This window comes from Carcharodon carcharias, chromosome 14, assembly GCF_017639515.1.
Source record: "Carcharodon carcharias isolate sCarCar2 chromosome 14, sCarCar2.pri, whole genome shotgun sequence".
In the NCBI taxonomy this organism is placed as follows: domain Eukaryota; kingdom Metazoa; phylum Chordata; class Chondrichthyes; order Lamniformes; family Lamnidae; genus Carcharodon; species Carcharodon carcharias.
In genome coordinates, this window is record NC_054480.1 from 144,794,293 (window position 1) to 144,866,381 (window position 72,089).

The following is a 72,089-nucleotide window of genomic DNA, read 5'->3' on the forward strand; positions in this document are numbered from 1 at the left end:
TTTAAGAAGCTGTCAGTGGCCAATCTAGCTTTAGCTGGGATAACTGGACACAAGTGCAATCTTGGCTGACAAACTGCAAAACAATTCAGTATAGTCCTATTCGTATGGGAAACCCAGGGTTGACCATCGTATCTCAAGGAAGCACTTTTATATAAAAAACATAATTTGGCATGAGACCTAATTAAAAATCACTCAGCTTATGGGTATTTCCAAGAATCAAGGTCAGGCCATCAAGTCATTCTATGTTTTACCCATATTTAGAAGAAGCAAGCTTTATGGAATATAAAACACATTTTTACAGTACGTACAAATTACTCTAGTTCAGTGGCACCTTTGCTGAATTCAGCTGTTATTATAGACTATGTGGTTGTCACTGATGCTTGTGTGAACCTTCGTCTATAGGATGCATTTATACTGGGATATAATGATGAGATTGAAGGTCTCGATCGAAAGCTTGGGCTGATTCTCCTCAAAACCGATCTTCTGAATAATATATAAACCCATGGATCCAGTATCTGGTTCCATGTGGCAATTCGGATGCAAATCACTAGAATTTCTTTCAAGTCACTTGGCATATCTGTAAAAGCCTTCTTTAGGATAAGTACCTGTGGAAATCAACAAAGAAACATCATTTTCTATTGTATTTAAATTTGTATTGGCTTTCTGTTTGTTCCATAAGTAGCTCACCAATGTAAAATATAAAACAGTAATGGCACTTCAAAAGCTCGTTACTTAAAGCAATTTGAGACAAGAAAGAGGCTATATAAAAGATATTGTTATTAATATATGCATCCTTTCATATAACGCTCTCTTTAAATTGGTTTTATTTGAAACTATTAAAAGAACTACAAAATTTGTATAATTTTCAATACCTTGAATATTTTTTATAATCTCAGATCCACAAGTTTCAATTAGCCACAGAGGCATTGTTAAGTCAAATGAATGCAACAGACCAGCTTGTGCACCTGGGTAAGAAATCACTCCTGCAACCCCATTTGCCATTACTGCCAAAGTATAGTAAAGGCTGAAGTAGACCTTAGTCTACAGAATGGAAAATTCTGCCCTGAGTCCAGGGGTGGGTGGGCAAATTGGTGTGATTTCCGCTGGATGGCTGAGCAGGTGAACACAGGCAATCTTCCACTTTTGAGCTCATTGATTATGCATCAGGGAGGAGTTCCGCGAATCTCGTGGTGGGGTGGGCAGGAAGTCGCCCATCCTGCTGTTACCTCGTGGGGTAAGGTCCTGCCTCCATTTTTAAAGGGCACCCAGACAGACATTCACTCATTGCAGCCCACGAGCTTTGCATTACTCCTACAGAGCCGTTGTGGCTGCAGATCATACTGGAGAAGCTCGCAGATGTGAGCGAACACATCCTGGGGCGTTCCACCTCCCTCCCTGCCTCTGACTGCAGTCGCTGGCAAATGGCACAGAATAAACAGCAGCTCCACACCTTGCTGGGATCTCAATGTTATGAGACCCATGAATTGGGAACAAACCTGCTGCAATGCGGCCTTAGAGAAGAGAACACAACTGAGCATCTTTGACAGCCAGTTACCTCATAATTATTAGGGTGTCCCTTTAGTCAGCAACTTGTACTAACCATGAACTCCAGTCACCTGAACAGACCCTCCGCCCACCTCGAGGGATCTCACTGACTGACTAACTGCGTGGTCAAGATCACTCCACCACCTTCAACCCTGCCCCTGTCACCCACCAACGACCCCCATCACCATAAACCCACCCAATATCACCATTCCTCTTCCCTCTCTCAGCCTTGAACCTCCCCCTGTTACCCTGAACCCTAGCACAATGCCTCCCTTCAGAGCCAACACTCATTAACGTATCCCTGCCCGCCCTGATCCTGCTCCACCCATCTAGTCCCCCTCTCTGACCAACAGTACCTTGAGTTCACCCCCAGGCCCTGACCATCGACACCACTGACCCCGCCCTCTAAGACACTCGGCCCCTTCTCCGGACTCTCTCACCCCCACTTCCTTGGACATCCTCCTCCCACCTTCCCCAGACGTTCCTCCCCCTTTGTCCAGATCCTCGTCCCCAACTTCCTCAGACACTCTCCCCACCCTTCCCCCATAAGTCTGCCTCCCCTGTCCAGCCTTCACCCCACCCTTCCGACCTGCACCCCCACCCCTCCCCTGTCCAGCCTTGGCGCAGCATTTGCTAACGGCAATGAGGTTATACGAGATCCCCAGGAAGGAGGAAGCAGCATCTATGGACCTCAAAGTTGTGGATGAAGTGAAGCTCGTCTGGTGCCCGTCCCTTTCAGACAGCTGCAAAACCAAACCTTCTAAACAGTCTAAGACGGGCAACTTCATTTGGAGGGTGTACTTAATTCCGGCGAGGTGACCTCTTAGTGAGCACGCACAAGATGCTAATTTATGCAAACGGGGTCCCCGACACTGCTCGTCGGGAAGCTCAACTCACCTCGAGAGTCAGGAGAACAAAAATCCAACAGTTTATCCCCCCACCCTTGGGAACCTGTTTTTTTTTGCCTCCCACCAAATTAAATGCACCCCTCCACCCACACCCCCACCCGCCACGATTCCTGCTGCTGGTGGGAGTGGAATATTCTGTCTTTAGATTCATACGCTACCTACCATGTCTTGTAGAAACATCTAAACCTATTTCACAGGTGGTGGATTATTTTGAGGTGCAGTGGCTCAAGTTTCATGTAACCTTGGAGCTGGTCTCAGTGAAAGCAAGGTTCCGCAAATAGCAATGAGTTAAACGGTTGGTTAACCTCAGTTTAGTGGTGTTGACTGGAGAAACCATTTTGGACAGGTCAATAGGAGAATTCCCTGCTTCTCTGCCATGTAAACATTAATCCCCTCTCAATAATCAGAAGCGGTAAATGTGGGCTCTTATCTCATGTCAGAGATTTCAACAGAAAACCCCGGCTGACACTTCAGTGGAGTACTGAGGGAGTGCTGCACTTTTGGAGATGCCATCTTTCAAATGAGACATTAAATTAAGGCCATTTCTGTCCTCTGATTAAATATAATCCCAGAGCACTGTTCAAACAATAGCAGGGAATGGAGGGAGAGGAGGGGTGGGAGAAGAGATGGGGGGAAGAGAGAGGGGGGAGGGGAGAGAAGATGGGGAGAGGAGAGACAGGGGAGAAGAGGGGGGGTAGGTGGGAGAAGAGGAGAGATGGGGGGAGGAGAGGAGGGGTGGGAGAAGAGATGGGGGAGGGGGGAAGGAGGAGAAGAGGGAGGTGAAGCAGAAGTGGGGGGAAGATGGGAAAGGAAGGTGGGATGAAGGGGTCAGAGGAGGGGGGAGAGAGGGGGAGGAGGGGAAAAGGTGGAGAAAGAGGTGGATAAGGTGGGTGGAGAGAAGAGGAGGGAGCGGGGGGAGAGGAGAGAGGGAGGGAAGAGAGGAATTGAGGGGAAGAGGGAGGGGTGGGGAAGAAAAGGGGTAAAAGGAGGGGTGAAGGGGGAAGGAGATGGGTAGGGGAGAAGAGAGGGACCGGGGAGGGGGAGAGGAAAGAGGCAGGAGAAGGGGGGGAGAAGGAGGGGGAGGTGGGTGGGCAGGACAGAGAGAGAGAGAGAGAGAGAGAGGAGAGGGAGGGGAGGGGGAGGAGAGAGAGAGAAAAGGGGAGGAAAGAAGAGAGGGGAGAAGAGGGAGGGAGGGGGAGGAGAGCGAGGGGGAAAAGAGAGAGAGAGAGGGATGTGGGGGATGGGGGGCAGAAGAGACAGGGAGGGAGAGAAGAGAGAGGGAGGGAGGGAGAGAGAGGGGGAGAGGGAGAAGAGAAAACGAGAGGGAGGTAGGTGGGGGATGGGGGCAGAAGAGAGAAGGGGAGAAAGAGGGGGTGAAGGTAGGAGAGAGAGAGAAAGAAACAGAGGGAGGGAGAAGAGAGAGAGAAAGGAAAGAGAGGGAGAGAGAAAGAAACAGACAGAGAGGGAGAAGACAGAGAAATGAAAGAGAAGAGAGAGAAACAGAGAGAAAAGAAAGAGAGAGAGAAAGAGGGTGAAGAAAGAGAGAGAAAGGAGAGAGAGAGGGAAAAGAGAGAGCAAGAGAGAGAGAGGGAGGGAGAAGAGAGAGAGGAAGAAAGAAACAGAGAGAGGGAGAAGAGAGAGAGAAAGGAAAGAGAGAGAGAGAGGGGGGAGAAGAGAGAGGGAGGGGGGAGAAGGAGGTGGGTGAGGGGCAGAAGACAGAGAGAGAAGAGAAGAGAAGGGAGGGAGAAGAGAGAGAGGAAGGGAGGGAGGGAGAAGAGAGTGGGAGGGAGGGGGAAGGAGGTGGGTGGGAGGCAGAAGAGAGACAGAAAGAGAAAGAGAGAGAGGGAGGGACAGAACAGGAGGGAGTAGAAGGAGAGGGAGAAGAGAGGGGAGAAGAGGGAGGTGTGGGGGGGAGAACAGGGTGAAGGTAGGAGGAAGAGTTTGGAGGAGGGTAGTGGAAGGGAGTGAGGGAGAGCGAGTTGGAGGAGGAGGAAGGAGGGGGGATGAAGGCAGACGAAGTGGGAGAGGTGGGTGGGGGAAGAGGAAAGAGTGGGGGAGAAGAGGGGCATGAAGAGGGAGGGAGGAAAGGAGTTGGGGGCAGAAGAGAGAGAGGGAGGGGGAGAAGAGGGAGGGTGTGGGGGAAGAAGAGGGGCAGAAAGGAGAGAGGAGGTGAAGGGGAGGGGGGAAGGGATGGGAGGGAAGGGGAGAGGGAGAAAAGGGGGAGAAGTGCAGAGGCAGGGGAAGAGGAAGGGGTGTGGGGGATGAGGGGGTAAAAGAGAAAGGGAGGGAGGGTGGGTGGAGAAGAGAGAGGGAGGCTGCTATGTCATGCTGGGCTGGATTGGGATGGAGAGATTCACTGTTGGGCAGGATGGGGCTGGATGTGAAGGTGCTGGTGGGAGGGGGGAGAAGGAGGTGGGTGAGGGGCAGAAGACAGAGAGAGAAGAGAAGAGAGGGGAGGGAGAAGAGAGAGAGGAAGGGAGGGAGGGAGAAGAGAGTGGGAGGGAGGGGGAAGGAGGTGGGTGGGAGGCAGAAGAGAGACAGAAAGAGAAAGAGAGAGAGGGAGGGACAGAACAGGAGGGAGTAGAAGGAGAGGGAGAAGAGAGGGGAGAAGAGGGAGGTGTGGGGGGGAGAACAGGGTGAAGGTAGGAGGAAGAGTTTGGAGGAGGGTAGTGTGGTGAGGATGAAAAGACTGGCTGCCCAATGGTGTGGGAGAGCGAGTGAGTGCGGGAGAGAGAGTGAGGGAGTGAGGAAGTGTGTGTGGGAGAGAGAGTGAGGGAGTGAGTAAGTGTGTGTGGGAGAGAGAGTGAGGGAGTGAGGAAGTGTGTGTGAGGGAGTGAGGAAGTGTGTGTGAGGGAGTGAGGAAGTGTGTGTGTGTGTAGCTCACTCAGTCTCAGGATTCCCACTCACCCCCACACACCAACCTGCTCACACAATGGGGGAGGGCGAGTGAGTGAGCATCAGGAGATTGGGGGTGAGCCAGACAAACAGACTCTGTCCCTCTCACACTCCCTGCTGATCTTTATTCATGACTATGTTCTTAATTATTAGTTTATTGCTTTGACATGACTTTATTTTTGCTCAGCAGGCTGTTTCTTTTCTTCGTAGCTCAACTTTATTTTGAAATTCATGTTTAATGTTGTGGCCAAACCTGATCTTTCCGAAATTAGCTGATCAGCCCCTTGAGTGAGAATGCAAATGAAAAGCTTGAACAAGCCTGGGTTACCCTGTTTCCCTCAATTGTAACAATCACTAAACTTCTGAAGCACTTCATTAGCTGGGAAGCGCTTTGGGGTGTCCTGAGGTTGTGGAATGCGATATATAATTGCAAGTTCTTTCTTTCCTTGGATGAGGCTTTAGTATAATATCTTGGAGCTATCTCATCCTGGATTGAGTCATTGTGGTAAACAGTACAAATATTTGCCAGAAACCAATGATAACATGGAGCAAACGTATACAACAATTAATAACAAAAATTATACCCCTTCAATTTTTACAGTTATATTTTTTGAACAGTTTTGATGTTCCTGTATTATCACGGAATATTCTTGAAAAAAATTCTGGAACTTATGAGTGAAAAGTCAATGACATTATGAAACCATTTGGCATCAGCCTTGTATTCCATTATTTTAATGCCTTTCAGGATAGGTTTCTTTTGCTTGGTTAAATGTGTCCAATTTGAGAGCTAGACCAAGTTTACAACTCTCAGAACTCACATTTTAAAGGCATCGCAAATCTGATGGACAACAACAGCAGGGGAAGGTCAATATCTTGTGACCACTAGGATTTCATTCATTAAAGAACTATAAAGTAATGTTAGCAGTTAATCTGAGTTGCTGAAACTATTCTCTATGCCTCACTATATAGGCCCCTACTATTACTAACCTGTAAATGGTCAATTAGCAACTTATCCAGAATTAAAAGTGTTAAAAATGAATTTGTACTTACTAACAATGGAGCCCAGCAGACTGTTGCAATAACCATTATACCCAACAGTTGCACCATCATCTCTACTTCATGGTCTCTCCTCCTTTCAACACTTAATTGGTTGCAGCAAATTTTGAACAGTGTAACAACGCTGATTGTATTCAGGAAAACAGACACTGACAGAGATAACAATCCAATACTGGAAAACAATATTGAAAATGCAATATCACTTGTGCTGTTTGTCATGTTAAAGAAACACCAGGAATTAGGCCATTGGTGTGTATAATGTCCAAGTCCACAAATAGGCAACAGGCCAGTAGAAAAAGAAAACAGCCAAACAATAAACACAGTACACCAAGCACGTCGTTTTGAAGAATTGGTAGAACGCAGAAATGGCTTGTTTATTCCCAAAAACCGCTCGACTGCCATGGTTGCCCCCAGCAATAGCGGGCTGAGTCCAAAGAACACCATTGAAAATCCCAAAAATCTGCAAAGATGGCACTGAGGGTCGACTTTATCCCACTGGAAATTTATATGATGGTAAGTTAGAACTATGGATGCCGTTGTAGCAAGACCTGAAAAATCTGTCACAACCAAGCCACATAGGAAAATCAAGAAGGAAGATCTTGACCTGCTCTGTGCTTTTCTGTAAGCATTTATTAGCACCACAAAGGCAAACAGATTAGAGATAAGTCCAACAGCTGCAAACGCTGTTGAGAACCAAGGAGAAGCATGTGTACTGTTAGATTTGATTTGATTCAGTGTCGTAGAATTGCACACCATTGGCTCCACAGTGGTTTCATTCATGGTGTTGAAGAGTAGGTTTAATTTCTCTGAGCTGTACATTGAATTATTTATTTTCAGGAATCCTAGAAAAAATAAGAGAGTTAAGTTAGCATATGTAAAAGCTGCTGCTAAATTGGATTAGCGATTCTAACAAATCTCCAAGTTACTAAAACGATCTCACTCTGAGCTATTATAATATTATATTTATAGCGATATAATTTAAATATTATGAAGTACGTTTAGTTTGGACCAGGATATGAAGCTGCCAACATCAAGAGATATGCTTCGAGTAATATTCATTGTCAGCAAGGTCGAAAAATGTTTTAAATATATGGAATGGCACAAAGAGTGAAACTGTGTTAGACTACTCAAGAATTTGTACTAGCTCTCAGTCAAGGTCTGTTTTTATTATTCTCTTGCAGTCCAATTGTTGCACTGAACGGAACTGAGTTCAACCTGCTAACTCAGGACATGGCAACATCCTCTTTACCTTTGGTATTATCTTTGTTACAGTTCAGATGATCCATGTTTCCTTCATTACAGTAAAGCTCATATTATACATATCTTGGCCTCTTGAAACAGAAATTAAGCAATGCAAATTGCTCCATAAAAGGATGTATGTTTAGTTCTTGGAGAAAATCAATACACTTAGGGGAGAATTTTCCCTGTGGCGGGCAGGCTGGGGGGGGAGCGGGTGCGGAGCCAATCTCCACCCACGATTGGCTGCACGCCACCACTTTACGCAGGTGGGTGGGCCAATTACACGGGAGCTGCCTCAGGGAGATTAAGTAGATAATAAAACTTTTAAGTCCCCTTGTGCGACAGTGTCACATGAGCTGGGGCATGTTTGTGAAGTTTGCAAAATTTACTTAATTATTTTATAAAACCTTCAGGAAACCTCATCCCGCCCGTGGGGGTGAGGTTTCCTGAAAAACACGAAGGCTGCTTGGGCTCTTCGCCTGCCCCACCGGCCTTAAGGTAGAGCAGGCAGTGTTGTTAATAAGTTAAATTACCTTTTTAGGTCATTGACCTTAATAGGTCATTGACAGTTCAGCAGGTGCGCGCCTGCCGAATGAAGTATCAAAATGACATCACGATGACATCAGAACACAAGCCCGACATCATCCCGTGTCATTTTACACGTCAGCATGTTGGGCCGGCCCCCACACGCCAACAGCAATATTCTGCCCTTAGAAACCGGTTTCGGTTGACAAGTTGTGTCTGATTGGCCATTGGGCCTTCTCACATACAGAAATGGTTCACTTGTTTCTTTCACACCCACAGGGCCCTCACTCACTGCCAGTTCAAGGCACATCACCATTCACTCTCTCACACTCACCGTCATTGTCCTCATCCTGTCCATGGGACCACTCACCACCCACACAGGCCAGGCATACTTATCATCTGGTCTCGCAGGTGTCCTGCTTACACTTTCTCCATTTCTATTCATGCAGGACAAGCTGGCACACAATAGGAGGGAGAGGTCACAGACCGGTGGAGGAATGCCTGAAATCAAGGTCCTCACTGACTTTGAAAACAGAGCCATCCAGCTGGCTGGTGATGACCGGGACCGGTCCTGTGCTGACAGTGAGGTTGGTGCTGCTCTACCAAGTGAGGATCCAGCAGTGCAACATCCATCAGACAACCATGCTGTGAGTGATGTGTCCTGTTTCACAGGCCACTGCCATGCACCAATGATCTCTCCTTGCTTTCGCAGGCACATCTGCCAAACAGCCAATGGAGTTCATGACCCAGGAACTCCAATCAAGCTTCAAAGAAACCCCAAAGAGAAATCTGAAGCCATCCTCCTTGAGGTCACGTCACAGTGCTCACCCACACCCTACACCAGCACAGAGACACATACCTTGGTGGGACCTAGTTTTGGAATAGCCTCAGGATCACAATCTGGTGAGCACATCACACTATCTGGTCCACAGCAGAGCGAGGCAGGGACCTCCCTGCTGTCCGGCACTCGGAGGACTGCTGGAGGCCAGAAATCTGCTGGGTTTGAGTCAGATGAGGAGCCTCTGGACTCGGTCATGTCACAGTTGCTGGACCTGCAAAGGCAAGCTTGGGAACATCAGGAAGGGATGTCCGCTGCACTCCTCAGGTTGCAAGGCACGATGGAGGAGCTCATCCACCTTCAGTCTGAAGTGATAGCGCTGGCAGTGCCAATGCACTGAGGTCATCACTGGCAGGATGGTGGCCAACATGGAGACCTTGGTCTAGGACTTCGCTCCTGCTCTGCAGTACAGACTCAACTCCATCGCTGATGCCATAGTTGGCCTCCAGCAGTGTGCACATGAAAGGGATGCCGGGCAGCTCGATCTCACTCCAGCTCCCCCTTCCACTCACGGAGTCAGCCTGGGGCCCTTGGGCACCCATAGGGAGGGGGATCAGCAGATGCACACCCCGGGACCATACACCTAGGTGACTCCGAGTGTGTCCGGCTCATCTGAATTCCCTCTTCCCATGACCTCAGCACCTCCTGCTCTACAGGCCGAGGAGGGTGTCACTGCCACACAGCAGGACCCTGAGAGCAGGCCGGGGCCCTCAAAATCTCGGCCCTCCAGAGAACGCCCACCAAGGTCATCACAGACAGGGTGTACCAGTCAGCAGCCTCTAGCTCCACTGTGGATGTCCGAGGAGCACCAAGACTTGGCGGCAGGGTTAGGAAGGTTAAGGAGAATTAGTTGCACAGCCTAGGCATGGGTGTTAATCACTTGTACACACTGTTCACTATTGACAATAAACTCCTAAGAATGTCTCCCTGCCTGTGGCTCCTTGTTCTGATGAGCAGTGTTCGTGTCACTCAGATGTGAAACCTTTCTGCACAAGATAAAGGCAGGTGTCTCAGTCCAGGGCCTCTTCCCTGTGTCTGTGCAGCCTTCAGACCACAGTGATGGTCCAGCCTCACACTCCCTGGAAACATTACTGATGCCTGCACCTTGGCGGTGCTGGTTATTGCTGCCAGGATGTAGTGGGCAGGTACATAAGTTCCCTCATTCTCTCTGTGTGCTCTCAGCACCTTTGAGGTGGGACTGGCCCCCCATCTCTTCAGCATCTGTGACCAGTGATGTTGTGCTCCTGAAGGGCTCAGGTGCTGAAGGCTGACAAAGGATCAGGCGCTTTTAAAGTTTCATGGCTGCGTCTCTATGATCTGACCCTGATCACAGAGCACAAGCGAGCTGCCCTCAACCAGACAGGGGCCAGACATTCTCAGAGGCTATGTGAAGATCTATGGAGTGTCCTCACTGCAAGTTGTCATCATCCTCCACAAATCTAACAGCTATGAGGGCCTCCCGAGTGTGCCTGCCTTGTCTGGCCAGTGCGAGAGCTTCATCCCTGTCATCGTCACCTCTGAGGACGACCTCACCCTCATCCCCACTGGCGTCCTCCATATCGGAGACCTCCAGCTCCTCCATCTCCTCCTCAGCCAGCTCCCCTCCCCATTGCAGCGCCAGGTTGTAAAGGGTGCAGCAGCAGACGATGATGTGTGACACCCTCTGTGGACTGTATTGCAGGGCTCTACCAGATTGGTCCAGGTACCAGAACCTCATCTTCAGTATCCCGATGATCTGCTCCACCAAGTTGTGAGCTGCTGCATTAGCCTCATTATAGCGTCGCTCTGCTGCAGTCTGAGGCCCCCACACAGGTGTCATCAGCCACGGCCTCTGTGGGTGGCCCTTGTCCCCGAGGAGACATCCCTGCAGCCTCTGTGGACCCTTGAAGACTTCAGGGATCTATGACCAACTGAGAATGTAGGTGTCGTGCACACTCCCTGGAAACCATGCGCACACCAGCAGGATGCATTTCTGGTGGTTGCACGCCAGCTGCAAGTTCAGTGAGTGGAAGCCTTTGCAGTTAATGCAGTCCACCGCGTGTTGTGACAGGGATCTGAGCGCCTCATGAGTGCAGTCAATCACACCCTGAACCTGTGGGAAACCCGAGATCTGGGCAAATCCAATCACTCCTGCATCCTGGCTGCCCTAGTCCTGGGCAAAATGCACAAAGTTGTGTGCCCTTGTAAAGATGGCATCCGTGAACTTATGGATGCAGTTGTGGCAGGCTTGTGAGATTCCACAGAAGTCACCTGTGGAATCCTGAAAGGAGGCACTAGTGTAGAAATTGAACACCGCCATCACTTTCACGACCACTGGCAGTGGATGCCCTCCAAGTCCCCGTGGTGCCAAATCCTGCAGCTGTTGGCAGATATGACCAACCAGTTCCCTAGACATGTGCAGTCTTTGGCAACACTGGTTCTTGGTCATCTGCAGGATGTTGCTAGGTGCCAACCAGCGATGGCTCACTGTGGCAATTTGGCAGCATGTGCAGGAGCCCCAGCTGCCCCTTCTTCCTAAAGTTGCTTCTCCTGCCTCTGCACAGTGAGAAGCCTCAGTTGCTCTCTCCTCCATCATCTTTGCTTTCTGTAAGCCATCAGACATACAGCTCGTTCACCAGGCTCTGTGATCCTGATGTACTCCTGCAGGATGAAAGACAGAGATGTGTGGGTTAGCATGGGTGTACTAAGAACCTGTCCTGGTTAAGTCTGAAGGCCCCTTAAGGCTTCCTGGAGAGTGTGGCCACCGCTTGGATGGCCAGAGTTTAATGCGCTGTATGGCTGCCCGAAACCCCACCCACCTCTGCCCCACTCCACCTGACCCATTGGCAGCAGCTTTGCCCACTGGACTGCATGCTGTGCCCTCAGCTGAGATGCAAACATTCTCCTAACCTGCACTGCAAGGCTGCACTGGTCCAAACAGGAATGCTGACATGGCAAGGGGCTGTGAGAGCCTCCACCAGTGACTGCTCCATGGCCACCTTTAGCAAGGAGATTGTACAACATGTGCAGTCGTCTAACTGTTCTACAGTCCATTAAAATGCTCATGACTCTGCAGTCTGTGCCAGGGGTTGGAGGGGGGTTGGAGAGGGAAGGGGGTGAGGAGCGTGAAAAGCTATGAAGCATTTGGTGGCACTTTCATGCCTCTGCGTTGCTTGAGTGGGCAGATAAGCTAGAGGCCCCACTCCAATCAAATCAATGTGGCTGCGCTTGAACTGTCTCAGCTGTAGAGGAACGGTCACTTTGTACAGGTTTCCCTAATGTGTGACCACTTACCTCGCTCACCCTAGTACCCAACCCCCACCCCCCATCCCAAATGTTTGTGTGCTATATTCAACGACTGGGCTGCCCTTGCCCCGACCCTCCCCACAGGTCACCTCAACGGCAAGGCTGCCCTTAACCCCAACCCCGCAATGCCCCTCAAACTGGAAGTCCAATCGGTGAGCCTGGTGAGTGTTGTACAATGTTACTGTGTACTCACCTCGGAGTTCCCCCCAAAGAACAGGCCACCAAGTGCACACCTTTTATGTGCTATTGGACGGACGGACGATCCAGTGAGGAGCGGGGGGTTGCGGTGTGGAGGGTGGGTTGGGGGTGGGGGGGGGGGGTCAATTCCGGCGGGCTGGTCTGGTAATGAAATGCTGATGTCATACAATGAAGTTTCTGATGTCCAGTGGTGGGAAGTACAGCCGGCTATTGGCGGGCTGAGCGGACAATCGCAAACTGGTTTCACGCCATTGTGTCCACTCACTCTGCCGATCACACCCAATGCCAGCGAGCACAGAAAATTCCGCCCAATAACTTTTTTCAAATGGATCCTGCTGAGTTTTTCCAGGTAATTCTGTTTTTGTTTTTGTTATCCACACATGCCCTGGACAACTGCAGGCTCTGTTAGCTGAAGATAACAAGGTAATTTCAGTTTTACACTGCTACACCATACATTATATTTTTTCTCTTTACTTTTACTGGTAGACTATTAATTTCAATTATGATTCTTAAAAATTTTTTTTATAACTTTGTTCTTTATCTACTCCTTTCTTAATTGCCTCATAGAGTGGCCAAGACAGCAGTCAGATCTCTACCATCTCTGCTCTATAACTAACTTTAGAGAGCTGTGAGATAGAGTAAATATGTCCACTCTTGAAGCTGATCCCACCTCCCTTGCACTCTACTCAATTGTGACTTGTCCAGTCAGTTTAATTTACAGATATCAATCATTTCAAATGTTAACTATGAAGAAACAGTCAGTGAATGATAGTTCAAGATATGAGAAGCAAGCCACCCACAGAAAATATTATTCAGCACATTATTATGCTTGTTGTACAATGCAGAATTAATCCATGCTAATTTTTAACCCATGTAGATGATCATTTTTTGCTCCATTGAAAATAGCTTACAGATTATGTACAGAAATTGCCTGGAAAAGCTTAGGAAGCCTAACAGCACCTGTGAAAGAGTTAACGTTTGGACCCCGAAGTGACTCTCCTTTGGAACCCAACAAGTTATATTCAGCTCAAAACATTAACTCTGTTCCTCTCTCCACAGATGCTGCCAGACCTGCTGAGTTTTTCCAGCACTTTCTGTTTTAATTTCATATTTCCAGCACTCACGGTATTTTGCTTTTATTACAAATTATGTAACTCAACCTTAATAAGTTGGTTTGTGTCTCTAATGTTCATCTTTCTAATAGGTTATAAGTATCTGTTTATTTCCATTTGGGTTAGCTATCCCACATTGCACAATTGATCCTTTTCTGACTTGTCATTAGTGCAAGAATCTCAACATATTTGAAACATGTTACGCATTAATACTTTCTCATAAAGCACTCTGATAAGTTCCATTGTTTGATTAGTGCCTGCGGCCCCTTAAATAAAGAATAGATCAGACATCAACACTTGTATATTGCAAAGATATGTTCTGTATGCAAGATTTCTGATGTCATGAAGATATTATGAATTATGTTTTTCCAGCAGATAATATAAATATCTGGCAAATGAAACAGCTGAGATCATGAGGTTGTAACCAGCAGTGAAATGGGACAAATGTTGCTTCTGCTGAAGTTGACTCTCTCTTGGTATGACTGACTTAGCCAGCCCATTTAACTTGCAAATATTTATCTTGCAATCAGCAATGACACATCCTTGGTATACTTCATGACAACTTAAATGGGTGCCCAAAAAGAGGCAAGAAAATCAGCAGTTTAAAATATGAAGTTATCTTTTTTTTTCTTTAATAACATCCTTAAAGCTGTCAAGGCCCCAGTTTAATTGTACAAGTCTCCTGCAATTTTAATTTAGCATCGCAATATCATTGAGCTTGACGTGAAAAATTAAGATTTTAAAATATGCTATTTTCATTTGCAGACTGATTATCCCAAATGAATAACTTTATACTCTAGTACACATGTACTGGAAATCCAACTTTCAACTGTGAAACAACAACTTTTAACTTAGCTAGCACCCCTGACCTATAATATGTCAAAAGGTATTTACGGAGGGGAAGTAGATAATCGAAAACATTAATGCTCCATATACTGAACCATTGAGGGAAAGTTGGAGGAGTAAAATAGCTGAAAGCGTAGCTGGAAAGATGCACTTGAAGAAAGCTTTCAAGGATGAAGCTGGAAGTAGAGAGTTGAATGAATCCAGAGAGGGAGTTCCAAAAAGACAGCCCGAGGAAGCTGAAGGCTAGTAATTGGCGATATGATCTGAAAAGCACTGCCTGAAGGAGTGGTGCAAGCTGATTTAATAGAAGCTTTCAAAAGAGAAAGTAATTTATAATTGACAAGAAATAAATCGCAGGACTACGGGGAAACGGGCAGGAGTGAGGCGAGTTGGATAATTCTTTCAAAGAACTGGTACAGGGTTGATGAGCTGAATGGCGACCTTCCATGTTGTATGTACATGTAAGCAAGGAGACGAATAACTGGAACTGTGTGGGGAAAGATGTGAGGCTGGAGGAAGCTTGAATGTGGCAGTGGGCTGGTATGAAGATGAGGATGAAAATTTTAACTTCAATGTTCTACTAGCCACGAAGTCAGATGTGGACTAGCACTGACAAGCTGATAACTGAGTGCTTTCATTCATATATGCAATGTAATGTAGCTTGCATTTGTCCAAGTTGGGTGTGATCAATTGATCCAGATGTCAAAAGTAATTGTTCTTTATCACTTTAAGATATCTTTAAGTCAAGTTAATTTGGACAATTCCTTTCAGAAAGTCAACGGGTGGAATTTTCCATTCTGGAGACACAAGTGTGGTGGTGGGTGGTAAAGTAGGCATGGTTCCCACTGGGTGGCAAGTCGGATTTATCCCACCCAATTTTCCACTTTTCCAGCACCCCCCCCCCTTGAGCTTTCAATTGCCAGTCATTTTAATTCTCCGCTCCACTCCCACTCTGATCTCTCAGTCCTGCGCATCCTGCGTTGTTCCAATGAAGCTTAACAGAAGCTTGAGGAACAGCATCATTTTATCCATTAGGCACTTTATGACCTTTCAGAGTCAACTCAAAAAATAGAAGCACAATCCCCATTTTTTCAGACGGCAGCTCTTGGTGATGATTCTGCTATTCCCATGTTCCCTCCTCTAGACCCATCTTTTGTTTCTTTACTTGTCCCATCACCAGCTCCTTTGCTCCATCATCCCTTTTCTCATTGGATCTCTCCTGATCCAGCCTATTACAGGCTTTCCATTTTGTTCATTCCTCTCCTCCCCTCTGTCCCTGACGCTTTACTTGCTTAAAACCTGTTACATTTCTAACTTTTTCCAGTCTGGATGAAATGCCATAGAATAGTCACAAGGAAGAATAGCAAAGGATTATATCAGTGAGTAAAGACATCCCATATGATGGCCATGTGCCATTTCTCTTTAATGTCTCTATAGTTTTCACTCCTGGGGTACAGTAATATAGTGGTTCTGTCACTCAACTGGTAATCCAGGGGCTTGGATTAAGTATCTGGAGCTGGGAATTCAAATTCCACCACAGCAGTTGGGGAAATATAAATTCAATTTAAAAAACCTGGAATAAAAAGCTGGTGCCAGCAACAGCGGCCATGAAACTATTGGATTGCTGGGAAAACCCAACGGATTCTCTCATGTCATTCAGAGGAGGAAACCAGCACTGCCTAGTCTAACCTTTATGTGACTCCAGACCCATGTTAAATTAGTTAACTCTGTAATAGCTTAACAAGTTACTCAACTGCATTAAAGAAGATGGCCTGCCTTTTCGAGGGCAGTTAGGGATGGGCAATAAATGCTGGCCTTGCCAGTGATGCCCACATCCTATGAATGAATAAAGAAAAAAGATACAGACAACCTTTCGATCCTCTTATGCCACCTCTTCTTTACATTTTCCTTACAAAGCCATAAATCGCCAATGATTTCTCTTCTCAGAACTGGATGGTTATCCCTAATTTGTTCTAAGACCCATCGTTGGTCACTCCTTTCCCTCATTTACCGCTGCCCTCGGTGACGTCCTCTGGAAGCATGGGATCAACTCCCAAAGACTTGCAGCTTTATCTCTCCTTCCATGGTTCCATAACTATCACTGTGCCTCCCAACTGGCAGCCTGACAACGTGTCAGGGATGAGTAAAAACATTTGCCAGTTCAGCATCATCAAGACTGGGGCAATCCTATTCAGCTCCTGCCAGAAACTGCAGGCTTCAGCTCCTATTTCATGCCTCTTTCTCACTGCTTCCTCTTGTTAAACCTAACAAGTGTGCATTCTCTGTGTCCTGCTTGACTTTGAGTTGAACATCAAACCCTACGTCCAGTCCATCACCAAGTCTTCTTCTTCTCCCTACGTAATGTCTTACAGCTATTCTTTTTCACACTCCCACCACTCATATAACCCTTAGGCAATACCTTATCCACCTCCCAACTTGACTTCTCCAACTCCTTTTTCACTGATTTCTTCCTTACATAAATGTCAATTTGTCTGAAGCTCTGCCAAAACTCTATCCTCCACTGTCACCTGTGACTCAGTTGGTAGCAGTCTTGCCTGACTCAGAAGGCTGGGGGTTCACGTCCCACTCCAGTGCTAGAGTACAAAAATAAACACTGACACTCCATGTACTGAGGGAGCGTTACACTGTCACAGGTGCTGTCTTGAAGCTGAGAGGTTAAACTAAGGCACTATCTACCTCTCAGGTATTGTAAAAGATCTAAAAGCAAAAAACTGCAGATGCTGGAAATCCAAAACAAGAACAGAAATACCTGGCAAAACTCAGCAGGTCTGGCAGCATCTGCGGAGAGGAACACAGTTAACGTTTCGAGTCCGCATGACTCTTCAACAGAACTAAATAAAAATAGAAAAGAGGTGAAATATAAGTTGGTTTAAGGGTGAGGGGGGTAGTGGGACAAGAAGAGCTGGATAGAGGGCCTCTATCTCACTGGCCCTCTATCCAGCTCTTCTTGTCACCCCCCCCCACCACCCCTTTAAACCAACTTATATTTCACCTCTCTTCTATTTTTACTTAGTTCTGTTGAAGAGTCATACAGACTCGAAACGTTAACTGTATTCCTCTCCATTGTAAAAGATCTATCTCATGACACTATTTCAAAAGAAGAGCAGGGGCTTTCTCCCTGTTCTGCTCAATAAATCAAACACCATTAAAACAGGTTATCTGGTGATTATCACATCACAGTTTGTGGAAGCTTGCTGTGTATGAATTAGTGGCTGCGTTTCTTACATTACAACAGTGAATAAATGTCAACAGTACATCATAGGCTGTAATGTTCTATGGGATGTTCTCTGGTTGTGAAAGGCACAACAGGTATATAAATGCATAACTTCCTCTTTTTTCCACTAAATCTTGTACTTCTATCACTCTGACCTTACACTTTTTCATGTTTGTTCCCCATTTGCCCAGTATGTAGCCTTTTTTGTCCTCAATTTCAAATCAGCCTTGGTCTCTCCCACCCTCATGCCCACTCTGCTGATTCTGCCCTATTGTATGCGCTCCGACTCTCATCCCACCACTGGTTACAGAGCCAATTCAGACATTATGCCAGTGAACTGTGGAATTCTCTTCCTAAAGCTCTTCCCAATGTGACCTTAATGAACTCTTTCACTATGTTCTTAAAGTTTACATCTCTGACTACATATGTTTTCCAAGAGATGAAAAAAAGTGCAAGTTATTGATACTGGCCAATTCATTTCTCCATCTGGTGGATAGCATGGGCTTTAATGGGTCTGATGACGACCTTCTCTCATCTTTTCTTGTGAAGAGAATAAATAAAGAATTGGCCTGAAATGAATTCAGTTTTCATGAAAGACCAACAAAAGCTTGCATTATAAAACTAGACAGACAGGGGGAGACAAAGAGCATGATAAGAACAGACAGTCATGCTTTTGGTTTGTATACAGAAGTATGTTGCTGTATTACAGAGTTCTACAAAACCCGAGAGAGAACTTGTTTATTTCTATAAACTTTTACCAACAATGCTGTTTATTTTGCTAGCTTTGAATTCTAAGGCTAATCTTTAAAAGGGTCCAGGCGCAAAATCGAGGAGGCTGGATAACACATAACATCTCAATTATTACTATAGGAGTCTATGGAATTGACACTCCTCCCCATTTCAAATTCTGGAAAACTATCTGCTTGTTTCCATTTATGGAAGGGACACCATTTGAAAAGAGGAATATATGATCCAAAATATCCAATGATACACATCGGACATGTGGTGTAACTTGCAGCTAAAAAAATGCTATGAGGAGAACTTTAATATTTTAATTCTCATGCAACACCAAATAAGGAATTAGCTGGAGGTATCTGACATAAACAGGAAGAAGAGGTTAAATCATATAATATTGAACTTAAAAGTATGCTAAATACATAAAATCAGTGTCTTAGAAATAAATAGCATGGAAATGACTGGTGCCAATTTTAGTGTTTGCATGTTTAGTTAGTTTGTATGATTTACCTCTCTGGGCTGTTTTGGGTGGAGCTATTATGCCATTCAAAGTAGCTCAGTTAAAAGAAAAGTACAAAGAATTTCCTATGAACATATTGAGTTATCACACATTTATATCACAAGAGCTTCTTTGGCTTTGATTTAAAAACTGTGCACTTACAGCCTAACTAATTTATTTGCATATTTATAGGCCCTATTTACCATTCAAAGAAAAGGGAATGTAAGCTGGCTAAATATTTTTAGCCAAGGGGAAAAGCATGGAGAATAACAATGTTTTTTAATAATTACAAAGGAACAAAGAATCCTTGTGATAGTTCATTCCCTGGGAGCTGTGGGTATAAAGTACCTGGGGGAAGGATTAAAGTTTCTGGGAAAGATTAAAGTTTCCGGGAAAGGTTAAAGCTGTAATGGGGATTGAGGAAGAGGAAAAGCAACAAGTCTGGTGTGTAAAATGGAAATGCTGCTGAAGAAAGAAATTTTAGTGGAATCCAGCCACTCAGCGTTTGGATGAAATCCAAACAATCTACCCAATAATTTTGTAAGTAAAATACAGCCAATGCTGGAAATCTGAAATAGAAACAGAAAATGCTGGAAAAACTCGGCTGGCCAACAGCATCTGTTCTGCTCAGATTCGGACACTCAACTTGCGCAAACTCAGATGCTGCCAGACCTGCTGAGCTTTTCCAGCATTTTCTGTTTCTGTTGCCCAATAATTTTGCTATGCTGACAAGTTAACGAGTTGTCTCATTTGAACTGGGGATCCAGGGCACAACGGACGATCCATAGATGCAAAGCAAGACTGGTCTGTCACTCAGCTCAAGTACAGTGACAATGGTTGGTCAAAAGCTGTAACCTGAATCCTAGCTTGGAAAAAAAGCTGATCGGATTTTTTTCTTCCTCTCTATATATATAAAGTTTTGTTCTGATCCAATTCAGACACTGAACGTGCACAAACTCAGTGAGGAAAAGCAGCGGGGTCTTAATTTAATGTCAATAGGCCTGATTTATGGGTGTAAAATGACAAGAGCATTCTGAGTGCTGCTGCTGCTCTGTCTGGCTCCATAGCAACCATTTTGGAATTTAAAAAGAAACCTTTTCAACATAGGCTGCAGCAGGTCCAGGAAAAGACTCAACAGCCCCACCTCACCTCTTCAAGGACAACCAGGGACAGGCAATAAATGCCGGCTTTATCCCAAAAATGAAGACAAAAATAATTATTAAAAAAAAACAAACTGCAGACGCTGGAATTGTGGAACACACACGGAAAAAAAAGCTTGAAGCACAGAGCAAACACCAGCATCTCAGGAGAGAAGGGACTGTCTCAATTTCACAGGCATGCCCGTTTTCACAATTTAAGGTTTCTGAAGAATGGACAGCTAAACGTTCAATAAGGGCCTGATTTGTGTCCTGCAGGTGAGCGCTCTACTAGCACATAGCACAGCCAATCTGCTCCTCTTAAAGGAGAACTACACGCAGTGGAAGGGAGCTGCTGCTGGCTGCCTATACTGCACTGCTACATGTAAGAGTAGCACAGATGGAGCACCGGGGAAGAGAGTGGGGGGGGGCGCTCTTCAGTAAAGGGAAGTGCTCTGGAGAACTTTAATCATGGGGGAGGACACGAGAAGAAAGGTCATGTTTTCACAGGAGAGTCAGTAGGTCCTCCAGGACCACATTCCGAGCAGAATGGTAGCAGGTGGCCAGAGAGGTGAGTACAAGGAGCCTGGCCCTGGGACCCGACAGCAGTGCCACAAGAAGCCACATTATTGAATGCATCTTCGAAGGACCTCATATCCACCAATCTCTCACGGTGCTCAATGCACAGCAGCCCATCAGTCACTGAGCAGAAGCTCCTGGCACTCAGGACTCTCGCCTATCATTCAGGTCATATTCACCTCACCCTCATACACAGCTGTTGCTATTTTCACCTATCGCCAACTACTCAGCTATGGCAGGACACATCGCCCAAACAACACACTCACTGTTAACCTGTCCCCTCTTCTGCAGGACAAGGTCACCTGTAACCACGGGGAGCTGGCAGGGGACAAAGACTCCTGAGCCCTGAGGTAGAGGTGGCTCTCCACATCATGCGGCTGGCTGTGATGGAGCCTGTGGCATTCATCATCACTGAGAACATTGAGGATGATGGTATGTTCCTGTCTTATGCCCCTTCTCAACTCCCAGCTCACCTCTCATCCTGCTATCTGACATGTTGAACAATCTGTTGATGGTGTGACCATGGATCACTTGCTTTCCAACCCCACCCAACTTCCCTCACCCCAACCCTCCCTTTTCTATTTCCTGCTTTCAGACATCCAAGAACTGTCACATGCCCGGTTACAGCAGCCCCAGGAAGAAGGGGGACAAGGTGGCAGAGTTATGAAGAGGGCCTATCACCTGATCTGATACTCCCAGCCACAGTTCAGATACTGGCTTTGCGTGTACCCAAGAGGCTAGTGTAAAGTTAGGATCTACATGTGAGGAGTCACTGGGCATATAGGGGCAGCATATAGGAATGCACAACTGGACACACACAACAGGATTCTGGGTGATTTGCCAGCATGCCAGACAGTGTCCTGTCACTGTCAAGGAGCATGGAGGCGTCTGGCTCCAAATTGGCAGTCGGCACCATGCAGAACTTGCTCTTCCCACCGTCTCTGCTCTATGTCCCTGCCATCCTGCAGACCGAGGCATTGCAAGTACAGCTGCTATATGGATGGGTCATCAACCTTCTGCTCTCTGTGAGGATGCAGCATCCCTGCCAAATCCAGCAATTTCTCTAATACCCTCCAGAGTACTTTCAGAAACTTTGCAACAACATGAATTAGTCTGAGTCACCTTTTCTGCAGTTTGGGTGCCTGACCCTTTAATAAGATTAGTAATGCTTCCCTCTTGCAGCTGTAAAAATGTATTTTGCTGAGTGACTGGCAAATACATTGAGTCAATCGGCATGATTCAACTTTGCAAATCGTGTGTCAAGTCAGCTGGTTGACATCACATTCTTGCCAGTTGGGAAGTTTCCAACATGGGAATGAGGTGCCCGAATGAGCATCCTTGCCAACATGGGACTGTGTGTGGCTGTACTAAAAGTGAGCAGAGAAGCTGCATTCCTCACTCAAGGAGCCTCTGACTTCTATGGTGCCAGCTCCAGCCCAGACTGTCTGTGTTTCCATTTGTGTACACATTTCAAGGTTTCAGACAATCTAAAATGTCCATGTGACTTGAACTCTATGATAGATGAATTACAAAAACTATGATTAAACTGGACTTCATTAACATCTAAAACTCTGTTTGGAAGCGATTTGAAGGTAAAAGATCAATAAAAGTGAGCAAAGTCCTTTCTGGCTTGTTTCAAATGCTTTAAAAAAGTGATCAGTTTGCCAGGTAGGATCACTGGGAGATAAATTAATCTCCTCTGGTAGTAGCTCAGGTGACTGAAACGTGAAATAGCAAGTTGAAACTACAAGCTGAACTTCCCCAACGGTGACTTGGATTCAACTGTTGAGGATTGCGTTCAATTTCAAAGCAAAATAAATTGTCAGCCAGAGCTATTGCTTTCTGATCCTAAACCCTACAGTTATTGTAATGCCTAACACATGCTTTCCATCTGTTTCCTCAATCAGACAAACCACAGCATGACCACCATCATTGCAGTCACTGCAATCCTGCCAAGTATCATGTCAATTATTCTATAGGGTTTGTACTTGCTCAGTAACAGCAGCCCACCAACATAAAAATATCTAAGTAACAGCATTGTTTTTACAAATCAAATGCTATTCATACGTGTAAACTTTCATCTTTAACAGCTACGATTCCGTACTCTCCAGCTGAAGCTGAAGGATCAAAGAAATACTGAACACCAAGGAGAATTGGACAACTCTCCACCCTGTAGCTGTTTTCAGAGGCAAGTAAACTCCTTAATGATGAATAAAACACTACCTGGAAATCTTTCACTTCTTTTTAAGCATATAACTGAAAAGTATTTTACTGGTTATGTTTCTCAACTGATTCCATTTGCAAAGTTATCCATTTCCTTTAAAATAACGAGCATATAAAAAAAATGTGGTTTTGCTGTATTTATTCCTGCATTGAGATTTACTTTGTAGGTATACCCCACAGAAAGATTGATGGCACAACAGGGTTTAATTATATCGAGATGGGTTTAGATCTAATTTGTACATTTCCTATCAATCATTTCTATTTCTAGAATTAGCTGGCTTCCTATTACACAGTTCTTTATTAGATTACTAGAACTAGAAATAAATGTTGAAGATTTTAAGTTATGTTTATTTAAAGGAATACTATGGTACAGAATCCTTTGAATTGTGAAATTGTTAATTAATCCAGCTAAAGGGTGAATTTGATTGGCTCCTCGCGCTATATCTCCATAATTAATGCTGAAATGCTGTTTTCGAAATAGAATTCAGTCAAACTTCTGTCAAAGTCGCAGCAGCACAGTGAGAAATTCCACAGAATGTTCTACCTCCCAATAATTCCATTTGTTCTCTTTGCCCACAGGTCTCCTTAAGGTTGCCAAGTTTTAGAAACTGTAACCAAACATGGAGTCTCCAATGTTATTGCAGAATGAGATCATTTTGTGCGAACAGCCTGGGCAAGTAACAGGAGCACATGCCGATGCCCTGAGAGATTTGAATTCTCAGGCCTTGTTTCTATATCTGGGCCTGTCTCCCACCACCCCACCCCCATTCCCTCCTCCCACCTAACCCTAACCCTAATCTCCCTCCAAAAACTTTTGTGGCAAAAACCACTGTCTGCTTGGCAGATAGGGGAGCAAGTTTGGGCAGCAACTCACCAAGCCTCTTTTGACTTCCAAACTGATGACCTCTACTGCTTAGAAGAACAAAGGCAACAGTCCCATAGGAATGCCTTTACCTGCAAGTTCCCCTTCTGACCTAGAAATATTTCGTCATTTTTTCACTGTTGATGGGTCAAAATCTTGGATCTCCCACTCTAACAGACCTACACCACATGGATTGCAGCGGTTCAAAAAAGCAGCTCACTGCTATCTCCTCAAGGGCAATTAGGGATGGTCAATAAATGCTGCCCTTGCCAACGATGCCCACAACCCAACAACAAAAGGTCCAAGGTTTCTGTTTACAGCCCAAAGGAGCAAGCCTGCTCTCCCGGTCCAGAATAAAAACTAAAAGATGAAAGTATTTACCTGCCTAAGCCTCTTCTGATTTACCACCCAGTTTCCACCAAGCTTGGCTAGGTGAGAAGCCATCGCTGGTGCCCACTCAGCCCTCAAGTTAAGGCAGGGATTTGGGCATGTAATTGATATCTGATCTGCATATTTGAGGAAGACCCTGTCAGATGGGGCTGGAGTCCTTGCCGTCAGCAATTTTAAGTTGTAGGCAGTCAGATCAGGTCAGGAAAATAATCCCACTGCCCTATTTTAACTCACCCTGGCCTGGTATCCAGCAGATTGTGGAAGGTAAAAGTCAGGGCCATTATCTCAAATCACCGAGTACTAATGGAGGCACAATCACTGCAAAAAAAAACTTGGATATGTCATTACATTTAGCCTGCAGCATGTGTTGGAAATGCTAAATATTGTTTTTGTATTACTGTACATTTTTCCAGGTTTCCGACTCTTGATTATACAATGACCACTAGTGAAAATAAACACGTCTGGACGTTGAGTGATACTGTCTGTGTTTGGATAGACTGACATTTACTGTCAAGGTTCACATATGAATAATAGCTATTTTGACAAGGTTCCACAAGATGACCAGTGCTCCTAGCAAGAAGCCAACATTTTGAGAAAAGGAGGGGTGACATTTAGCAGAAAATGAAAGAAAAAACTGGCATGGATTATTTGGTCCTGAGCAACATGGCTTGATTTCACCTGTTAAAGATCACCCTTACTGCACCAGTTGTAACAGTTTTATTTCCATTCCCAGTCATCGTTGTCACCTCTCTGAGAAAGATTTCCAATTTGGTGCCATATTGGGGTAGTTTCACATACCTGCACGTATTTCCTCGGTAACATCACCCAATCCCATCCTCGCCTCAGCTCATCTGCTGCTGAAAACCTCATTCTTGCCTTTTGTTACCTCTAGACTTGACTATTCCAATGCACTCCTGGCTGGCCTCCTCTGTTCTATTGTCTGTAAACTTGACACCATTCAAAATTCTCCTGCCCATGTCCTAACTCGAATCAAGTGATGTTTACCCATCACCACTGCACTTACCGACCTACATTGACTCCTGGTTAAGCAATGCCTCATTTTTAAAATTCTCATCCTCGTTTTCAAATTCCTCAATGGCCTTGCTCCTCCCTATCACTGTAAACTCCTCCAGCCCCACAACCTCCAGGATGTCTACGCCCCTCTAATTCTGCCTTCTTGAGCATCACCGATTTGAATCGCTTGACAATTGGTAGCCGTGTCTTCACCTGCTAAGGCCCTAAGCTCTGGAATTCCTTCCCTAAACCCCTGCATCTCTTTACTTCTCTTTCCTTCTGTGAGACACTCTATAAAACCCACCTTTCTGACCAAGTTTTTGGACATCCTCTCTAACACCTTCTTATGTGGCTAAGTGTCATACCTTGTTTGATAACGTTCCTGTGAGGGGCCTTGGCAAATTTTGCTGCATTGAGGGGCTACATAAATACAAATTGTTGTTGTATTGTGGTTCCACATTCACCTTATTGGCTCAAACTGAACCCAAATGTCACAAGAGGAAAGTGTTAACCCATTCATCCAGTGACTGGCTTCCTATTACACAGTTCTTTATTAGGTTGCTAGAACATAGGACTTAGGAGCAGGAGTAGGCCATTCAGTAAGATCATGACTGACCTGGTTGTGATTTCAACTCCACTTTCCTGTCAGCCCTGCATTATTGTTGACTCCCTGGTCTATTAAAAATCTATCCAAGTCAGGTAGAATATGTGTGGTGTTTGTGACATAAGAAAAGCAGGATGAGATGAAGAAATTGTTATTTTGAGAACTACTTCCTTGCTTTATATCCTACCACTGGATGGGACAACACTCAAAAGTTGTTACACAAGCGGGATGTCATCCTGCTCAGTTTTAGCAAATTTAATAAACTAAAGAAACATTTCCTGCCAAAAAATCCCACAGTTAGCGCATGTTGGAAATTTAGATGCTATTTGCAGATCATTTCCCAATTACAGATTTAAATTGCCATAAAATCGAATGTTAGCAAATTGTCAAATTTCCATTATGTATTGATGCCAGGCCAGAGGTGAAAAATTTCAAAATGATCCTTTCAATCTTCAAAATAACCTGCAGAAACAGAATGACTTCTTGTTTGTAATATAATTAGTCACCCAATGATTAGTTAATTCTACAGCAATGCTTTCCAGTAATTGCTCTCAAAATAAAGTCTGATTCATCACAAGCGCAAATGTTCTCAATGTCCTCATGTTCAGATATAATCATCAAATATTGAGGCGGGGGGCGGGGGAAATCAAAAGCCAGTGAGGGTTGTTAGCAGCTCATCTTACTCTAAAGATAAAAAAGTTAAAAATGACTGACTCTGGGATTTTGAAATAAAAATATAACATATCAAAGATGGCAAGTCCATCAGCATTGGAAAAGAACAATGATGGTGAGGGGCCCAGTTATTTTAACGCTTAGAACTTTGAATTATACAGCACAGGAGACTAATTAACCCATCGTGCCTATGCTGGATCTTAACTGTTTTAATTTCATGTTACTTAAAGCTTTCAATGTTCACTGTGCTCCCTGATACACAAAATTGAGTGTTGCTGCCAGTTCCAATTCTTGTTTGGACTGTCAGTCATGAATCGCCACATAGAATGGTATATGTCGAGAACTCAGACTGTCAGAAAGTGGAAACTTAACTCCTTACCAGTCCACTTTCCGAAGGTTCATAGTTTTATTAATGCCATCATGATATATGGGTTATCACAGACCATCAGCTGGTTTGGATAGAGCCTAGGCACATTCCCACAAGGACAGAAGGGCATGGCAACCAAAACCAGAGCTGAATGAGTGAAGAGGTGGAAAGTAAGATACAGCAGGAAAAGGCAGCCACAGGGCAGATGTCGGGTTGATAATACATAGAAACATGGAATGGTGATGGCACAGTGACAATATTAGAAATAGAGGTCCCTTTAAGAGGAAACCAAGATAAGCTTCAGAGTGAATTGAGAGCAAGCTATACTCATTGAAGCCTCTACTTAAGAGCCATGTCTTTACCAGTAGGGTTTTTTTAAACTTCTGGACAGAGAAAGGATCCAGAAGGTAAGAGACTATAATTTAACAATAAAACAGTTGTGAGCCAATTAGGAACTGCAAAGATGACCTATGCTTGGAGGCAGAGGGTATACCCGAGGTATTAAATGAGCACTTTGCATCTGTCTTTGCTAGCAACATCTTAGAGATTAAATACGATGGCTATAAAAGCAGGTCAGAGGCTAGGAATGCTGTGGTGAGTAACTCACATCCTGACTCCCCAGAACCTGTCCACCATTTAATAGGCACATGTCAGGAGCATGATGGAATATTCTCCACTTGCCTGGGTGAGTGCAGCTCCAACAACACTCAGGAAGTTTGACATCATCCAGGACAAAGCAGTCCACTTGATTGATACTCCATCCATAAACATTCATTCCCTCCACCACTGACTCACAGTGATAGCAGTGTGTACCATCTACTCGATGCACTGCAGGAACTCACCAAGCCTCCTTAGACAGCACCTTCCAAACCCACAACTGCTACCATCTAGAAGGACAAGGGCAGCGGATACATGGGAACACCACTCACCATCCTGACTTGGAAATATATCACCATTCCTTCACTGTCACTGGGTCAAAATCCTGGAACTCTTGCCCTAACAGCACTGTGGGAGTATCTACACCACATGGACTGCAGTGGTTCAAGAAAGCAGCTCACCACAAGCTTCTCATGGGCAATAAATGCTGGCCTAGCCAGTGATGCCCACACCCCATGAATGAATAGAATAAAAAGGAGAAGATGCTACCAAAGTCATAGTAAAATACCAGTTGGGATACCAGATGGGCTAAAAATTGATGAAGAGGAAGTACTGAAGTGGTTGGTTGCACTTGGTTAGATCAGTCGCCAGGTCTGGATGGGATGCATCTTAAGTTGGTGTGGTACAGGCCATAATCTTCCAATTTTCCTTAGGTTCAGTGGGTGTGAGCAGAGTACTGGAGAATTGCAAATGATAACCTTGATCAAAAAAAGTGGAAGGATAAACCCAGTAACTACAGGTCAGTTAGTTTAACTTCAGTGATAGGGAAACTTTTAGAAATGATGATCTGGGACAAAATTAACAGTCACGTGGACCATTGTGCATTAATTAAGGAACATCTACATGGACACTTTAAAGGCAAATGGTGTTTAACTAACTTGAATGATTTTTGTGATGGCTTAACAGAGAGAGTTGATGTGGGCAATGAGGTTGATGTAGTGTATATGGACTTCCAAAAGGCATTTGATAAGTGCCACATAGTCGGCTTCAAGTTTACTTATGTTATAAAAGGGGCGGTAGCAGCATGGATATGAAATTGGCTAAAAGGAAAAAAATAGGTAGCAGTGGTGAACAGTTGTTTTTTGGACTGGAAGAAGATATACAGTCAATTCCCCAGGGCTCAGTACTTGGATCATTATTTTTCGTGATATATATTAATGACCTAGATTTTATGTTCAGTTGACATAAAACTTGAAAATACTATGAAGTGTCAGGACATAGGCAGGCTTGTGGACATGCCCTCACAAGGTCCCTTTATTTTTGAAAATATGATTTTTCAATTTTCAACTGACTGGAAATGTTTACATTTGAAATGAGACAGAACAAACCACTTAAAAATGTAAGGCCATCTTCCAGATTAAGATGATAAACCAACAAATCACCCTAAGGGGACTGTGAAGGGAGGACATTTCCTATAATTCAAAGGCCTATCAAAACTCAACACTCTAAAGAAGAGACATTACAATGCAAAGTGCTGGATATTGAAACAATCACTACCACAGGCAAACCCACGCAAAACCCCTTGGAAATACACAATGGGTGACGTATAACAGGCCAGACTGCAGCCACTGCAGAGAGATTGCAAGAAAGTTTTCAGCAAAGGTAATATGCTGAAAGCTGGGCTCTCTTTCTCTCTTTTAGAAGAAATGTATCACCCAGTTCAGAAGACAACGCTACTAGAAGTCTACCAGTGAACTGAAATCTCGTAATAATTGCAACATCTTCTATATCTGACCACATCCACACAACCCACTATTCCAAATCGGCAACAATGTTTAAAAATCTACGCCTCAAGGACAATCAAATAATATATTCGAAGAATGTATACTCTTCTAACTTTTTTACTGGACTCTAACTTCCTTTACTTCGCGCGTGTGTGTGTGTGTGTGTGTGTGTGTAAGTGTGTGTGTGTGTGTGTGTGTGTGTGTGTGTAAGTGTGTGTGTGTGTGTAAGTGTGTGTGTGTGTGTGTGTAAGTGTGTGTGTGTGTGTGTAAGTGTGTGTTTGTGTGTAAGTGTGTGTGTATGGAAGAGACACGTTGCGTTTTTATTATTTTTTTCTTGGATTTAGTGGTTAATAAATTTGCTCTTTCTTTGACTCAAGTAAACCTTGTTTGATTGTCTCCTTTTTGATCCTTTTTGCATAAATAGTTAAATACATCCTGACTCAGAAAAGACATACCCTTGTGAAAAAGGAACTTAAACCTTTGTTGTGACCAATCGAGGAGGCTTAATAGAGGGGAGCCAGTTCACCCCTTCTCACCTAGTCATAACAATATGGCAGATGAAACTTAACCCAAAGCACCGCAAAGTGATATTTTTCAGTATGAAGACTGTGGGGAGGAAATGGAAACTAAAGGATACAATTCTGAAGTCTGTGCAGGAACAAAGAGAACTGGCGATATATTTGTATATATATATGTACACATCATTGAATGTGGCAGGGCAGGTTGAAAAAGTAATTTAAAAACCCGATTGGATTCTGGCTTTTTTACAAAGGCATATAGCACAAAAGCAAAAAAGTTATGATGAACATTTGTAAAACAATTTTGGCCACACAGGAGTACTATGTCCAATTCTTGGCTCCACACTTTGAGGAAGGATGTGAAGACCTTACAGAGAGTGGGGAAAAGATTTACTAGAATGGTTCTAGAGATTAGGGATTTCAGCTACATGAATATATTGCTGAGGTTGTTCTCCTTAGAGCAGAGAAGACTGAAAGGAGATTTGATAGGGGTTCAAAACCTTGAGGGGTCTAAGGAAGCAAATAGAAAGAAACTGATCCTATAGACGGAAGGGAAGGGTTGAGAACCTGAGGACAGAGATTTAAGGTGATCTTGAAAGCACATGTTGACAGGATGGCAGAGGCAGATTCAATCTGGCTTTCAAAAGGGAATTAGATTCATATTTGAAAGGAAAAAAGAAATTGCAGGTTTACACAGGAAGGGCTGGGGGTGGGACTAGCTGGATTGCTCATGCAGAGAGTCAGCATGGAATTGATGGGCCAAGTGGCTTCTTTCTGGGCTGTGATTATTCTATGATTCTATCACAGATAGCAGGCAAATCGTATTTGCATGTGTGCCTAATATAAGCATTGGACTCAGTATTGTTAAGTGTATTTATATATTACATACCAGTCGACATCTTATGACACTGCACGTGGGAGGGTGATTTTCATGTGTTTATCACCTTATTAACATTGGAAAATGGGGCAGAAGACAAAAATCCATTTTTCCACCCATTGGCCTCAAAAATCAAAAACCCCACCTCAGACAGATTTCGTGTCATGAGTGAGCCTTATACCAACATGTATATCAGGATCCTACCCTCATGATGGATCATGATGTAACCTTCGTGGACTAATGGAGTTTATATAGGTAATTTCCATTATAAATGTGGACATGGAAAGTTATGAGGAAAATATATGCTCATGTAACAATAGGAAGTGTACACAGATTTAAACTGAATACTGATATGATCCAATCAACTAGGTGTTGGGGCTGATTTCTGCAATTTGAAGTTTTTTTCTAAGTTAATGTATAAATGCTTCATAACTATCAATTGGTTCCAAAATGTTAGATAGTTTACGACCCTTAAAGAGCTCTCAGGTTTAGGCTGGCAGATACCATATTATTTTGATGTGCTGGAGAAGAAGCCATGGAGGTATAAAGGGTGTTTTATAAATGATTTTCCATCTAGAAATGTAGCAGGACATTTTCTTCAAGCAGATGAAAATTGCAGGTCATTCTTTAATAAGTTCCTTCAAAACATTTAAAATGGCATATAAAAAAAATTTGTCCATGTTAGTAGTCTTGCAAATAGCATTATGTTGCAAATTCGAAGCTATATCAAGGGTACTTGTGACAGTGGAAGCCATTAAAACAGACTTTAAGTAATTGAGACAACAATTATCCCAAGACTTCAGCATTTTACTTTGAAGTAAAGTTTTGCGTTCTCTTGTACTTTTATAATCTGATGACCTTAAGGCATGTACAAAAACATAAGGATGTCCAAGAAAGAAAAAAGGCCTTTTGAACCAACAACGCATTAAGAGCACTTAACCCCAGTAAGCTGCTTTTTAAACAAATTCCTGAACCTTTTCTCAGAAGCAGCATTTTGTGTAAAAAAGATTATTGGGATTGGGTGATGCTGGCAAGCCAGCGTTTATTGCATATTCTTTGCCGGCCATGGAGGAAGCAATATAGCATGGGACTGGAGTCACATACATGCCAGACTGGGTAGAAGCGTCAGCTTCCCTTCCCTGAAAGGCATTAGTGAACCACTCTGGTATTTAATAACAATCCATCAGCTTGGATAGTCATTTTTGGGTGCTGGCCACAAAGAACCAGAATAATTGAATGTGTTTTCATGTGATGTGGTCATCATGAGGCATGGGCAGCATTTGGTGCTTATTCCTAATTGCCTTGCAACTGAGTGGCTTGCTAGGCCATTTCAGAGGGCAATTAAGAGCCAACCACATTGCTGTGGGTCTGGAGTCACATGAAGGCCAGACCAGTAAGGACGGCAGAATTCCTTCCCGAAGGGACATTAGTGAACCAGATGGGTTTTTCCAGCAATCAAGGAAAGTTATTATTGGCACCCTTACTGTCATAGTGGTATTGTTGTTGGACTTGTAATCCAGAAGCCCAGAGTAACCCCGGGCTCAAACCCCACCATGGTAGGTGGTGACATTTGAATTCAAGAAAAAGAAATCTGGAGTTAAAAGTCTAATGCTGACCATGAAACCATTGTCAATTGTCCTTATCTTGTCTGACCTTCATGTGGCTCCAGACCCTCAGCAATGTGGTTGACTCTTAGCTGCCCTCTGAAGTGGCCTGGCAAACCACTCAGTTGTATCAAACTGCTAAAGAGCCTAAAAGAAATGGAACTGGACAGACCACCCGGCATCAACCTAGACACTGGAAACAACAATGGCAAACTCAGCCCTGTTGACTCTGCAAAGTCCCCCCTACTAACATCTGGGGGCTAGTGCCAAAATTGGGAGAGCTGTCTCACAGATTAGTCAAGTAACAGCCTGACATAGTCATCCTCACTGAATCATACGTTACAGATAATGTCCCAGGCTCCACCATCACCATCCCTGGGTATGTCCTGCCCCACCGGCAGGACAGGCCCAGCAGAGGTGGCGGCACAGTGATATACAGTCGGGAGGGAGTTGCCCAGGAAATCCTCAACATCGACTCTGGATCCCTTGAAGTCTCATGGCATCAGGTCAAACATGGGCAAGGAAATCTCCTGCTGATTATCATGTGCCGCCCTCCCTCAGCTGATGAATCATTGCTCCTCCGTGTTGAACACCACTTGGAGGAAGCTCTGAGAGTGGCAATTGCACAGAATGTATTCTGGGTGGGTGACTTCAATCTCCATTACCAAGAGTGGCTTGGCAGCACTACTACAGGCTGAGCTGGCCGAGCCCTAAAGGACATAGCTGCTAGATAGGGTCTGTGGCAGGTGCTAAGGGAACCAACAAGAGGGAAAAACATACTTAACCTAATCCTCACCAATCTGCTGCAGATGCATCTGTCCATGACAGCATCAGTAGGAATGACCACCTCATAGCCTGGTGGAGATAAAGACCCATCTTCACATTGAGGATACCCTCCATCATGTTGTGTGGCACTGCCACTGTGTTAAGTGGGATAGATTTCGAACACACCTAACAACTCAACACTAGGCAACCATGAGGCGCTGTGGGCCATCAGCAGCAGCAGAATTGTATTCAGCCACCATCTGTAACCTCATGACTAGCATATCCCCCACTCTACCATCACCATCAAGCCAGGATATCAACCATGGTTCAATGAAGAGTGCAGGAGGGCATGTCAGGAGCAGCACCAGGCATACCTAAAAATGACGTGTCAATCTGGTGAAGCTACAACACAGGAGCACTTGCATGCCAAACAGCATGTGATAGACAGAGCTAAGTGATTCCACAACTAACGGATTAGATCTAAACTGTGCAGTTCTGCCATATCCAGTCGTGAATGGTGGTGGACAATTAAACAACTCACTGGAGGATGCTCCACAAATATCCCCATCCTCAATGATGGGGGAGCCCAGTACATCAGAGCAAAAGGCTGAAGCATTCACAATAATCTTCAACCTTCTCCAGAGGACCCCAACATCACAGATGCCAGTCTTCAGCCAATTTGATTTACTCCATGTAATAACAAGGAACGGCTGAAGGCACTGGATACTGCAAAGGCTATGGGCCCTGACAATATTCTGACAATAGTACTAAAGACTTGTGCTCCAGAACTTGCCATGCCCCTAGCCAAGCTGTTCCAGTACAGCTACAATACTGGCATCTACCCAGCTATGTGGAAAGTTGCCCACTTATGTCATGTACACAAAAAGCAGGACAAGTCTAACCCAGCTAATTACCGCCCCATCAGTCTACTCTCCATCATCAGTAAAGTGATGGAAGGGGTCATCAACAATGCTACCAAGTGGCACTTGCTTAGCAATAACCTGCTCACTAACACTCAGCTTGGTTCCACCAGGGCCAATCAGCTCCTGATCTCATTACAGCCTTAGTCCAAACATGGGCAAAAGAGCTGAACTCCAGAGGTGAGGTAAGAGTGACTGCCCTCGACGCCAAGGCAGCACTTGACCAAGTGTGGCATCAAGGAGCCCTAGCAAAACTGGAGTCAATGAGAATCAGGGGGAAAACTCTCTGCTGGTTGGAGTCATACCTAGCACAAAGGAAGATTGTTGTGGTTGTAGGAGGTTAACCATCTCACTGCGGGAGTTCCTCAGGGTAGTGTCCTAGGCCCAACCATCTTCAGCTGCTTCAACAATGACATCCCTTCCATCATAAGGTCAAAAGTAGGGATGTTCGCTGATGGTTGTACAATGTTCAGCACCATTCGTGCCTCCTTAAATACTGAAGCAGTCCATGTCCTGGACAATATCCAGGTTTGGGCTGACAAGTGGCAAGTACCATTTATACCACACAAGTGCCAGGCAATGACCATCTCCAACAAGAGAGAATCTATCCATCACCCCTTGACATTCAATAGCATTACCATTACTGAATTCCCCACTTTCAAGATTCTGGAGATTGCCATTGACCAGAAACTGAACTGCACTAGCCGTATAAATACTGTGGTTACAAGAGCAGACAAGAGGCTAGGAACTCTGTGGTCAGTAACTCACCTCCTGACTCCCCAAAGCCTGCCCACCAAGTACAAGGCACAAGTCAGGAGTGGGATGGAATACTCCCCACTTGTCTGGATGAGTGCAGCTCTATCAACACAAGAAGCTTGACAACATCTATGACAAAGCAGCCCACAAACATTCACACCCTCCACCACCTACGCACCATGGCAGCACACTGCCATCTACAAGATGCACTGCAGGAACTCACCAAGTCTCCTTAGACAGCACCTTCCAAACCCACGACCACTACCATCTAGAAGGACAAGGGCAGCACATAGATGGGAACACCACCACCTGGAAGTTCCCCTCCAAGTCAGTCACACCATCCTTGACTTGGAAATAAATCTCCGTTCCTTCACTGCCGCTGGGTCAAAATCCTGGAACTCCCTCCCTAACAGCACTGTGGGTGTACCTACACCACATGGACTGCAGCGGTTCAAGAAGGCAGCTCACCACCACCTTCTCAAGGGCAGTTAGGGATGGGCATTAAATGCTGGCCTAGCCCAGCGACACCCACATCCCATAAAATAAAAGAAGTTGCCATGGTGGGATTTGGACCCATGTCCCCAGAGCATTAACCCGGGCCTTTGGATTACTAATGCAGTAGCATTAACATTACGTCACTGTCTCCCAACAAACGGCATAATTTGCCATGGTGGAATTTGAGCTCCTCTTGCTTAATGACCTTTTTTTTTAAACGACATTATGCTCCAATATTGAGAATTCTTCCTAACGTTACCCTTTAGCCCTCCTCATTATTGGCTTGTGCCCCTAGTGTTAGATTTAAACTTTCACTTTCCTACAAGCCTATTATCAGACACTTTGCTGGAATATTTATGCCAGAATGAACGTGGCCATTGATTCTCAATCACTCAGTTTGGAATACAAATGGTAAGAAAGCACTTATTTTAACATTTTAACGGAATCAAGAGAATAGAAATACCGAGGAAAGTACTTAAAGAGCCTAATATTTCAGTGGATGAATGGATTATTCCTGCCACCATCTAGGGAATATAGATTTAAAAGGATTAGACGGCAAATTGAGGAGACATTTTTCATTGAGTGTGGTGGGTGGGGGGTGGTGTGGGGATCTGGAACTCTGCTTTAAGAGGAGGACAGAAGCGGAAACCTTTAACGCATTTAAGAAATATTTGGATATGGGCTTGAAACCTGGTGACCTACAAAGATCAGGTTGAAGAGCTGGAAAGTGGGATTAGGCAGGATAGCTCCTTATTTCCGCCGACGTAGCCCGAATGGCCTCCATTTGTGCTGTACATTGCTATGATTCTGTGATTCCGCAGCAAACAAAGACTTCCGACACTCTAACAGTTATAAACAAACAAAATCTATCCCACTGTTGGTTTCCGTTTCAATGATTGTAACTACCTTCTAAATTTCCAGCACCTTGTTCCGCTGTCAGCCCCTTGGATCTCGGAGGTTCACTGCACTGAGTCCCCAACTGGCCAAATATTTTCGGAACAGCAACAGGTATTATCCACACCCGCATCCTGTTGTTCTTTGAACCCCGATTTTTTTTTTGTTTTACCAATGCTATTTCTTGACAAAGAAACCAGCTGCATTTACACCTTCACCTGCTACAGCACAGATAACACACAGAGAGGGACAGAGAGAGAGATTAACCGCTAAACCCCAGCACTTTAATGGAAGAAATAACTTCAACATCTCATAGTGCATTCTGCCAGACAAACTTTTCTGTTGAAGAGTCATACGGACTCGAAACGTCAACTTCATCCCTCTCGGCAGAGGCTGCCAGACCTGCTGGAGTTTTTCCCAGGTATTTTTATTTTTATTTTGGATTTCCAGCATCCGCAGTTTGTTTGTTTTTTTTTTGCTTTTAACTTTTTTTTTTCTAAATCGCCGCAGCACATTTTAGGAAGGAATGCACAAGCAGGTGGTTACGAATGAAATACATCTTTGCACATTATGTTGGCTAATATTTAGCGCATTGCGAGAGTGGCACCGAGACAAAAGAGCGCGATTCGCCGCAAAGCTTCTTATCACCAAACACATTCAAACTGAAAGGTGCAGAGCACAAGTCTCAGTTGACACTGTTGGCGCTTCCAGACAATTGAAAACTACAGACCTGTTCTCTGTCCGCCGATGCTGCCGGACCTGCTGAGTTTTTCCCAGGTATTTTTATTTTTATTTTGGATTTCCAGCATCCGCAGTTTTTTTTGTTTTTGTTTTTGTTTTTATATTTTTATTTAGACCTTTTCTCTCACCGGTTTAAGGTCCGATTGTTGGGGCTGTCCAGCCTTGTCCCCTTGCCGGCTGCGTGCATCCGAAGAGGTTTGCGAGGCTCGGTTCGTTCCCCCAGCCTTTAAGACGTCAGTTAGCACCCCACGTATCTCCTCCGTGGTTGGCGGATACTCTCCCAAGGAAGCATTCCTCAGATAACTGGATGGTTCCCCCACTCGTCCCCGACTTCCTCTTGCATTCCTCCACCACCCTCATCTCCCCCCCACCCCCCGCCGAGGAGCGAGTCACACGTCTCAGTAAAAAAAAAACAAGTTGCACAGCAGGATCCCACAGCCTCCAGGAGCAGAAGCTCCGCGCCGCGGGTTAAGTGTCTCTCTCAGTGCGGCCGTGGCGGCCGCTCACTGGCCGCGATGTACAGCGGCTGCTTCAGAGGAAGCGGGCGTGACCCTTATAAAGCGCTACCACCTCCTCACATCTCTCCAAGATGAAAGCGGCTGTAAACAGAGAGCAGTGCAGCAGCATCGGACAAACAGGGGCTGTGGGTGACGGGGGAAGGGGGAGACAACTGGGTTAAATCTTCAGGCAGACGCCCTTCCACAGCGATCATTATTTTCTGTCCTATGAGCAATATTAAATTAAGGACTCGGGGGCTTGGTGGGGGGTGGGGGGGGGGGGGGGGTGCGGCGTCTACACAGAGCATCGTTTTTATTCATGTATAAAAATCAGAGTTGGTTCAAATTCCAGACTTTTGCTCGCGGCGCCCCAGTGAATTATTCACTTATTTCGCCACTTCTACGAAATGACAACAAATATCCTGGTTCATTCCTTCTGTATAACCCACCCCATGAACAGAGGGCAGTCTGCAAGGACTGAGCTACCGAATAGCGAAGTTTACTATAATATTTTAATAATATAATATTTATAATATTTTAGTTTAATATTATATCTTAGTCCCAATGGGTTTCATAACCAGCTTCCATTGCTATTTTATACCTCTAGGATCGGCACTGGATGGACATTAAGACCCGCAATCAAATGATGGCTTGAATTGTCAACACTCATACTGCACCAAAGTCCTGATATTTACTGGCGCCTTTGGAATCCCAGCTTTAACTTTGTGCCGGTGGTTGGGTTTTGAATGCGTTAGCATCTCGCCCAGAAAGTGGGGTTTTCTCGCTTTTACATGCCCATCATGGTAGTATTGAATAAAAATTGATCATGAATTCCCCAAAGTGTTACCCGAATAGGGATTGCCAATCCTCCAGGATTAGTCTGGAGTCTCCAGGAATTGAAGATCAATCTCCGGGACACTGCTGTGTGCAAATCCTGGAGAAATATCAATGGGACATTAAAAAAGATTTTTGTTGTCATTTTCTTTGAACATTTCTCTTTACCAGATATAAAAATATTGAAAATAGCGGGGGGGGGGGGGGGGGGGGGTAGGGGGGCGGAGGGGGGTGGTCATGGGGAATGCTGTTTGGCTGACAGTCAAGCATCATTCAATTGGGTAAGAGTCTTCTTGCTTTCCAAATGGCATAGGAAGGATGTACCCTACAAGGTTGGATGTGTTGGCCAACTAATGGTTGGATTGTGAGGGTAAGTCATGTGATGAAACTTCCAGGAATACATTTTGTCACAGTTGGCAACTCCAAACCTGAAGTAGAGGACAAAATGCCTCAGATAGAATGTAAGTAACAGCACTGTGCAGTTAATGTCTTCACAGACTTTAAAAAAAATGCCCTTTCTCCAAAAGGCCTGTAGAATCTGCTAGGCGCTCAGTTGAAATGGGCTTTAAATATTAGTTATTTCCCAAAGTTTTGCACAAGGAGGAATAAGGAAGGAAGAATGTACGTTTGTATAGTGTCTTAGCAGGTCTGCAGGATGTCCCAAAGCACATACGATTAATACGTTACTTTTGAAGGGGCGTTATGTAGTTAAACCCACAGTATATTGGCTAACACAAAGGTATCCTTCTCATCTTCAAATATTGAAATAGGATCTTGTATGTCCACTTGAGTAGGCAGGCATGACATGGGTTTCACATCTCATCCAAAAGATGGTGCAGCACTGCCATCAGCACTGCACTGCAGCATTAGCTTAGATTATGTGCTCAAATCCATACTGGAGGCTGAACTCAAATGTTTGACTTAGAGGTGAGAATTCTACCAGTTATGTTAAGGTGATGGTTTGGATAGCCTGGAATCTGGAACATGACTCTGACTATACCTGCTTAATTACATTGCCCCCTTCAAACCCTCTGCTCAAATACTCCCTGTGGAAACTCAGGTAATTGTAGTTGCTAGTAATTCTAGCTGAGGTCAGTAAATTACATGTAAATTTCACACTCCAAGCTGTAACCATCTTTCTCTCTTTTTTAAAGATTTCCTATCAATAACAAAATGAGACACTTTAAGGTGTGTTTTCTGTGGTATAACATCTGCTGTGTGACACCCAGGAAACAGCTTTGCATGCAAAATACACGGGTGAAATTATATGGTATTTTAAGTTGGGCGCTGGAGTGTGAAGTGTATCCAGTGTGGGATGTACACTTGCACAGAAAAAAATTGAAAAAAGTTTCTAAGATCCATCTCTTTATAGAAATGATGAAATAAGTATTTAGTGGTTAACAAAAACAGAATTACCTGGAAAAACTCAGCAGGTCTGGCAGCATCGGCGGAGAAGAAAAGAGTTGACGTTTCGAGTCCTCATGACCCTTCGACAGAACTGTCGAAGGGTCATGAGGACTCGAAACGTCAACTCTTTTCTTCTCCGCCGATGCTGCCAGACCTGCTGAGTTTTTCCAGGTAATTCTGTTTTTGTTTTGGATTTCCAGCATCCGCAGTTTTTTTGTTTTTATTTAGTGGTTAGTTCTTTGAAAATAAATAATTAATATTTTCTTTAATCATTGCAGGTAAATAGCAATTATTCTCCCCCTAAAATAAATCTTTGCATTTGAAATGGGGGAGCAGCTCATTAATGTGCATCTGTTTTACAACCAGCTTCTTATAACTGTTGGACATGGTGGAGTGTTGTGTGTTGAACATCATGAAGAGTTAAGTGGTATCAGTTAGACTTCTTTGTACCATGGAGCAAAAATTTTTTTCCAGATAAACAAAATGGCTTTGAAGTGTCATGAAATGAAAACATGCCTTGTCTTCCGCTTTCAGAGTTTGAAGTGTTATTTACAAAAAGTGCTTGAGCAAGGAAATACATGACAATAATTAAGTGAGCCACGGGTGATTAGGATCTAGGGACTAGGGTATTCAATATAGATAAAGGGATCCATAGTTATACTATAGAAAACCTATTCTTCAAAGAGACCGAGAACAGTTACATCAGGAAGCTTTGTTTAACAGTTGTAACTTTGGAGTCAACAACTACAACTATTATATGAATAGATTGTTTTCAAAGGACTTTTTATATCCGTTTATGGGATGTGGGTATTGCTAGCTAGGTGAGCATTTATTGCTCATCCCTAATTGCCTTTGAGAAGGTGGTGGTGAGCTGCTTTCTTAAACTGCTATAGTCCATGTGGTGTAGATACACCCACAGTGCTGTTAGGGAGGGAGTTCCAGGATTTTGACCCAGTGATTCAGGAACATATAGGTCATGAGATCTTATCTGCCACATGTTCCTTTAGTGTAGGCCAAATATGATGATTAATTGGGCATAGCTTTCAAAGGGTTTTCAGAGAGTTCGAAACATAGAGAAGCCAAAAGCCGTTCTTTTGTTCTAATTGTGCCAATCACTCAAATGAGGCATAAATAAATCCGATCCATGTACTCGATCATCAAGTGTCTTGAGCAAATGCTGTTGTAAGCCATTAAAGGGAGATTGGCTGCAAATAATAATCAGGATCAAAGAGTACATAAAATTTGTATTAAACTAATTTACATCTGTCCTTCCTTATTATTTCCTTCTTTATTATTATCTCCACTGGTTAGACACATGGAAACACCAGCATCTGGAAGTTCCCCTCCAAGCTACTCACTATCCTTACTTGGAAATATATTGCCCTTTCTTCACTGTCACTGGGACAAAATCCTGGAACTCCCTCCCTAACAGCACTGTGGGTGTACCTGCACCCCAGCAGAAGTTGAAGAAAGCAGCTCACCTCCACCTTCTCAAGGGCAATTAGGGATGGGCAATAAATGCTGGTCTTGCCACCGACACCCAGATCCCATGAATGAATAAAAAACATAGTTATCTCTGCAATGGTACTTAGTGTTATCAAAATAAGCTTAAATAAACATTTATATTCAGACCTGTTAGTCAGAAGCTTCCGCCAAACTTGAACAATGGCATAGCGGTTATTGAATTTGCTACTGTTCATATTTAGGACTTAAAAGCAATCCTTTTTCTTAAAAAATATTATAAAACATTGGGTGGGGTGTCTTCATTTGGAGCATCTTTGCTGCTGTCTGTGGAGACGATTCCTTAAGATGGAGGCTCTTCCTCAAGTGCTGCACATGAAGCTGCCAAGTGATGTCACAGGTTGTTGTTTTTGATGCTGGTACCTGTTGTCAAGCTGCTGTAGCCACTGGTCATCATGGTAACAAACTAGGCCACAGAAGGTGTCGCCATTACAATATACAACAAGGTGCTGAGAGCACAAGCCTAATAAACCATCAGCTTGGTCCTAAGAGGCAGCTTGGTGTTATCCCATGCGCATGTCACGAGTTGGCCAGAGATGGTAGCTGCTTTCCCTGTGGGTATATCAAGCTCTGTCACGGTGGGCCCAAGGTAGCGGAATTTGCTAACCATTTCCATCGGGTTGTTATTTATGATCAGGGACAGAGATGCAACACCTTGCCCCATGACCATGGTTTTTTTGATGCTTATAGTCATGGAGAACAAGTTACGTGCATGGGAAAGACAGTTCATAAGTCTTTGTGGCTGAGTTTCCATGTGGGCGACTAGCACAGCATCATCAGCATAGAAGAGTTCCCTGATCAGGATGTAATGTGCCTTTGGCTTCACTTTCAGTCTTGATAGGTTGTAGAGTTTGCCGTCTGACCTCATGTGCAAGTCGACGCCTTCCATATCAGCAGGAATGGCGAGGGTCCGGAGCATGGGGAAGAAGATAGCAAACAGAGCAGGAGCGAGGACACAGCCTTGTTATACTCCAAAGCTGTCTGAAGTGGTACCATCAAACTGTACAACTTGGCATGTTGTCATAGAAAGAGCAGGTGAGACTGAGGAGCTTTGGTGGACAGCCAATTTTTCCCAAAATCTTGCAGAGTCCTGCTCTGCTGATGGTATCGAATGCATTACTGAGAAGTAAGCAAAGGAGTGTGCTAATTCCCCACATCAGCTTAATACAACTGAATGGCTTGCTAGGCTATTCAGTGTCCAGTTAAGAGTTTTTAAAACTACTTCATTGGCTACAAGCATTTTGGGACATCCTGAGATTAGGAAAGGCATTATGTAACTTTATTTTTCCAATCTTTCATGCCATGGTCAGTTTGGAAATGTCTGCAAGGCTCGTCAAAATAAAGAAATGGTCCCATGTTGTCCTCTCCCCTCTATTCTGTTGTTTGGCCTTGACTATACTAATTCTGACGATGGGTCCCATCTAAAACGTTAACCTTCCGTTTGTCTAATAGTTGCTGACTGACCTAATCTGTATTTCCCAGTCTGTAGATTGGGTTAAACTTTCCTAAAAGATTATGGCTCAGTAATGTACTGGACTATTACAGTCTGGGGAAGTTTCAGATATACCCACCGGCGCAAATGATGCTGATACCGGAGAGAAGACTAAGCTGTGTTGGTGATGGTGAAATCTTCATTGGGCTAGCATCTCAGTCTACAGATAGCTCCTGTCTCATGGCTCCTGACCAATATGTACACTTACAATTCTAGAGTCAGCCTGTTTTGGTGAATTCAGTATGGAGTTAGTATCTGTTTTAAATAAACACCAAAGGAGTTTAATCAATCATTCTCATTGTTTGTATAGGAATATATATAACTACATTTCCAAACCCTAATATTTTTTTCCATTATTTCTCCACTGCTTTACTTACCCTGTGGCATTAAATTTCTCAGTTCTATTTTGTTCACTGCTTTGTACCAGTTCATGTGCAAGAATGACTTGAGGTGATGCACGTTCTGAGTTTCCTTCCATAGGGCCCTGCAAGGAAGCAGCGGGTCTCCACTCAGCACCTTCTATTCTCCCAGAGCCAAATATGGGCGAGATCAGCTCAGCAGCAGTGAAGCTACATAGTGTGGAATTTAACTGTACAGACCAGAATGGTCCAAGGTGAGTTCCTAGCAAGTTCTCAGATAACTTGTTGCAGCCTGTTAATTGTATTTAAATGCTGGGTATTCACCGGAGACTCACTCATGCTTATATATTTAGGAACAGACTGAAAGAGGAGTTGTTGGTTGGAGGTGCATGGGCTGTATTATGTGTTGCTGTAAATAAAAGCTCCTGGTGTTTAAAGATTAGACTTCAGTGTTCTCTCATTCACTAGTTGACTATCTTCAATCCTAAGGAACTGCCCAAGAGAGAGAGTGAGTTGACTATCTGAGTTCTAACACAGCTAACATAATAGTTCAAGTACCAATTTTGGCTTTGGTGCTCCTAGGCTACAAAGAGAAAATGGTAAATCAGCCAGATTTTCCATTCCTGAGTACCTAGTGACTTTTGTTGAAAAGTGTGGGTGTAGATAAGGGCAGGAACAGAGGTAACCGTGATGTTTTTCATGGAAAAATAGACAATTATAGCTCATTGTCCTGACTTATAGATGAAATATGGCCACTTGGACAAGGTAGCAGGTTCCTATGGCACTGATCCCAGCACCAGTCAGAGTCTTCAACTATTTAAATAAGATAAAAGTAAAAAACTACAGATGCCGGAAATCTGAAATAAAAACAGAAAATGCTGGAAAAGCTCAGCAGGTCTGGCAGCATCTGTGGAGATAGGAACAAAGTTAACATTTCAGGTCCACATTACTCTTCTTCAGAGCTAAAGAGAAGTAGAAATGTGATGGATTTTATACTGTTTAAGAGGGGGTGGAGCAGGAGATAGAAGGTCAGGGATAGGTGGGAGCTAAGGAGAAATTTGATAAAGATGTCATGGACACAGGAGGCATGGTTGTTTTTCAAATTGGAGGAGTTCCTCAGGGTCAGTGTTGGGACCCTTGCTCTTCCTGATATATGTTAATGACCTAGACTGTGGTGTGCAGGGCATGATTTCAAAATTTGCAGATGATATGACAATTAGAAATGTTGTCAACTGTGATGGGGATAGTCTTGAACTTCAAAAAGAACATAGACATGTTTGTGGATTGGGCAGACAAGTGGCAGATGAAGTTCAATGCAGAGAAGTGTGAGGTGATTCATTTTGGCAGGAAGAATATGGAGAGACAGTATAAAATAAAGGGAGAAACTCTAAAGGAGGTGCAGAAACTAAGAGACATCAGTGTATATGTACAAAGATCATTGAAGATGGCAGGGTATGTTGAGAGCAGTTAATAAAACATATGGTATCCTAGGTTTTATTAATAGGGACATTGAATACAAGAGTAAGGAGGTCATGTTAAACTTGTATAAGACACTAGTTAGGCCTCACCTGGAGTACTGCATCCAGTTCTGGGTGCCATACTTGAGGAAAGATATGAAGGAATTGGAGAGAGTACAGAGGACATTCACAAGAATGATTCCAGGGATAAACAACTGTAGCTATGAGGATAGATTGGAGAGGCTGGATCTGTTTTCCTTGGAGAAAAGAAGGCTGAGAGGAAATAGAGATATTCAAGATCCTGAGGGGTAGGGGCAGGGTAAATAGTGAGAAATGGTTCCCTCCCAAGAACTAGAGGGCACAGATTCAAAGTAATTGGCAAAAGGAGTAAATGTGATGCGATTGAATTTTTTTTTTACCCAGAGGTTGGTTGGGGTCTGGAACAAAGTTCCTGAAAGGGTGGTGTAGGCAGGTTCGATCAAGGCATTCAAAAGTGAATTGGATTGCTACCTGAAAAGAGAGAATACAAGGTTACGGGGTTAAGGCAGGGGAATGGAGCTAGGTGGAATGCTCTTTCAGAGAGCCAGTGCAGACTCGATGGGCCAAATGGCCTCCTTCTGCACTGTAAAGATACTGTAAACCACATTAATGTGGGTCTGGGCACATGTAGACTAGAGCAGATAAGGATAGCATATTTCCTTTCCAAAAGGAGATTAGGGTTTTATGACAATCCAATAGTTTTATGGTCACTATTACTAACATTGCATTTTATTCAAGGTTTATTAATGAATTCAATTATAAATACCAGAGCTACTGTGGTGGGACTTGAACACATGCCTTTGGAGTATTAATCCAGGCACCTAGATTACCAGCAACATTACCACTATGCTGCTTTCCCCAATAATGGTGAGCTATGGTTAATCATGTAATGTGGGATCTGCACCTCCACTGGTGATAAGGATCACTTGTGACCAATGTACCCTTCTAATGTTTTGCTGTAGTGCTTGGGCCCTTTAAATTGTTGTGTGGGTTGCACATGTGCAGTAACTTAAAGGGGCTGAGTTATGTGCAGCCTACAGGAAACTTTGGGTCACTGCAAGGCCATGTGACCGGGCAGCTTAGAGAAACATTGCTTGTGGCTTTGAGCAGAATTGTCCCAGATTTGCACTGAGCGCGGTAGCGGACAGGGAAAAGACATTTTACTCGCTGGCTGCAATGGCAGCTTTTCATCCCGTATTATCCCAATCCCGCCTCATTAATCATGCATTCCCGGGAAACATGTTGTTTTGTTGGTGGACAGGCTCACATTCGCCCGCCATGCCGTCACCTCACCGTTTCCTCCTGTTGGGCACCATGGTTAAAGTGTAGCCGCGCACATACCTCTCAGTGCTTCCAGCCCAGGACAGCTGCAAAGAAGACATGGCCCCGAAAAGCAACCTCCCGATTCAGTGACGCGCCCCTCGGGCACCTTTTGGACACAGTAGAAGCCCGCCTTGATGTTCTCTACCCCTGCTCTGGGCGAAGGCCAGCAAGCAAGGTCACCAATCCAGCATGGGAGGCGGTGTCAGTGGTGGTCAGTGCCAACACCCTCCAAAAGTGGACAGCCACCCAGTGCCACAAGAGGATGAATGATCTCCTCTGTTCTGCCAGGGTAAGTCACTCTTCTCATCACTGTCAACTCACATACTCCCAAACCCATCACACACCCACAGGGATCTCACACCTCAAGGGACAACACCACTAACTCTCACACACACCCTCACATCTCCATCAGGCTCATACCCTCTGGAGCTCGCATCCTCATCCTGTCCATGGCTCCGCTCACCCTTGGGCACCCAAAGGGAGGAGGAGCGGCAGCTGGAAACCGCTGAATCATCCACTCAGGAATCTCAGAGGCTGTCCTGTCCCTCTGAGTCCGCTTTGCCTGTTACCTCCTCAACTTCGTCCCTTATCGCCACAGAGGGAGCAGCTGGCCCACAGGAGGACAGCCAAAGCAAGCCGGGGCCCTCAAGGCCTCGGCTCTCCACAGGATGCAGACCAAAATCAGCAGGGGCAGCCAACCATTGCACAGGCTGTCTCAAACCCCTGCTGCAGATGTTAGGGCAGCATCTAGAAGTCTAAGGCCTAGAGAAGTTAAGACATTCTGATCACAGCTGGTTGCATGGATGAGCACATTTTGTCACTTAATAATCTGAAAATATATTCACTTTCACTGATTAATCTTTCAGCCTCATTTACAGCCTTCGCAAGTCATCCCCCTGCATCCATTCCCCCCACCTCCCCAACACTAGCAGTTCAGCTGCATGCAGCCACACCATGAGTGATTCCGGAGGGAGAAGTGTGTGTGTGACAAGGCCTTTCAGAGCCTCATGCAAGCTCGCCTACACACGCGGACCCTTCACCCATCACATTCATCTCAATGTCCTGAGCATTTTCAATGCTGCTGGCTGGGTTCACTTTTTTTTAATTCATTCACGGGATTTGGGCTTCGCTGGCTGGGCCAGCATTTATTGCCCATCCCTAGTTGCCCTTGAAAAGGTGGGAGTGAGCTGTTTTCCTGAACTGCTGCAGTCCATTTGGTGTAGGTACACCCACAGTGCTGTTAGGAGGGGAGTTCCAGGATTTTGACCCAGTGACAGTGAAGGAACGGCGACATATTTTCAAGTCAGGATGGTGAGTGGCTTGGAGGCAAACTTCCTGGTGGTGGTGTTCCCATCTATCTGCTGCCCTTGTCCTTCTAGGTGGTAGTGGTTGTGGGTTTGGAAGGTGCTGTCGAAGGATCCTTGGTGAATTCCTGCAGTGCATCTTTTAGATGTTACACACTGCTGCTACTGTGCGTCGGTGGTGGAGGGAGTGAATGTTTGTGGATGGGGTGCCAATCAAGCGGGCTGCTTTGTCCTGGATGGTGTCAAGCTTCTTGAGTGATGTGGGAGCTGCACTCATCGAGGTAAGTGGGGAGTATTCTATCACACTGCTGACTTGTGTCTTGTAGATGGTGGACAGACTTTGGGGAGTCAGGAGGTGAGTTACTTGTCGCAGGATCCCAGCCTCTGACCTGCTCTTGTAGCCACAGTATTTATATGGCTAGTCCAGTTCGGTTTCTCATAGGCTTAAAAAAGTCTACAGCACAGGAGGAGGACATCGGCCCATCGTGTTAGCGCTGGTCAACAAAGATCTGACTACACTAATCCCATTTTCCAGAACTTGGCCCATAGCCCTGGAGGCTATGGCAACACAAGTGAATATCTAAATACTTCTTAAATGTTACGAGAGTTTCTGACTAAACCACCCTTTCAGGCAGTGAGTTCCAGACTCCCACCACCCTCTGGGTGAAAAAATTTCTCCTCAGCTCCCCTCTTAGCCTTCTACCTCTTACCTTAAATCTATGTCCCCTGGTTATTGACCCCTCCACTTATGGAAAAAGTGCCTCCCATCCACCATATATATGCCCTTCATAATCTTATACACCTCTATCAGGTCCCCTCTTAACCTTCGGTGCTCCAAGGAAAACAGCCCCAGCCTATCCAATCTTCCCATAGCTCAGACCCTTCAGTCCAGACAACATCCTGGTAAACCTCCTCTGCACCCTCTCCAGTGCAATCACATCCTTCCTATAATGTGGTGACCAGAACTGCACACAGTACTCCAGTTGTGGCCTCACCAGTGTTTTATATAGTTCCAGCATAACCTCCATGCACTTGTATTCCATGCCTCAGCTAATAAAGGCAAGTATCCCATATGCCTTCTTAACCACCATATCTACTTGCCCTGTGACTTTCAGGGATCTATGGATATGCACACCAAGGTCCCTTTGATCTTCAGTACTTTCCAGGGTCCTACCATTCATAGTGTAATCCCTTGCCTTGTTAGCCCTCCCCAACTGCATTACCTCATACTTTTCCGGGTTGAATTCCATTTGCCACTGCTCTGCCCACCTGACCAGTCCATTGATATCCTCCTGCAGTTTACAGCTATCCTCCTCACTATTTACCACCCTACCAATTTTTGTGTCATCCGCTAACTTCTTGATCATACCCCCTATGTTTAAGTCCAAATCATTTAGGTACACCACAAATAGCAAGGGCACCAACACCGAGTCCTGCGGAACTCCACTGGAAACAGACTTCCAGTCACAGAAACATCCCTCTACCATCACCCTCTGCTTCCTGCCTCTCAGCCAATTTTGGATCCAATGTGCCACTTTGCCTTGGATCCCATAGGCTCTTACTTTCTTGACCACTCTGCCATTCAGGACCTTATCAAAAGCCTTGCTAAAGTCCATGTAGACCACATCAAATGCATTACCCTCATCAACACTCTTGGTTACCTCCTCAAAAAATTCGATCAAATTTGTCAACCATGACCTCCCCTTAACAAATCCACGCTGACTATCCCTGATTGATCCACGTCTCTCCAAGTGCAGATATATTCTGCCCCTCAGAATTCTTTCTAGTAGCTTCCCCACCACCGAGGTTAGATTAACTGGCCTATAATTTCCTGTTCTAACCCTTTCTCCCTTTTTTAATAATGAGATAGCTTTAGCAGTCCTCCAGTCCTCTTGCACCTCACCTGTGGCCAGAGAGGATTTGAAAATTACTGCTGGGGTGGCTGATATCTCTTCCCTTGCCTCCCTCACTGGCCTGGGATTCATAGAAACATATAAACTAGGAGCAGGAGTAGGCCATTCGGCCCTTCGAGCCTGCTCTGCCATTCATTATGATCATGGCTGATCATCCAACTCAATAGCCTGCTCCCGCTTTCTCCCCGTACCCTTTGATCCCTTTCGTCCCAAGAGCTATATCTAACTCCTTCTTGAAAACATACAATGTTTTGGTCTCAACTACTTTCTGTGGTAGCGAATTCCACAGGCTCACCACTCTCTGGGTGAAGAAATGTCTCCTCATCTCAGTCCTAAATGGTCTACCCCATATCCTCAGACTGTGACCCCTGGTTCTGGACTTCCCCACCATTGGGAACATCCTTCCTGCATCTACCCTGTCTAGTCCTGTTAGAATTTTATAGGTTTCTATGAGATCCCTCCTCATTCTTCTGAACACCAGTGAATATAATCCTAATCGACTCAATCTCTCCTCATATGTCAGTCCCGCCATCCCAGGAATCAGTTGGGTAAACCTTCGCTGCACTCCCTCTACAGCAAGTACATCCTTCCTCGGAAAAGGAGACCAAAACTGCACACAATATTCCAAGTGTGGTCTCACCAAGGCCCTGTACAATTGCAGCAAGACATCCCTGTTCCTGTACTCGAATCCTCTGGCTATGAAGGCCAACATACCTTTTGCCTTCTTTACCGCCTGCTGCACCTGCATGCTTACCTTCAGCAAGTGGTATACAAGGACACCCAGGTCTTGCTGTACATTCCCCTCTCTCAAATTCATCTCATCCAGGCCTGTGGATTCATTCACTTTTAAGGTCGTGAAACTCGCTGGTACCTCCTCTCTCTCTATGTTAATTTCCTCTAATATTTCATAGTTCTTCGCCCTGAATGTCTATACCTGCATCGTCCTTTTCCAGAGTTAAGGCTGATGGAAGATATTCATTGAGGACTGTACCCACGTCTTCCGGGTCCACACATAGATTACCTCCATGGCACCTAATTGGCCCTATTCTTTCTCTATTCTCTAGCTATTTATATAAAGATTAAAAAACCCTTTGAGTTTTCCTTTATTCTACCCACCAATGCTTTCTCATGCACTCTCATTGCTTTCCTCATTTCCTTTTTAAGTTCCCCTCTGCACTTTTTATATTCCTCTAAGGACTCTGCTGTATTGAGCCCTCGGTATCTGCCATAAGCTTCTCTTTTATTTCTCAATCCTAACCTTTATATCCCTTGACATCCAGGGTTCTCTGGAATTGGTCCCCACCTCTTTGTCTTTATGGGAATATATTTGCCCTGTACTCTCACTATTTCCTCCTTGAATGTCTCCCATTGCTCTGACACAGTTTTATCTGCAAGTAGCTGCTCCCAGTCCACTTGTGCCAAATCGCAACTCATCTTAGTAAAACTAGCCTTTCCCCAGTTTAGAACTTTTATTCCCGGCCCAACCTTATCCTTGTCCATAATTATCCTAAATCTAACTGAGTTATGGTCACTATCTCCAAAATGCTCCCCTACTGACACACCTTCTGGCATACTTGTCGGGGCCGAATATTAGGTCCAGAACTGCCCCTCAAAATTAGGTCCAGAACTGCCCCCTCCCTTATTGGGCTTTCTACGTACTGGCTAAAAAAGTTCTGCTTGATGGAACTTAGCTCCCTCCCTGCCTTGCACACTAAAACTACCCCAGTTAATATTTGGGTAATTAAAATCCCCTACTATTACTGCCCTATTATTCTTACACTTCTCTGAAATTTGCTTACATATTTGATCCTCTATCTCTCCCTGACTGTTTGGGGGCCTATAGTACACACCCAACAGTGTGTTTTCCCCTTTTATGTTTTTTACTTCTACCCATATGATCCTTCCAAGATATGATCCCTCCTCACTGCTATAATTGACTCGTTGATCAATATTGCTACCCCGTCTCCTCTTCTATCCCTCTCTCTATCTCATCTGAATACCCTATAACCAGGAATGTTGAGCTGCCAATCCTGCCCTTCTTTTAGCCAAGTCTCGGTCATAGCTATGATAACATAGTCCCACATGCCGATCTGTGCTCCCAGCTTGTCTGTCTTATTCCTCGGGCTCCTTGCATTAAAATATATTCCACTTTGCCTTGCTAAACTCACTTCTTTCTTATCAAGCCTATGGCCTGAATCTTCGGGTTGGCAAGCAGGGGCAGGCCCCACTCGGTGACGTGTAAAATGATACGCGGTGACATCAGGTGTGCATCCCGACATCACTGTGTGTCATTTTGATCTTCAGTTCGGTGGGCGCACATCAGAGTCGGCTATGTACCCGCCGAACTGTCAAAGGCCTGTTAAGGCCACTTAAAAACTAATTAAAAGGATTAACGGAGCTGCCCATCCAAACTTAAGATTGGCGGGCAGACGAAGAGTAGGCGGCCTTTGCATTTATCATGAAACCTCATCCACGGGCAGGATGAGGTTTCATGAAGGATTTGCAAACCAAATAAATTTTTTTCATTAAAATTCATTGACATGTCCCAGCTCAGGTGACATTGCCACATGAGAGGTCATGGCTGAAAATTTGTTTTCTCTTTATTTACGTTTTTCATCATGAGATTAAACTCCGAGTCAGCTCGGTGCCTCGGGGGATTTCTGCGCATGTTAGCGCACATGCATGAAAGAGCGCAGGCCCCGACTCTCCCTCCTCCCCCCCGCCGCCCCCCCCCCCCCCCCCCGCCACCCGCACAGGGAGCGCTCAGCACTTCCGGGTGTGCGTCACATTGGGCAGGCCTTGATAGGCCCGCCCATGTAAAATGGCAGCACACGGTCGATCACGGGCAGCAGTTGGCTGCGCGCCCGCCTGCTCCCGCTCAACCCATCCCGATGGGAGGAAAATTCTGCCCTATGTTCCCTCTGCCTTCCAGACTCGCTTACCAGCGTTTTAACTTCTAATTCCATCTCAGCTTCTCTCCCCTCTGAACTACTTTTCAGGATCCCATCCCCCTGCCAATTTAGTTTAAATCCACCCCAACAGCATTAGACAAACCTCCCCGCGAGGATCTTGGTCCTGTTCCTGTTCAGGTGTAACCCGTCCAACTTTCACAGGTTCCACCTCCCCCAGAAATGGTCCCAATGCCCCAGGAATCTGAAGCTCTCCCTCCTGCACCATCTCTCCAGCCACACATTTATCTGCTCTGTCCTTCTGTTCCTGTACTCACTACTGTGTGGCACCAGGAGTAATCCAGAGTTTACCATCTTTGAGGTAGTAATGGTAACCCCCAGGAAGTTGATAGTGGAGGATTAGATGATGGTAATGCCATTGGACATCAAGGGCCGATGGTTAGATTCTCTTTTGTTAGAGATGGTCAGTGCCTGGCAACTGTGTGACACGAATGTTACTTGCCACTTGTCAGCCCAAACCTGGATATTGTCCAGTTCTTGCTGCATTTGGACATGGACTGCTTCAGTATCTGAGGAGTGGTGAATGGTGCTGAACATTGTGCAATCATCACCGAACATCCCCATTTCTGACCTTATGATGGAAGGAAGGTCATTGATGAAGCAGCTGAAGATGGTTGGGCCTAGGACACTACCCTGAGGAACTCCTGCAGTGATGTCCTGGAGCTGAGATGATTGAATGCCAACAACCACAGCCATCTTCCTTTGTGCTCAGTATGACTTCAACCAGCGGAGAGTTTTCCCTCTGATTCCCACTGACTCCAGTTTTGCTCGGGCTCCTTGATGCCACACTTGGTCAAATGCTGCCTTGCTGTCAAGGGCAGTCACTCTCACCTCACCTCGGGAGTTCAGCTCCTTTGTTCATTTTTGAACCAAGGCTGTAATGAGTTCAGGAGCTAAGTGGCACTGGTAGAACCAAACCGGACATCAGTTGTCCGTCTCAGCCGACCTGCATCTCCACCCACCCACGGACCACAGTCCCATGCAGCACCTGTTCCCGTCCATCATGAGTCTCGTTTCACTTTCGGATTTGCAAGCATGGTGCACCTAACCTTTTTCTTCAGGTCCCCTGTCCTTTCCCCTCTCCGAGTTATTCATGTCCTTTCCCCCATCACTAACACCGCTCCCCCCCCCCAACTGGCATCACCTTCCACCACCCCACCGTCACCTACCAGCCACAACCCTTTGCTTTCGTGGATATCCAGGTTAACTGCACGTTCCCCACCTTCCTGAAAATCCCACCCCTATCCACATTAACCTCCCTGACCACCTCCTTCCTTCCCAGACCCACAGTCCGTGCCTGCCTCTGAGTACTTCACCAACCACTCTCGCCTTCTACTGATACCGGCGCACCCTCGCCCTCTTGCCCTATCACCTCACTCTGCCCTCTCTCATACTCACCATTTCCTCCTACCACGCCCATCCTCAGTTCGCTTGCCAGGAGGCAGTCGTCGACTCCACAGACCCCTTCATTGCACATTCACCTGGACATCCCCCCCTCTGGGCTCCTTCCCCACTTGGAATTCCTCCACTCCCTTTGTCCTTCCCCCTTCCTGACTCCTTCCTCCACCCTTACTCCATCCCCTCTCCAGCTTCTTCCTCCCCCTTAACTCCTTCACTTCTCTGGACTCCTTCCCTTCCCTCCCCGGACTCCTTCCCTTACACTTTTCTCCCGCCTTAAACCTATCTCACCAGTTGCCATATTCTCCTTGACTACCCCCTCCTTCCCCAACCTCAAACCCTCCGACACCTTCATTTTTTTCCCCCCTGTCCCACCCTCACCACCCCAACACACCATCCTTTCCCAATCATACCTAGACCTTCCTCTCCCACCCTCCCCCAGTAACTCTTCCTCTCCCACTCACAGCTGGACTTCCCTCTCCACTCCCTCGATGATCATCCATGATGGACCATGACCAAGACACTGAAGACCCAAAGCAGGCCCTCAACTGTGATTTTCCACCTTCTGTGAGCTGCTCCCCGGGACAGCCATGTTCATCAGAACCCATCCAGCCATCCACGTTCCTCCAGGGCCCTGTTGCTGTTAGGGTCCAGCATCTTCTGCTCCTCTGAGGTCTGCGATGTGAGCAAGGCCCTGACAGTAAGTCCCAACTTTTGCATGTCACACTTGTCAAGATGTGTTGTCTCCCAGCGTGTTTTCTGGCCGATGAGGGTGGTAAATTTGACCTGAGGGGATGATTCCGGTGAGCTGGGCTTATAATGATGTCCAGATATATTTCAATGAAGTTCCTGACATCCAATGGCGGGAAATGCGGCCCACCGTTGACAAGCTGAGCGGATAATTGCAAACTGCTTTCATGACGTCGTGAAACCAATTTTTAGCCTTCTCGCCATATTGTTTGCTCGCACCACCAAACACACCTGCTACCAATGGGCATGGAAAATTCTGCATCTTGTCTGTCTGTGAGATGTTAGCTTGGGGTTACTGGAACTAAACTGATGCTTCAGTACACTGCTGAAGAAGTGCCGCGCTGTTGGAACATAGAAACATATGAACAGCCTTGCTCTTGACTTTCCCAAGAGGAAATAACTTCTCCTTATCTACCCTGTCAACCTCTTTGATCATTTTAAGCACCTGAGTTATATCACTCTTTAATCTTCAATATTCAAGGGTATCGAAGCCTAGTCTAGGCAACCTGTATTTCTAATGTAACTCTTTTAGGCCAGATGTCATTCAGCTGAGGGGTCTTGTGGCACATTAGAAGTGTTCCTATCTCTTGGTCAGAAATTCCAGGTTCAAATCCCACTCCAGGACTTGATAGCCATGGAAGGTGCGTTTAGAATGCATCTGAAAAGGTTGATTATCAATCTGAAAATCCTTCCAATGCACCTAACGGTCAGGGGTAAGAGCAGAAGAGTTTCCTGGACAGGAGGCAACAGCAAACCACTGCAGTACTTTGCATCCTTGGTTGCCAATGCCCTCTTAGGGCATGGTGGCTACAGGAGGAGGATCATTCCGGTGAATCTGCTCTGCACCCCCTCCAAGACTTCTTTAATTGCAGTGCCCAGTAATATACCAGATGGGGTCTAACTACAGCTCTAAACAGGGGAACCAGAACTTCCATCTCTTTGTAATCCAGCTCCCTTGAGATATTACATTAGTTTTTGAAATTATTTTTTGCATCTGTCTACTTGTTTTTAGGTGGTGCTATTTTAGATGAAGGATTAAATCCGTTTGCCCAACACTCCTGTGGTCAGTAATCTCGATCAGCTTCCAGTCTGGCAAACACCTTGAATTAAAATTCTCATCCTTGTGTCCAAATCCCTCCCATGGCCTTGCTACTCCTCTGAAGCATCTCGAGACATCTTACTCTGTTAAAAGGTGCTATGTTAATGCAAGTTGTTGTGGTAAACTGGGGCTCTGTCTTCCTTCTCATGTGGGCATGAAGGATCAATATTATTTAATTGGTTGTGAAGTATTTGTTATTGCAAGTAATAGACAGACCACATCATGACCTCACATCTGTTGTTCTGTGCACATGAGCCAATAGAAATAGAGAAGGTTTAATGTCCCTTTTGAAACATGGAATGTGTTTTAAAGTCTATCAAAGAAGAATACAGTAGACCCCATGCAGTTCACAGCAGGATATTCCACTTCCAATATGAATGACTCACAACTACTGATTACAGCTCCAAGTCCCCTGGTTATCAGTTGCTTATAAATATTTACAGCAAAGAACTGAATCTATTGTAAAATATTATGATGTCATAAAGTTAAATACACAAACAGAACCAGGGATTTAGAAACTCGATAATTTAGGCCCTTACAGACTGCATAATTACAAATTGTCAGCTCCCTGCTATTGATAATAATGGTCTGTATTATAGCTTTTGCTTTCAAATATATTATAACATTAGAACATAAGACCATAAGAACTAGGAGCAGAAGTAGGCAATTCAGCCCATCGAGCCTGCCCCACCATTCATTACGATCATGGCTCATCTCATTTCGCCCTCAACTCCAATTTCCTGCCCTCTCCCCAGAACCTTTCAGCCCGTTACTAATTAGAAATGTTTGAAAAATTACTTGGAACAGCAAGTTCGCTGTGACATTATTGCTGAAAAAAGAGACATGTCAAAGCTTTTTGTCTTGCATTCAATTGGCTGCTCTTTCAAGGATCTACCCCAGGCAGGATGGGCTGAATGAGCTCCCTCAGTGTTGTATCATTCTATCATTCTAGAGACGAATTCAAATCCCATCACTAAACTAACCTGACTGCTCAATCTCCAACAATAGCCCAAAGTACCGGAAACCTGCTTCAGTGAGGTATCAGGTTCCCCATTCTGTAATGCAGCATCATTTCAGTTAAATCTCCCATCATTCACATCTGTCATATCGAAGCTAATTCAACCCACTTTTCACCTTTCCTCACAATAGGACAGTCACTTCACAAGAACACCAATATAAGAGGAAAACAACAATTTATACTATATGAGGAGAGTGCTGATTGGCTGGCAAGTGATTGATTGATACAGGGTGAATGCACCAATTGATGATGACTGGCAGTTAACTGCCAAGCATTGATTTAAATTTAAACCAGGCAGCTTGGCCTTGATTGGTCAAGGCATTTCCCTAAGGAATGAGTCAGCAAATGGCTGGCACTTATTTTGTTTACCTGAAACAGGCACAATGTGTGTACATGTTCTTTCTGTCTGCCAAGAACAGGGCCCCATGTATTTCTAGCTGTACACACAAATGCCCCACCCTGCGAGCTCGACAGACAATCTAAAATTGGCTGTCAGCGTAATTCTTAGCCATTCGCTGACACATTCCAGCGGGGTGGGGGTAGACGCTTACCTTTGTTGTCCGGCTGGTAAGCACCATCTGGAGCGAGCAGAAATAAGAAAATTTGGAGGACAGGATCAATTGCCCGTTCCTGAACCCACCTGTTTTTGGGGGTCTTGCTGCGTGCAAATTGGCTGCTACATTTATCCACAATATTACTCTTTGCTAATTGTTTTGTAAACCTAACTGGTTGCACTTCAAGAAGCTATCGATTTGCTATGTGGTACGCTGGGACTTTCTGAGGACGTGATCAGATGTTATATAAAAGCAAGTTTGGATCGTTCATCCATGCTGTGATTAGGAGGATGGTGGTTTTACTTCATGGTGTGCACTAGATCACTTGGGATGAGTTGTTGGGCTTCGATTATACTTCACAAGAGGAAAACCTGTGCTTTTTATTTGTCTAATGACGATATATTGACTGTCCTCTTGTGAGGAAAGGTGAAAAGTGGGTTGAATTAGCTTCGATATGACAGATGTGAATGATGGGAGATTTAACTGAAATGATGCTGCATTACAGAATGGGGAACCTGATACCTCACTGAAGCAGGTTTCCGGTACTTTGGGCTATTGTTGGAGATTGAGCAGTCAGGTTAGTTTAGTGATGGGACTTGAATTCGTCACTAGAATGATAGTGTGATGCAGCACTGAGGGAGGTCATTCAGCCCATCCTGCCTGGGGTAGCTCCTTGAAAGAGCAGCCAATCAATCCCGCTTCAAAAACAGAAATACCTGGAAAAACTCAGCAGGTCTGGCAGCATCGGCAGAGGAGGGTACAGTTGACGTTTCGAGTCCTCATGTCCCTTAATCCTGCTTGCCTGGTCTTTCCCCTAGCCCTGTATTCTTTTCCACTTCATGTGCTTACCAATTTCCTTTTGAAATTTAGTATTGAATCAGCTTCTACTACCCTGTCAAGCAGTGCAACCATTCACTGTGTGAACATTTTTTTCCTCATGTCACCTTTGGTTCTTTTGACCTTAAATCTGTGCTCTCTAGTTACCAGTCCTTCTGGCAATGGAAACAATTTCTTTGTCAAAACCCTTCATAATTTTAAACACCTCCATTAAATCTCCCTTTCTGTCTTTTAAAAACAATCCTGGCTTCTCTAGTTTCTCCACATAACTGGAGTCCTGCATCCCTGGTGCCATTCTCTCAACCCTCTCCAAGGACTGACATCTTTCCTGGAATGTGCTGCCCAGAATTGACCACAGTGCTCCAGTTGAGGGTTAACCCGTGTTTTATAAAGGGTGGGCTTCTTCTCATTCAGCGTCACTAACCCTTCCAAATAAATGCAGATAGGGTGGCTGCTCCCAACTGAACAAGCAATGGGAACCTTGCCTGGATGTGTGCTCGCCTGCGCGTGGGTGGAAGTTGATTAAGATCCACAGGGCAGGGTTTTTGGGTCGTTTTTTGGGGCCTGAGAGCAGCCGGGAAATGGTTCGTCGCCTGTGATCGGCCCCCTCGTGCTTGCTGGCCAATAAATGGTCAGCCAACGTGAAGAGTCTGCTGAAAAGCTCAGCACTGCCAGGGTGGTGAAGGGAGGAGGGCAGAGCTGGCATGGGGCAAGCGCAGAAGGCAAGCCCCCGGAAGACAGAGGGCTGCCTCAGGGAGCTGGCGAGTTTTAAATCCAGAAGTAAACATACCGAAACTCCGAAAAAAATTTCCACCCAAAAGAATAACACCTAAACACATTGATGATAAAAATTGTGCCCAAACATTTTTATCTATTTTTTTTTAAATTAATATTGGAAACCTTATCCCGTTGTTGGTGAGGTTTCCTCAAAAATCCAAAGGCTGCCTGGCCAATTCGCCCACCCTTCAGGTTGGATGGGCAGCGAAAAATCCAGGATAATTAATACATTTAATGGCCTTAATTGGCCTCTTAATTGTTGTATATGCTGCCGACTCTCGCGCGCGCGCCTGCCAACTGAAATATCGGGCACTATTTTACGCCCAATCAGGTCAGGCATGTGCCCACCCACGAGATGTAGATTTCTGCCCCATATTTGGGCTTGCTAAATCTTGGCTCTTACCAATCTGTGCCTGAAGTTAGGTAAGGGGGATGTGAAACTGTGAGGGGTCCGTGCGACCTCCATATGAAGCAAACAGAAACCGTGCTTATGTGAATTTTTCTGCACCTTGGCTCAGAGACTGTTAAGGTCAGTTCTGGGTTTTCATGTGTGCCAGACGCAAACTGACCAAAAGTGATGAGGGGATTTTTAGAACAGATTTAATGAATTTTTGTACACTTAATCTGTACACAAGTAAAACTGAAAGTTTGATAATATCGTCTATTTAGTTTCAAATGATCAACAGACAACTGAACAAGAAACAAAACAATTGTTTATAAAAGAAGCTGAATGGCACCACCGATCATGGGCTGGGAGCACCCAAGGGATCATTGGAAATTCTCTGAGGCTGTATGGTTAGAAAGTTAGGTTAACAAAACAATTAGCAAAGATTAATATTTGCAAAGCACACCGGCGAAAATTCTACAGGCAAGTAAATAATTACAAAGCTAGGCTTATTCCATGTGAAATAAGAAATGGCTCAGTTGGTAGCATTCTCGAATCTGAGTCACAAAGCCATGGGTTTGTCACAGACAGAGACTTGAGAACAAAATCTAGGCTGATTCTGCAGTGTATCACTAAGAATGTGCTGCACTGACAGGGGTACAGTATTTTGGATGAAATGTTAAAGCAAGGCTAAATCTGTCCTCTCAAGTTAAAGATCCCATGGCATAATTTTGAAGAGAAGCAAAGAAGTTTTCTTTTGTGTCCTGACCAATGGTTATCCCTGAACCAACAACCCTGTAAAAGAGATTATCTGATCATTATCATATTGCTCTTTTTGGAAGTTTGCTGTGCGCACATTAGGCACCATTTTTCCTACATTACAACACTTCAAAAGTACTGCACTGGCTGTAAAGTGCTTTGGGATGCCCTAAGGTTGTGAAGGGTACCATATAAATGGAAGCTCTTCCTTTTCTTTCTTTATATTTCCTGTCCTTGTTAGAATAGGATGTGGAAAGTCTGATTACAGTGGCACCCGAGCAGTCAGCAACCACATCTGTGTAAGTGCTCCCTCAGCAATTCCATTGGTCTGCAGAGGACAGGGAATCACTGGATAATGGTTTTCTCCATCTGACATGTCAGCATGTTCGGGTGTGTGCGTCAAGTTAGATATTCTGCAGAAGAGAATATAACAAGAGCACTATTTGCTTTCAGTTCAAGATACACCTTGCCACAACCCCTTCATGTTTTCAGCTCTAAGGGGTTTCAGTGTGTTCACTGAATATATTCAAGGGATGAGCATGGGATAAGGAGTTATCTGGCCAATTCAATCCCAAGAAACACTCATGCATAACAAACAGTGATAGCGGTACAAAAGCCATAAACTGGTTGAGAGGAGATTTGATAAAGGTGTGTAAAACCATGAGGGCCCAGACAGAGTAGATAGAGAGAAACTGTTCTTTTGGTGGAAGGGTTGAGAACCAGAGGACACTGATGTAAGGTGAATGGCAAAGGAACCAATGGAAATGATGATGGCAGTGATGAAAAATGTTTCTGAACAAGTGGTTAAGGTCTGAAATGCACATCCTGAGAGAGCGGTGGAAGCAGATTCAATAATGATCTTCAAGAGGGAATTGGATAAAATTCCAAACAGAGAATTTGCAGGGCCAAGGGGAAAGGGCAAGGGAGTGAGACTAGCTGAGTTGCTTTTGCAGAGAACCAGCAGAGACATGATGGGCTAAATGGCCTCCTTCAGTGCTGTAACCTGTTAGATTCTATGATTCTAAGCTGATTCAGAGTTACAAGGAAAGATTGGAGAAATTGGACCTCTTCAGCTTTAAATGCTGGCTACTGAGAGAAGACCTCATCAAAGTTTGCAAGATGTTAAGTTAGGTAGATAAAGTTAACCCAGAGCATTACTTCAAGCTATGCGAGAAGACTAAAAGGGGGGTAATTTAAAACACTAGGCTCAAAAATTAGAAAGTTGTCAGGAAAAATTTCACACAAAGATTTATGAACACTTTGAACGGTCACAGTAGGTGGATTATTGGAAGGAAAAACTTTGTAATTATCCAGTTAAATGAGATGCTGGGATTGTAAGTCACTTACTGTGATTAGACAATCAAAGCTGTTGCAGCTGTGAGATGTGGGTGCTTTTGGATGTCAAGGTGATCCATGACAAACACATCTGCAGGAAGTGTAAGCAGCTTGAGGAATTCCGGATCAGGATTATTGGTCTGGAAGCCGAAATGCAGACACTGCACAACATAAGGGAGGGGGAGAAATACCTGGACACTTTGTTTCAGAAGACAGTCACACCTCTTAGAAGAGGGTCATCTGTTTTGGTCAACAGTGAGGGACAGGAGGATGTGACTATCAGCGAGGCAGGTAATGGGACCAAGCAGACAGTGGGGGAGGAGCCTCAGGCATTGCAATTGTCAAACAGGTTTGTGGTGCTCACAACCTGTGTGGATGAAAGACAAGTGTGCAGGGTGGATGAGCTGGCTGGCCGTGGCACAGGAAGCCGTTCAAGCTGGGGAACAAAAAGGAATGTAGTGGTAGTAGGGGATAGTATTGTGAGCGGGATTGACACTGTTCTCTGCAGCAATGAGGGAGAGTCCAGACGTCTATGCTGCCTGTCCAGTGCCAGGGTTCAGGACATCTGCTCAGAGCTGGAGAGGAACTTGCAGTGGGAGGGGAAGGATCCAGTTGTCGTGGTCCATGTAGGTACCAATGACATAGGTAGAACTAGGAAAGAGGTTCCGCAAATTCTGTATGAGGAGCTAGGTACCAAATCAAGAAGCAGAACCTCAAAGGTAATAATCTCTGAATTATTACCTGGGCCACATGCAAATCGGCATGGGGCACATAAGATTAGACAGATGAATGTGTGGCTCAAAGACTGGTATGGGAGAAGTGGGTTTTGGTTTGTGGGGCACTGGCATCAGTACTGGGGAAAGTGGGGGCTGTATTGTTGGGACAATTTACACCTGAACTCTGCTGGGACAAGTGTCCTCGCAAATCGCATAACCAGGAAAGTGGAAGAGGCTTTAAGCTAAACAAGAGGGGTGAGGGAATTGAGCTTGGGTAGAGGTAGCAATTCAAGGTGTGGAGTCAATTCAGGAGAACAACATAGTGATATGACCAGAAGCACTGAAGCCAAAACATTATCCAAGCTGAGGTCAACTAGACACAACTGTCAACCATCTATTCTTTGAGCGGAGGGCAAACTGTCCTTTGAGATGAGGATCTGTGCATCCATGTTTACAAAGATCAGTGATGCTTTTAGATTTCATTTCCTGTGGGCAGGATCTCTCATACTAATTTGTGAGTTTGTGAATTCTGTACTTCACGCCCAACTTCACATCCAACGTTACGCCCAGTATAAATAAATAAAGAGGATATCTTCCTAGCACGACATGTTTCACAGTGGTGTTGTCCTTCATCTTTCACTTGTCAGGTCCAGAGAGTGTACAGAAACAGACATTAAACTGCTCAGCCAGAAGGAAAAACAGTAAAAACTGGAAAATAAGAATACTGCTCTGAACTGGTCTTGTATACCTTAAAATGGAACACTAGTAAAAACTGGGAAATAAGGGTACTGGTCTGAAACCAAAACAGAAAATTCTGGAAAAACTTAGCAGGTCTAACAGCATCTGCGGAGAGAAAAAAAAGAGTTAACGTTTTGAGTCCTTACGACTCTTCTTCAGAGCTTGAAGAGTCATAAAGGTTCGAAACGTGGGCCAGAATTTCCCGGCTGACGTGTGGATGGTGTAACCCGCGCATCAGCGCGTAACATAACGCACGCCGACTTCAGCGTGCACCATCGCGATATTACGGTTGGCGGGTGTGATCAGTTCACCCGCCATTAATTGAAGGGCTCACTAAGCCCCTTAACTTGCCAATTGTATACGATATCGAGGGGCCCGTGCGAACTTCAAGCGCACGGGCCCAATGGGCAGGCGGGTAGGAGGTTATTGAAGAAAACCTTTGCAATGTCGGGATATGTGGACTCAGAGGGGTTGTTCATGTTTTTGACGAAGTTATAATTGATGATAGTATTTAAAACATAACCTGTGTGATTGTTAGTGGTTCTCATCAACGTCCTAGAGGTTTTTGTGTAAAGTGAAACCAGTCTGCAGACAGCATTCTTTTTCAGCCTTGCAGCTTTCCAGAGGCCTTCATTTAGCCTGGGGCTATGGGTTCTGACCTCTCCAGTGGAGGCAGTGAGGAGGAAGGGAGGGATAGAAGTAGGAGGAGGCCAGGAGTGGACAATCAGCCTCCAAAGGAGGCACCTTTGGGTGTCCAGGCGCAGGCACAAGGGGCGCAGGGCCAAGAGGTAGTCCAAGGTGGAAGGGACCACAGAAGATGCCACTATCCTGCTGCCAGGGTTTACAGGCGGCGAAGCAGCTACCTCAATATGACTGAGGTGCAGTGACTCAAGGGAGACAGTCAACTATATCTGTCAGATGATTGGGCCTGCGATCTCCCCTAACTGTGTGGGTGGACACCCCATGCCAGTAGCTCTGAAGATCACAGCTGCCCTCAACTTCTATGCCTCTGGCTCCTTCCAGGGCTCAGTGGGTGATCTTTGCGGTGTCTCCCAATCAGCTGTCCACACTTGTGTCAAGCAGGTTACAGACACTCTGTTCAGACGGGCATTGACTTTCATCCACTTCCATTGGGACCAGGCAAGCCAGACACAGCGAGAGAGGCTTCGTGGCCATTGCTGGCTTCCCCCGTGTCCAGGGTGCTATAGACTGTACACATGTGGCCATCAAGGCACCAGCAGGTGAGCCCGGTGCCTTCGTCAACAGGAAGGGCTTCCACTCCATGAACGTGATCACAGGATGCTGATTCTACAAGTCTGTGCAAGGTACCCAGGCAGCTCCCACGACACCTACATCCTCAGACACTCCCAGGTGCCGGGGCTCTTCAGTGCTCCAGCCCGGCTGGATGGATGGCTGCTGGGTGACGAGGGCTATCCCCTCAGAAGGTGGCTCATGACACCTCTCCACCATCCAAGAACAGAAGCTGAGCAGCGTTAAAATAGGAGCCACGGCTTCACAAGGGCTATGGTGGAGAAAGACATTGGTCTTCTCAAGATGCGCTTCCGATGCCTGGACCACTCAGGGGGTGCACTCCAGTACCCCCCAGATCGTGTCTCTGTGATAGTGGTAACATGCTGCACTCTCCACAATCTTGTGCTGGAAAGGGGGGATGCAGTTGGCGATGAAGACCTTGACGCAGTGGATGAGGCTGCACATGAAGAATCCAGCAGTGGCTCAGAGGATGAGGAAGTACTAGGCGATGATGAGGGGCACAATGATGACCCGCGTATACACCAAGGAGGCAGGGATACCTGGGACAATTTAATCCAATGAATCTTCAGCTAGCTCCACACACATGGATCAGCAGGACCAGCATTGCCTGGAACTTCCACATGTGGCACTTGGTGCTACATCTTCCACCTCATCAGCTGCAACTAAGGCCTTAGTACAGAAACATCAATGTCCACTCAAACACTCATGATAATTATGTGAAAATGAAAAAAGCTCCACAATGAAAAGACGCTCAGCCATGGGAACAAAGGTGGGCTTTATTCTGTCCACAATGTTAAAAAAAGGGGTCCTTATTCTAAGGCCAACACAAAATCACCAGTGACATCCCGGGGAGTGTCTAAGGTGCATTTTGTTTGTGTTTTCAGGTGCTACGTCTTGGTGCTGCCCCCTCGCTGGGAGTGGTATCTGAGCCAGCCTGCTGACTCTGTCCTGTTGGCCTTGATGACCTTGGCGGCCGTCCTCTGGCCCGTGGAGCCTGTGCTGGCCCCGCCTGGGATGGAGTGGCTAGTTCCTGAACTGGCACCTCCCCAGTTGTCGCAGCCTCAACAGTCACTGGCAGAGGGGCAGAGGAGCTGCTGCCCTCATCCGGAGCGCCCTGAGAGGAGCTCGCAGCGACGACAGGCAGCTGCTCCGCCAATGTGAGGTCCAAATCTACCTCCCTGCTCACCGCAGGTGCATGGGCACCGAGTGCCGGCGCCTGGTGTCCACAACATCTCCCACAATGGAAAACATCACCTGTGGCCAGAACCGCTGTGAGGGTCAGCAGGTCAGAGCGTAACCCAATCATATTTTGATCCATTTGGTGGAAGCCCCTCTCTCTGAGAGTCGCCAATCTCTCAATGAAGGAGTCCTGAAGCTCTGCCCTGAGGGCAAAATCTTCACGTGCCCTCTGCCTAGATTCCTCCGTCGCAGAGAGCAACTGAACCATTCCCTGATGCAACCCTGCCAGATGCAAATGCACTTCCTGCCGCCTGTCCTGCAGCTGCTGCACTGGGGACAACTCCAGAGGCACATCATCAGTGGCCGGACTCAGAATGTGTCTTATCCCCTGCAGCCCTCTGGCTACTGGAACCATCTGCACTCTCTGCCCCTACCATCTCCTCCAGCGATCGTGATGTGCCCTCTCCACTGTGACCAGGACACTAGCCGATGGTAAAGTCTCCACTGAGGTGTGTGTGTCTGCGCTGGTGCCTGGCTGGCTGAAATGATGTGCCACAAGTTGCACATGTTGCCCCTCAGGTGTGGAGTGGGGGGCCGTGGAGGTGTGGGTCGCTCTGGTGGTGATGCTGAAATTAACAACAGTGACAGTGTATCAGTTAGCGTTCATTCACTTCAACCTTTCATCCCTTTACCCCCCACCCTCATAAGTCACTCACCCTTAAAGACCCTTAAAAGAAGAACATTGGTGAGGTCCAAATGAGTCAAGACGCGCCCCAAGCACTAAACACACATACAAACAGGCTGGTTAGACGGCCTCATGAATGGCACATGGCTGGTGAAGAGCCAGAGGAGTGGGGAGCATGCAGAGGTATCTGGTGTGGATGCTGCGTTGCCCGGATAGTTGCGTCGCTGAGGAAACATTTCAAACAGTTGTGTCATTTTCCGCTGAACTTCATTCTGTAAGGAGGGGTATAGTCCGGGTGGGCAGAAGGCAACATTACCCCTTGGCGCAGGGATGAGTAATATGGTGGCATTCATCTAAGTTGAGTGCCGTGAGGTTCACAGCTGAGGTGCTGAGTACCTTCTGGACAGAGTAATGTGGGGCTCACTGGCTGAAAGGGTGCAAGAGGTCCAAAAACCCCTGAAAATGGAATAAGTCTTTGGCTGTGCAGCAGCAATCCAATGGTGTGTGAGACCATGGTGATAGTGGTCACAAATGGGATAAGGTGACTTTGGAAGGTGGTGGAGAGGCTGTTCCTCAAGGGGACGAGGGTCACTCCTGTGTGACCCACACGTCAGGGTGTCTCAGTCTGTGAATGAGCGGTGTTTCAGCATTAACCATTGCAGCTACCATCAGTGGTTTGGATGGTGGGGAGACAGAGTGGATGGGACTGTGGACCTCAAATACCTGCCCGCTGGACCCCAGCCTTCCCCCCACCACCCCACCCCGGCCGCCCTGGCCTCCTGCCTCCCTCCCAGCTCCATGGCCTGCTCCTCGAATGGGATGAGGCGCTGGAGGAGGGCGCGCACACCCCCAGTCCTCAGGCACTCCCGGGCATTGTCATTACTTTTTGCCTGCAAAACACATAAGAGGATTTATTGGGGCAGGTCACTCACCCCAACCACAGTGGCCCATCTGAGGCCTCCAGCGGCTCCTGTCCACACTAGTGATGAGTCCCCATAAGATAATACGGCTGCTCCCAACCCCCTGCCCCAACGGTCCCCTTGGACACATTCGGCGTCCATCACTTTGCTTGGCACATGGGTCCTAGTGCCCATGGCAAGGAGGATCAAATAGGTGCAGCGCCGATGCCAGCAGATGGGACTTGCCCAAAAGACCTTGAGGCTCCCCTTGGACCATCTCATTACCATCAATATGACGTGTGTTGGAGTTCTGAGTATGTGTCTACCGGCCTCCCCTGCAGGTTGCCCCCCCAAACTATTCAAATGCCACAGAAACCAACATATGCTGCGCAGAAAGCCCTTCTCCTCAACCACTAAGACCGGTGTAAGCATTGACAATACCCATTTGCCCACCCAGCGTGTGACAGATGCCCTATGCAGTAACAGCAGCCATACATGGTGGGTGCGGGGGGGCAAAGGCTAAAGCTGCCTTCTGCCTCAAATAGCCCAGACAGACATGGTACCTACCCGTCCGGAGCACAGCAAATCATTGAAGCGTTTTCGGCTCTGTGTGCCAGTGTGTCTGACGTCATCATGGGCACTTACAGCCTCGCCCACCTCCTCCCTCGCCTGGCTAGTAACATGGGGGGGGGGCCCTCCTCCTCCCACCCTCAGGATACAGAACATCACGTCACTGGCCCACCTCTCCCAGGAGGACAGCAAGGCAGGCGTCCGAGAATCTGGGTGCACAGTGCCTCCCCCCCCCGCCCCACCCCACTGGCCTCTCCTGCAGCCTGCCCGCCTGCCCCCTCTCCTCCTCCACCTCCTCCTCCTCCTCCTCCTCTGCCCTCCTTGGAGCATTTCTACCTCCCCGAGTGGCCATGGTGCACCGCCTCAAGCAGGCTGCCTGGCCACTCTTTATACAGGCTGCTGACTCCCCATTGGAACCGGCAGTCTGAGGTCATTGGCCTGTCCTCGTGACTATTATCCTGCTCTCCACGGGAGCCGCAAAGCCGCGGTGAGGGCCTTAATTGTCCCGCCCGCCGAAAATGACGGCACGGCCTGTCTCGCCAGTGGCAATCGCCCACCCACCCACCTGTCAAACGGAAAATTCTGCCCATTAAATCTGTTTTTTTTATTCTCTCTGCAGACGCTGTCAGACCTGCTGAGGTTTTTTTCCAGCTTTTTCTGTTTTTGTTTCAGATTTCCAGCATCCACAGTATTTTGCTTTTATTATAGTACTGGTCTGAACTGGTCCTGTATACCTTAAAATGGAACCCCAGTTCCAGGGAAATAAGAGTACTGGTCCCAACTGTGTTTCTTTTTCCCTTCTTGGCAGACAGCAAGCGACATGCTGCGGTGGATCTGGAGCACTGTCCCAAACTATGCAAAGATCTGAGTAAATACTGATTACTAGATCCCGATGCTGCAGGGCTCTTGGCTTGGCAACTTATTTAGTTCCACCGGATGCAGCCATGACTGCTTTTTCTTTGCTGAGTACAATCTAGGTTTCCTTCCTGTGTGCTTTTTAGTAAGTCTTCTTGAATGACTGTCCACAGCACCCGACGAATGAGGGGAAAACTTTTAAAATAAGCACTTCCAGGTGCCCGGGCAATGCCACTTGCTCTCTTTTCACAGAGGCTACTTTCAAATTCATTTGCAGGACTGCCTTTTTACAGTTATGAGGTGGATCTGAATTATTTGTAATGTTTAGTTTTCCAAGGGCATGTTTCGCTTCAGACTCTCTAACCCTAGATGTTCGAGAAAATTGTCCAAATATAAGCTTTATTCTTTCTTTAATATATATTACAATGCTGTCACAGTTTAGGATTCCGTGGTCATTTCCCCCACTAATATGAAGCAGAATTGAGCTGCATTACAATGTATTTCAAACAGACTCTTGCCTAATAGCCGTTAGCTTCCCCAGGCAATCCCACGCCATGTTGTCAATTTGATGAGCCTCTGAGACATGCTTAAAATCTACAATGAGCCGCTGTATCAAGGAATTCCCAAACAGTGATCCATGTGGTGGCAATGATTAATCAGGAGGTTTCTGGAACAACAACAACAACAACAACTTGCATTTATATAGCCTCTTCAACAAAGTAAATTGTCCCAAGGTGGGTCACAGGAGTGTAATTGAACATGTTAGACCAAACCAAATAGAGGTTTTAGATGGTGACTATAAGCTTAGTAAAAGAGGTAGGTTTTAAGGAGCATCTTAAAGGATAAGAAAGATGTTGGGAGTTAGACGGGTATAGAGAAGGAATTCCAGAGTCTAGGCCCAATCCGCTAAAGACATGGCCACCAAATGGCAGGGTGATTGAAATCAGGATGCATGACAGGCCAGATTAGGAGCAACAGTGAGGGGAGCATTGTGGATCTGAAGGAGGTCACAGAGATAGTGAGGGGGGCAAGGCCATGGAGGGATTGGCACACATCAAGGATAAGAACTCTAAATTTAAGGTGTTACCTGCCCAGAAACTAATGTAGGTCCGCGAGCAAAAGGGTGATGGTGGTGAATGTGACTTGGGCGGAATTGGGATATGAGCTGCAGAGTTTCTGAGGAGCTGAGATCTATGGAGGATGGAAGGTAGCAAGTGGGCCATCTTGGAATTAAGAAGTTTCTTTGATCTCTACTGGATCTTGAGGCAAAGGTTCATTAAAAATCACTATAGCCACCAGTGGAGCAGTTTTCATTTGGAGGGCTGGTCAGTTGGGCAGTGGGTGCCTGGAGGAGTCAATGGGAACCCCTGACCGATTTCAGAGTCCTCATTACAATATCGTCAGTGAGCTGCCAAATGGCTAGCAACCTGGAGGTAGGAAATCAAACACAACAGGAAAACAGCAGGGCCTTAAAGGGCAGGAGTACGAGTGAGTTAAAATAGCAGCATTGTAGAGCATGGGGCAACATTTTGACAGAATCAATAGCAGCAAGTGCATTAAAATCAGAAAGTGTTACATGTTTTATCATGATGGAGGCCTGCACAGCAACAATTTCTCTTCTAAGGGACATTCAAAGAGCAGGTTCAGGAGAGAAGAGGCTAAGATTGAAAATTGCATCTTGAGCTAACCTCAGAGAGCTACTGCGATTATACTTCAAAAGTACTTCATTGGTTTTAGGAACATATGGCTTAGGAGCAGGAGTAGGCCATTCAGCCCTTCGAGCCTGCTCTGCCATTCAAAAGATCACGGCTGATCTGTTGTGGTCTTAACTCCATTTTCCCATCTTGACCCCCAGAACCCTTGACCCCTTGCTATCAAAAACCTGTCTAACTCTGCCTCGAATACATTCAATGAGCCAGCCTACACTGCTTCCTGAAGAAAAGAATTTCATGCACTTTTATTATTCAATTATGGGATGCAGGCGTTGCTGATAAGGCCAGCATTTATTGCCCATCCTTAGTTGCCCTTGAGAAGGTGGTGGTGAGCAGCCTTCTTGAACCGCTGCAGTCCATGTGGTGTAGGTATACCCACGGTGCTGTTAGGGAGGGAGTTCCAGGGTTTTGACCCAGTGAGAGTGAAGGAACAGCGATATATTTCCAGGTCAGGATAGTGAGTGACTTGGTGGGGAACATCCAGGTGGTGGTGTTCCCATGCGTCTGCTGCCCTTGTCCTTCTAGATGGTTGTGGTCATGGGTTTGGAAGGTTCTAGCTAAGGAGGCTTGGTGAGTTCCTGTAGTGCACCTTGTAGATGGTACATACTGCTGGCACTGTGCCTCGGTGATGGAGTGAATGTTTGTGGATTGGGTGCCAGTCAAGTGGGCTGCTTTGTCCTGGATGGTGTCAAGCTCCTTGAGTGTTGTTGGAGCTGCACTCATCCAGGCAAGTGGAGAGTATTCCATTACAATCCTGACTGTTCCTTGTAGATGGTCTGAGGAATCAGGAGGTGAGTTACTCACCGCAGGATTTCTAGCCTCTTACCTGCTCTTGCAGCCACAGTATAGCTAGTCCGGTTCAGTTTCTGATCAATGGTAACCCCCAGGATGTTGATAGTGGGGTATTCAGTGATGGTAATGCCATTTAATGTCAAGGGGCAATGGTTAGATTCTGTCTTGTTGGCGATGGTCATTGCCTGGTACTTGTGTGGCACAAATGTTATTTGCCACTTGTCAGCCCAAGCCTGGATATTGTCCAGGTCTTGCTGCATTTGGACCTGGACTGCTTCAGTATCTCTGGAGTTGCAAATGGTGCTGAACATTGTGCAATCATCGGTGAACGCCTCACTTCTGATCTTATGATGGAAGGAAGGTCATTGATGAAGCAACTGAAGATGGTGCCAGGGTCTGGGATGTCATGGAGAGGCTGCAGGACATTCTGGGGAGGGAAGGTAAGCAGCCAGTGGTCGTGGTACTTATTGGTACCAACAACAGAAGTAAACTAAGGGATGAGGACCTGCAAGCTCAGTACAGGGAGTTAGGAGATAAATTAAAATGCAGGACCTCAAATGTAGTAATCTCAGGATTCCTCCCAGTTCCACGTGCTAGCGAGAGCAGGAATAAGAGGATAGACCAAACGAACACGTGGCTGGAGAGATGGTGTAGCCGAGAGGGATTCAGATTCTTGAGGCATTGGGACTGGTTCTGGAGAAGGTGGGACTTGTATAAATCCGACGGGCTGCACCCATGCTGAGCTGGGACCAGTGTCCTTGTGGGGGCTTTTGCTAGTTCTGTTGGGGAGTATTTAAACTAGTGTGGCAGGGGGATGGGATCCCAGGAGTAGGATCAGATAGGTCAGATTCAGATCAGAAAAATGGAGGTAGAACATTAGCTGGGGACGTTGTGATAGACATGGAGTTACAGGAGAAGGAAAGTTTAAAAAGTATCCAGCAAGGGAAATTGACGGGGTTAAACTGTTTATACTTCAATGCAAGGAGTATTACAAACAAGGTAGATGAGTTAAGGGCACAGGTAGACACATAGCAGCAGGATGTCATTGCTATAATGGAGACCTAGCTAAAGGAGGGACAAAACTAGCAGCTAAATATCCCTGGTTATAGAGTCTTCAGTCACGATAGAGTAGGAGATAAAAAAGGAGGTGGGGTAGCACTAATGGTTAAAGAATCAATTCCAGTTGTGACAAGGGATGATATACTAAATGGGTCAACAAATGAGGCTTTATGGATTAGAAATAAAAAAGGGGCAGTCACACTACTGGGAGTATACTACAGACCCCCAAATAGTGAAAGGGAGATAGAAGAACAAATAAGTCAGCAAATTTCTGCCTGTAAGAACAAGAGGGCAATAATAGTCGGAGACTTCAACTACCCTAATATCAACTGGGATTCAAACAATATAAGGGGCACTGGGGGAGAAAAATTCATGCAGTGTGTCCAGGAAAGTTTTTCAACCAATTAGTGACAAACCCAATGAGAGGAGATGCAATTCTAGACCTAGTCTTGGGGAACGAAGAAGGGCAAGTGGGTGAAGTGACAGTTGGCAACCATATCGGGGACAGTGATCACAATTCAGTTAGAGTTAGCATTACCAGGGAAAAGGACAGAGATAAGGCAGGAGTAAAAGTCTTGAACTGGGGGAAGGCAAATTTTGCAGAAATGAGAAGAGACTTGGCTGAGGTGGACTGGACGGCACTGCTGGAGGATAAAACAGTGGAAAACCAGTGGGAAGCACTAAAAAGCGAGATCCTAATTGGACAAAGTAGACATGTCCCCTACAAAAATAAGAGTGGGACTGCCAAATCTAGACCCCCCTGGTTGTCTAGAGGAATACAGGGGAGGATCAAACAGAAAAATAAAGCGTACAATAGACACAAAGAACTAAGCACTGCAGATAGCCTAGACGAATATAGGAAGTGCAGGGA

General features: G+C 45.6%; 1 protein-coding gene across 2 annotated transcripts; it reads right to left on the minus strand.

Moving 5' to 3' along the window:
- Positions 1-256: 256 nt before the first annotated feature.
- tbxa2r (thromboxane A2 receptor) lies at positions 257-37,025 on the minus strand. Of its 2 annotated transcripts, none has more exons than XM_041204909.1 (3): positions 36,843-37,025; positions 6,399-7,246; positions 257-605 (listed from the first exon to the last, which is right to left on the minus strand). In XM_041204909.1, the coding sequence occupies exons 2-3, from the start codon at positions 7,221-7,223 to the stop codon at positions 360-362; spliced, it is 1,071 nt and encodes a 356-aa protein (XP_041060843.1). In that variant the 5' UTR covers positions 7,224-7,246; positions 36,843-37,025; the 3' UTR covers positions 257-359. The 2 variants fall into 2 exon arrangements, with proteins under 2 accessions (XP_041060843.1, XP_041060844.1); XM_041204910.1 differs by lacking the exon at positions 36,843-37,025 and adding an exon at positions 36,704-36,762.
- Positions 37,026-72,089: the final 35,064 nt, after the last annotated feature.

What these genes read in the sequence shown, in the direction of transcription:
- tbxa2r (XM_041204909.1), bottom strand. Translation starts at nt 7,223, where the DNA reads ATGTACAGCTCAGAGAAATTAAACCTACTCTTCAACACCATGAATGAA. An exon ending in TCTGCTGGGCTCCATTGTTA is followed by an intron (nt 606 to 6,398) that starts GTAAGTACAAAT and finishes TGATTTCCACAG; the next exon opens with GTACTTATCCTAAAGAAGGC.